The sequence below is a fragment of the Natator depressus genome, chromosome 1 (assembly GCF_965152275.1).
Source record: "Natator depressus isolate rNatDep1 chromosome 1, rNatDep2.hap1, whole genome shotgun sequence".
Lineage (NCBI taxonomy): Eukaryota > Metazoa > Chordata > Testudines > Cheloniidae > Natator > Natator depressus.
In genome coordinates this window covers 343,188,452-343,259,097 of record NC_134234.1, presented here as the reverse complement: position 1 = coordinate 343,259,097, position 70,646 = coordinate 343,188,452, and the positions used below count along the sequence as shown (strand labels likewise).

The 70,646-nt window shown below is 51.0% G+C and overlaps 1 protein-coding gene across 2 annotated transcripts; it reads left to right on the top strand.

Annotated features, from left to right (window-relative positions):
• Positions 1-39,798: 39,798 nt before the first annotated feature.
• TSPAN33 (tetraspanin 33) lies at positions 39,799-70,416 on the top strand. Of its 2 annotated transcripts, none has more exons than XM_074942749.1 (8): positions 39,799-39,827; positions 59,820-59,877; positions 60,264-60,391; positions 61,481-61,555; positions 62,477-62,572; positions 63,611-63,739; positions 66,396-66,557; positions 67,678-67,955. In XM_074942749.1, exons 2-8 carry the CDS (start codon positions 59,820-59,822, stop codon positions 67,777-67,779), a joined length of 750 nt encoding a protein of 249 aa, XP_074798850.1. In that variant the 5' UTR covers positions 39,799-39,827; the 3' UTR covers positions 67,780-67,955. The 2 variants fall into 2 exon arrangements, with proteins under 2 accessions (XP_074798850.1, XP_074798849.1); XM_074942748.1 differs by lacking the exon at positions 39,799-39,827 and adding an exon at positions 39,848-39,966 and having other exon boundaries at positions 67,678-70,416.
• The last annotated feature ends 230 nt before the right edge of the window (positions 70,417-70,646 follow it).

The window sequence follows — 70,646 nt, the reverse complement described above, 5'->3', positions numbered from 1 at the left end:
TGTGCAGGTGAACGAGCCTCTGATAGTGTGGCTGATGTTATTAGGCCCTGTGATGGTGTCCCCTGAATAGATATGTGGACACAGTTGGCATCGGGCTTTGTTGCAAGGATAGGTTCCTGGGTTAGTGGTTCTGTTGTGTGGTGTGTGGTTGCTGCAGAGTATTTGCTTCAGGTTGGGAGGCTGTCTGTGAGCGAGGACTACCGCAGCCGGGAGTCCCAGGCCCTTTAAATCGCCGCCAGAGTCCCGGGGCTGCCAGCTGCTGCTACCCCAGGGCTCTGGCAGCGGGGCTCTGGCCACTGCTGGGAGCCCAGGGCCCTTTTAAATTGTCAGCCTGGGGAAGCTGCCCCCTGCTGGTACGGTTGGCTGTGTACCGGCTGGCTTTTTGCTGGTACGCCGTACCGTACCACCGGCGGGAGGCAACGGGACACTACCCTGCTAAAAATAGCAGTGTAGCTGTGGAAGCCATTGCTTGGGCATGTAGCCCTGAAGGGTATATAATCTGGGGGTGCAGTCTTGTAGGGCACTTTATTTGCCTAAACCAGGGGTGGCCAACCTGAGCCTGAAAAGGAGCCAGAATTTACCAATGTGCATTGCCAAAGAGCCACAGTAATACGTCAGCAGCCCCCCATCAGCTGCCCCCACCCCACCGCTCCCAGTGCCTCCCACCCACCGGCAGCCCCGCCAATCAGCTCCTCCCCCTCCCTCCCCGCACTTCCCGATCAGCTGTTTCCTGGCGTGCAGGAGGCTGGGGGCGGAGGGGAAGGAGCCAGGGCACGGCAGGCTCCAGGGAGGGGGCGGGAAGGGGTGAAGTGGGGGCAGGGCCTGTGGCAGAGCCGGGGTTGAGCTGTGAGCACCCCCTGGCACATTGGAAAGTTGGCACCTGTAGCTCCAGCCCCGGAGTCGGGGCCTAGACAAGGAGCCGCATGTTAACTTCTGAAGAGCCACATGGGACTCCGGAGCCACAGGTTGGCCACCCCGGCCTAAACTGTGCCTCTCTGTGCACTGCTATTGACACCTGTGGGGCCGGTGTCAGTACTCTGCATGCCATCCCCTGAGGAAAAAATCGTGCCAAATTAATCCCAAACTTAAGAAGAAAAGAAAATCTGCAAATATTGTCAGTCCGCAATGAGCACAGGTTTGCAAAACTCCTAAAAGGCAGAGATTGATTATGATTGCAGAGCTGTTTATGTCGCAGAGGACTGGCCCGCTCTTTAATTGCACCTAGCATAAAGAATTTTGTGTTAATCTGGAAGAAACGTCCAAGAGATTATAGGTCTTGCCTTGAGTTTTACGTTCTACAGTTCGTAGACGCTTTAGACAAAGCCGCATGTCGCTGCTTTTCTCTGACGTCCTCTTCTGCTTCCCTACGTTCCGTACCCCAGCATATAGCAACAAGTGTGCAATGGGACATCTTGTTAACGGCATGATCTTCCTTTATGGACACATTAGCAAAATTTCTGCTGGCTCATCTGGAGGGAGGAACAAGAGCTGTGCACCTATCATTTTGTGTCTTGTTTCCCTCCCTCTAGCTGTCTTGGGTTAACTTGGGATAAAATAGACATGTATTTCTCTGCGCTTGCTTACTAAAGTCTGCAGGCAGATCTACCTGATGCAGAGCTCCCCTGTTTTATGTAGTTCAACTGACATTTCATGCTCTCTTGAGGGAGTGAAATGTGTATTAGGAAAAAAATTATACTTAAGGCTGAAGCGTCCCTCACCTCTTGTGGTGTTTTGGTCCCTTCCTCTCATCTCCTCTGCAGCAGTCTCTCTGGACCACCTAACTTAACAAGTCCCTCCCAACCCCTCATGTACACTGAAGCCAGTTAACACACTTGTCAGCTTTTTGAAAAGAAAGTGAGGGTGGTATTGGAATGTTTCACCGTATTTTACTAGATAACAAATTGCATCAGAAAGTGGGTCATAGTGTATTCTAAACATAACTTGTTCGATGCTAAGGCAGTGGTTTTCAAATCTTTGAACTGAACTCTCCCCCCCCCTTTGTGTTACAATTTTTGGTTGCACCTCTCCCCCCCCGCCCCGACAAAAATAGACACATGCAAAAGTATGCTTGATAGCCTACTCATAAACCTAATGGAGACCTTATCACAACTTTAAGGAAATTACCTACTCCTGTAAGTTTCACTTGCCAGCTAATGTGAAGGGGGTGCCTATTTCTCCATGGGCAGCTTATCTATTTGTGGGGAGATTTTTGAAACCAACACTCTGAGGTTGTCCTCCACTTCCAGTCTCGAACGGTACTTTGTCTTTGGCACAGCCAGTGTGGAGAATCCGATCTCTCACAAATAAGATGAACCAAACGATAAAAGAGCTGTGATCGCACACTTTGACAAAGCTGGATATTCTGAGACACCTTTCAATCAGAAATCCCCCAAAGACTGTTTTTTAAATTGAATGCCCAGTGTCCTATCACTCTGACATTCAAACAACTTCTCCCAAATCTCATTTGAGAGACAAGGACAGGGTCACTGCCTCAGCTACAAAAGGTTGGATAATCCAGTCATTCAGGGGTGCATTCGGCCATTCAGGGTCCTGGAACCCACAAGAGGAAAGGCAATTCGTGATTTAGTCCTAAGTGAAGCACAGGATCTGTTCCAAGAGGTGAATATAGCTGGACTATTTGGTACTAGTGACCATAATATAAATAAATTTAACATCCCTGTGGCAGGGATAACACCAAAGCAGCTCAACATTGGAGCATTTACTTTCAGAAAGGGGGACTACACAAAAATGAGGAGATTAGTTAAACAGAAATTAAAAGGTCCAGTGCCGAAAGTGAAATCCCTGCAAGCTGCATGGAAACTTTTTAAAGACACCATAATAGAGGCTCAACTTAAATGTATACCCAAACTGAAAAAACATAATAAGAGAACCAAAAAAGTCCCACCGTGGCTAAACAATAAAGTAAAAGAAGCAGTGAGAGGCAAAAAAGCACCCTTTAAAAAGTGGAAGTTAAATCCTAGGGAGGAAAATAGAAAGGAGCATAAACTCTGGCAAATGACATGTAAAAATATAATTAGGAAGGCCAAAAAAGAATTTGAAGAACTGCTAGGAAAAGACTCAAAAAGTAATAGGAAAATTTTTTTTAAGTACATCAGAAGCAGGAAGCCTGCTAACCAACCAGTGGGGCCACTGGACAATCGGGGTGCTAAAGGAGCACTCAAAGATGATAAGGCCATTGCGGAGAAACTAAATGAATTCTTTGCATCGGTCTTCACAGCTGAGGATGTGAGGGAGATTCCCAAACCTGAGCCATTCTTTTTAGGTGACAAATCTGAGGACACATTGAGGTGTCATTAGAGGAGGTTTTGGAACATATTGCTAAATTAAACAGTACTAACTCACCAGGACCAGGTGGCATCACCCAAGAGTTCTGAAGGAACTCAGATATGACATTGCAGAACTACTAACTGTCGCCTGTAACCGATCATTTAAATTGGCTTCTGCACCAGATGACTGGAGGATAGCTAATGTAACACCAACTTTTAAAAAGGGCTCCAGAGGTGATCCAGCAATTACAGGCCGGTGAGCCTGACTTCAGTACCGGGCAAACGGTTTGAAACTCTAGTAAAGAACAAAATTATCAGACACATGAATGAACATAATTCACTGGGGAAGAGTCAACATGGTTTCTGTAAAGGGAAATCATGCCTCACCAATCTACTAGAATTCTTTGAGGGGGTCAACAAGCATGTGGACAAGGGTGACCCAGTCAATGTAGTGTACTTAATTTTGCAGAAAGCCTTTGACAAGGTCCCTCGCCAAAGGCTCTTAAGCAAAGTAAGCTGTCATGGGATCAGGGGGAAGGTCCTCTCATGGATAGGTAACTGGTTAAAAGATAGGAAACAAAGGGTAGGTATAAATGGTCAGTTTTCAGAAAGGAGAGAGGTAAATAATGGTGTCCCCAGGGGTCTGTTCTGTACCTGAGCAGCGGTACCCAGGAGTGGTGGGAGCAGACACAGCTCGGTGGCTCCTGGCAGCAGTCCCGGGGCGGCCAAAGCAGCGGCTGTCCCCCCGGGGCTTCCCCACAGGTGGAGGCCGGAGCAGCAGTGGGGCCCCGCAGGGCTTCCCCCGACCAGACAGTGGCTGGAGTGGCAATGGGGCCCCCAGGGCTTCCCATCCAGGCAGTGGCTGGAGTGGCAGCGGGGCCCCTGGGGCTTTCCCCCCCCTCCAGCAGCTGGTGCTGCGGGCCCCCCAGACTCCCCCCCACAGCTGGTGCCATGGTCCCCCCCCGCAGGCTTCCCCCCACCCCCAAGATTCAGTCAGGGGTATTAATGGTATAAGTCATGGACACAGCCATGATTTTTTGTTTCTTGCCCGTGTCCTGTCCATGACTTATACCATAAATTCCCCTGATTAAATCGTAGCCTGAACCATGGCTAAACAACAGAGTGAAAGAGGTGGTTTGAGGCAAAAAGGCATCCTTTAAAAATGGGAAGTCAAATCCTTGTGAGAAGGGAGTATAAACTCTGGCAAGGCAGTGTGAAAGTGTAATAAGACAGGCCAAGAGAGAATTTGAAAAACAACAAGCTAAGGACACAAAACTAGCAGGAGTTTAAAAATATGTATCAGGAGCAGGGAGCCAAACAGTCAGAGGGGCCAGTGGACAGCTGAGGTGGCAAAGGAGTGCTCCAGGGAGACAAGGCTGTTGCAGAGGGAAAAACTGACTTTTAAAATCAGTCTGCACTGCAGAGGATGTGGGGGAGAGCCCCACACTCAAGTCATTCTTTGTAGGCAACACATCTGAGGAACTGTCCCAGACTGAGGAGCCAATAGAGACGGTTTTGGAGCAAATTGATAAATTAAACAGTATTAAGTCACCAGGCCCAAATGCTGAAGAATTCAAATACAAAATGGCAGGACTACTAACCGCGGACTGTACCCTGTTGCTTAAATCAGCTGCTGTACCACTGTAGGGTAGCTACTGTAAAGCCTATTTTTAAAAAGGGCTCCAGAGGCGATCCTGGCAATTACAGGCCGGTGAGCCTGACCTCAGTACCAAGCAAACTGGTTGACACTCTAGTAAAGAACAGAATGATCAGACACATAGCTAAAAACAATACGTTGTGTTTGTAAAGGGAAATCATGCCTCACCAATCTATTATAATTCTCTGAGGGGGTCAACAAGCATGTGGCAAGGGTTCATCCAGTGGATATAGTGTATGTGGACTTTAAGAAAGCCTTTAATAAAGTCTCTCACCAAAGGTTCTTAAGCAAACCTAGCGGCCCTGGGATAAAAGGGAAGGTCCTTTCATGGGTTAATAACTGGTTAAAAGAAAGCCTTTCCTCTGCTCCTACACTAGCTTCCCAGAGACTTTACAGTCAAGTTCAAAGTCTCAGTCCTTATCTTCAAAGCACTCCCCGGCCTGGGCCCAGGGTGTGACTTTGTATGGAATATGTGGAACATTTTGTGATATTATTGATATCAATATTATAAAATTGCAAGGTATCTGACCAGATATGCAGTGTGAGGTATCTGCGAAAATGTTATAATTTGCCAAGTACGATGATCTTGTTTATGTGTTTGTATCACCTTTATATTATGAGTTACAGATATGTATGGTATTTCTGTATTTCCAAATTTGTGCTGTGTTTCTGGGTGACACACCCCCAGACAGATTTTCTTTAATATAATATAATATAGTTTTTGACACTAAAGGATTGGCTGGCAGCGTGGTATTTTGGGTAAGATCCAAACTAATACTGACCTTGTAACGTGGCTGACCCTTTGGGGTCAGAAGAACATTTTGTATAGTGAGCAGAGTTTTTAAATAACTTCTCACTGTACTGGACCTAGGTGCTGACTGGGAGACAGAGAACTGGAATGCAATGGGGGCGGGGGGGGCTGTGTGGTTTCTTTTTCAGCTTCTTGATAATGAGTGTGGGGGATCAGAAGCACAGTTTGTGGCTGGTTGGTGAGTTTAACTTCAGTGTTAACCACCAGTTTTGGGAGTATCTGCTCGCCCTTTTGTAGCCTGCCCTGAAGTTGGCATTTTCAGTGAGGGCTATCCGTGGCACAACGCATCACACAGGGTATCCAAAAGACTGTTTAAAGCTCTGGGACGAAGACCCTCATTGAAAGCGTCACTCTTCCGGCCCAGTGGAACTCTCAACAATAGGAGCGACACCGATCTGTGCAGGTGGAAGAGAGAAGTGAGGCAAACAGGGACAGGCAGAGTTGTGATGGGTAACAAGTAGCTTGAACTTGATGCAGTAGAAATGAGGGCATCAGTGGAGAGATTAAAAGGGGTGTTACAAGCGCTCTTTCCTGCTAGATCCCTGTTCATGAAATACATCGCTGGCAATGCATTTTTGTCTTCATGCTTCCCTCCTTGTTACAGGACAGACTGCCTGCTCAGATGTCTGCGAGAGGAGTGAGGGATTTCCAGCGACAGCAAAGAGAAACCGGAGTTCCCTAAAGAGCACCTGGATATAAGGACAGCCTTCTAAAGGGGAGAGTTTGACAAGCCAGTTGGCATTGGCAGCTAGACCAAGGAATCTGCAATTAAAAGGGAATACAGGTACCACATATGTGCAGTTCATTGACAAAGAGGATTTAACAAACAAATGCCCCAGCTCTTTTAAGGCCAGTAAAAATACTTTTGCCAGACAACGCATGAATTTTAAAGGTCAGAAGAGTGACTGCTAAAAATAGCCTCTGCTTACGGAGCAGATCTGTTCCCTGCGTCTATCACTGGTCAGACCAACTGATTGTGTTGATGTGATGGAATACACCCCCATGTTCACACCCTCCACACTAGTGTAATAATCTTTGTACAAGGCATGCCTTGGGAGGTATCATTTGAAAACTCATAACTTACTGGTCAGTGATATTATAGTAACATGCATCTATCAACATTATATGTAAAGTTATGAACATAAGCTGAAATCATGGTGACGTATGTTCCCCAGATAACTCTGCGGAGTGGTTAAACCAGTTCCTCAAAGACAAAGGGCCAAGCTGACATCCCAGCCAGGTGTCAGCAAAACTAATGGGCCATCACCTACCTCGTGGTCAAACTTTGGCAAGAAAGGGGAGCAGAGGAAAGAGATCTGAATCTTAGCCATGAAATAGCATGGAGTCTCCTTCCTGCAGCAGACGGCCTCTCTCCTGGCTTTTCAAAGAGGGACTAAAAAAACAATAAAAAGGAGGGGCAAATGCCCCCAGACACCCCTCTCTCTCCCTGTCTGTCTCTGGAGTGCACCTAAGGAGACAAAGAAAAACAGCCATTGGACTGCTGGAGGCATGTGGTGAGAAACTTGGCTTGAATCTAATATAGTTTGTTAAGTTAAACACTAAAAAGCATTTTATCTTTATTTTTCTTGTAACTATTTCTGACTCTTATGCCTCATAACTTATGCTCTTTTAAAACGCTCTTTGTAGTTAAAAAACTTGTTTTGTCTAATCCAGTGTGTACGTTGAAATGTCTGGGTAACTTCATTTAAGGTGGTGAGCTGTTGTTATTCCCTGAAAGGAACAGCAGATTTAATATATTTGGACTGTTCAGGAGAGGGCTGGGCAGTACAAAACATACATTTCTGGGGGATAATCCAGGACTGGGAGTGAGTTGGGGTCACCCTACAGTATAGCCAAAGGCTGGTGAGATCCAGGGTGTTACTGCCAGGCTGCATGCTGGAGGCTGTCTGTGAGGAGTCCCAGTTGGAGGCAACAGAAGCAAAGCATTGCAAGGCACCCAGGTTGCAGGGCAGGGGTGACCCAGCCCCCCACTGGTCTGGATTGCACCCCGATATGTCACAGTTGACTAAAGTTTTTATTCCTGCTAGCCCTGTAGAGATAACCCAGCCATGGAGTGGGAACTGGATTCTCTTCTGGCTTGTGCATCATTACAGAACTGTTGGCCACATTGGCTGCTGAATATTTATTACACGTAATGATGCACAAGAGAGAACCCAGCTTGATTTTCAGATCCCAAGGTGAGCATAAAGGGCTGGCAAATACCTGTGCGAAAGGGATGGAATAAGAGACCAGCAAAAGATGTTGTTGATTTCAAATGCTAGAACCCCAAGTTTCCGAAGCTGAAGGACCAGGGAAGGACTAGGGAGCGATTTTAAAAGGCCTTGGTGTTTCCCCTTGTCCTGGTTCCGTTTGTGTTACGTAGTAGCTCTGCTTGTCGGCATCACACTGACTTCATGTGCTATGGATATTGAGCAAGCGATGCAATACTTTAGTTTGCTGGACTCTCCAAATCTCACCTAGCTGGACTTTTACTTCTGTAGGACAAGGACACAAACAAGAAGCACCCAGCAGTTCATAGACTCCAAGTCCGAGGCCAGAAGGGAGCATTGTGATCACCTAGTCCAACCTCCTGTAGGACACAGGCCAGAGAGCTTCCCCACAATAATTCCTAGAGCAGAGCTGATCATAAAAAGCAGGTAAACAGCACTGTTCTCTACAAACGATTCCTGGGCACCCGCATTCCATCAGCACCCCCGGAAACTCAGCTTCATTCTCACTCCTGTGAAGGTGTCAGATGCTGACCAGGAACCCCAGGAGCCATTCTGGCAGCCCGCAGGAGCAGTTCCAGCCATGTCCACTTTCTTCCAGGAATGAGCCCAGCGCTAGGAAACGGCCCTACATCCCGGAAGTCCCTTGACCCAGCAGGAATTATCAGGTACCCAGCTAAACGAGCTCTCTGGCTGCTTTTCAGCCAGAGCAGGAGTCTGAATATGGCCCATCACTTGGCAGCTGCTGACATCTGAAATCAAACAGGCTCCATAATTTTCTTAAATAATCAAGGAAATTATCTCAGCACGTGCCCCAAGAAAGCAATGCATATAGCCGACTCAGTTACTATAGGGAAACTCCTGTCTTCCAGGTAAGTTCTTGTGCATAGGCCCCTTGATTTCAGTTTCTCCGAGACAAAGAGAGAAATCTTGCCTGTAAGCAGCCAGCCCTCTGAAGCCAGGATCCTCTTTTATTGCCGGTTTCCCCTCCTTCCTTCCAAATGGGGCAGGTATCACAGAGAGGCCCAGACTGCAGCCCTAGTTCCAGTCTTGGGCTGCCACCAAGCTAAAATCCTGCATTGTGGCAGGGCGTTAAACCAGATGACTCTTGCGGTCCCTTCTAACACTATGGTTCTATGCTTCTAAACTCAACACAGCCCCAAAAGTGGAGTGGGCAAATGTGGTTTTACATTATCTTTGTTGTCCCCCCCAACTGATTTGGGGGCAGCTGATTGGTTTGCCCCAGGGGCTGCTCTAATTTTCCCTCTTGGTGCAGCAACCCAGGAAAGCTGGAGGGCAAGATGCTCTGGCCACACCTCTTCCATCCTCAGTATACACCCCTCCTTTGCCCCATATACCACACACATGAACCTGGGCTGGGCCTGCTAGCTCTTGGGTGGCTGACATGTCCACAGCGCCACCACTGGTGAAGCAGAGAAGAGCCTCTGGGCCCTACGGGTTCAAGCATGCTGGATGTCTCACCCACAGAGGTCCTGAGAAAAGAAGACTGACAGGGCACCTGAGAATGGTCTTCCAATATGTTAAGGGTTGTTATAGAGGACAGGGATCAATAATTCTTTGTGTCCTACCATCAGTGCCCATGGGATAATTGGTTTATTCGGCAGCAAGGGTGATTTGGATTAGATATTAGGAAAAACTTTATAAGGACAAGCATGGGCGACATATCGGGGGGGGCATGTGGGTTAAAGTGTCCCCCCAGATTTCTGCTTGGCCTGCCGGGGCAAGAGGGAGAGGGGCTCTGTCCTTCTCCCACTACATCTCCCCCGCAAGCACACTTGGCCCCTGCACCATATCTAACCAACGCCATTGCAAGGATAGATCAGTTTTGCATATTACGCAAAAAAACACACCGTGAAGGTCAGAGTTATAAGGCATTGCAAATGCAATTCCTGGTCATTTTCATAAGGGATGCTTCTGCCAGATATGACCAAGCAAGCATTTCAGTTCCAATCCATATTAAATGCAGTTTCACCGTGAACAATATTTTGTTCTACTTGCTTTATGCCACACCAATTTTTTTATTTTTTTTTAATTGCAGATAGGCGCATTCTGCTGCCAGAGGAACTAGAATGTTTCATTTACACGTCTCGATCTTGATATTAAAATAGAAACTGTTGAAAAGCAGATCTCTCCCCTGGGGCATGGGAGGGGGTGAGGGCTCTGGGCAGCACTTACCTTGGGGGGGCTCCCCGGAAGCGGCCGGCATGTCTGGCTCCTAGGCATATGCGTGGCCAGGTGGCTCCGTGTACTGTCTCTCCCCGCTGGTGCCACCCCCTCAGCTCCCATTGGCCATGATTCCCAGCCAATGGGAGCTGCGGAGCAAGCGCTCGGGGTCAGCACACAGACCCCCCCTGGCCAGGCCTCCACCTAGGGGCTGCAGCGATATGCCAGTTGCTTCTGGGAGCTGTGCAGAGCCGGGAAGGGAGCCTGTCAGCACCGCCAGCACACGCCTCCCCCCATCTCAGAGGGGGTCCCGGGCCACGCGTCACCCCCCCCCCCAGCACCAATGGGGTCCCAGGCCGCCCCCCCCAGAACACCCACAGCACCCCCGGGCCGCCCCTCCCTCCAAAGCACCCAAGTTTTAGTCAGGGGTATATAGTAAAAGTCATGGATAGGTCACGGGCCATGAATTTTTGTTTACTGCCTGCAACCTGTCCAGACTTTTACTAAAAATACCCGTGAAGTTCTCCAGGGCTAGGGAGAGTATTCTGTCCTGCCAGGCAACTGCAAGCTCTATCGTATGCAGAGCAACGGGTTGCTTAGGGAGGCAGCAAAGAGAAACTAACCAGAGCTCGGGAATGATAAAAGTCTTATGTTTAGGGGCCTAGGGTCTGGGGAACACAACGGTTAGAAGACAGAACACACAGCAACAAAAGAATGGAGGAGGCGAGCATATTCTGGTGACGATGTGTCTGTTTTTTGGAAGTTACTGTATGTTATCTAGACAGTCATCTCAGAGCAGACAAAACAGTTCCACCTTCTCATTTCCTACTGTACGCATCTCCTGCCCCTCTTCCCCCCTCAATGTCATTTCTGGGTTTGGGTTTCAGGTTTTTGCAGCTATTTTCAATTGTTTGCCATGCCCTCCATTTCCACTAGGTGGCCAGACATACAAAATAATGCAAAGTTTGATCTTCTCCCCCTGAGCTGTTCCTCTCCGCCACGCAGCCTCATCCCCTGAATTCTTCTGTCTCGGGGGAATTGCTCTCTCTGTTTAACAATCAAGAACAATAACAATAACGATCAAGAGACTGCACCGGGCAGGTGTCAAGATTCACTTCTTCCTTCAGCTTGTTGACATCAGGCCTAATTTTGTTGGGGACAGGAGGAGAAATGTGCAGGATCTCAGCATCTTTCAAGAGGGTTTCAAGCAGTTTGCAATGAGTGACCCATGGGCGTGGCTGCTCTTGGCTTGGAGGAGAGCTCAAGGACTGGTTACACTTTCCGATGAGACATGGCGTGGTTGCCATTTTCTCTCTACCTTCTGGGGACTGGGCTGTGTAGAGGTAAGAACAGAAGGCTAAGGGGTGACTTTATCACGGTCTATAAGTATCTACATGGGGAACAAATATTTAATAACCAGTTCTTCAGCCTAGCAGAGAAAGATCTAACATGATCCAAGGGCTGGAAGGTGCAGCTAGACAAATTCAGACTGGAAATAAGGTGTCAATTTTGAACCGTGAGAATAATTATCCAATGGAACAATGTACCAGGAGTCATGCTGGATTCTCCATCACTGGCAATTTTTAAATCAAGATTGGATTTTTTTTTTAAACCATCTGCTCTAGGAATTATTGTGGGGCAGTTCCCTGGTTCAGGTTGTATGAGAGGTTGGACTAGATGATCACAGTGGCCCCTCCTGGCCGAGGAATCTCTGAATCTTAGTGCTCTCTATTCCAGCGCAGTATATCGGCAAGTGTAGTCTTACCCTAGGACAAGTTTTTGCATTTTCTTGCGAGCCTGTGGTAGTTTGTTGGTCTTGTGCGTGGGCTGAAGCTGAAATGAAGCTGCAAATCAACTGTAAGCAACGTATCTTTGTGCAGAATTTCAGTCTCTTATTGCAGACAGCTCTCTCTCTCTCTGAGTTGGAAAATCTGTCCTGTGTATGTACAATTTGATGTCGCCCCATGTTCTAAGTACCATAATATAAGCAGAAACAATCTTCAAATAGAGGTGCATATTATAGCAAATGACAAGGTGTGAATACAACATTGCAAATGTTTTACCTTTTTCAGGTTAATTGTAACATACAATTTATAGTACTGGTTTCAGAGTAGCAGCCGTGTTAGTCTGTATTCGCAAAAAGAAAAGGAGGACTTGGGGCACCTTAGAGACTAACAAATTTATTTGAGCATAAGCTCAAGTTTATAAGTTTATAGTACAGGCATTCACTTTTCCGATGATGAGCACGGTATATATACACCTCGGTTCCAAGCCTACACAGACTTTCCTATGGGCTTGACTTTAGAATTCAGTCCATTAGATTACTCACAGTGCATAAAGGCAAGCACGTGCTTAAGTCTTTGCAGGAGCAGGGCCCTAGTTAGTTGTTTGCATAGTCGTTCTCTGAAAGGTGTGCCTGTGTGTTACTGTTCGCATGGAGTGGACAATCTATGAGAGGCTGAGAAGAGCTTTCTGTTCAAAAAAAAAAGGAGGACTTGTGGCACCTTAGAGACTAACAAATTTATCTGAGCATAAGTTTTCGTGAGCTACAGCTCACTTCATCGGATGCATTCAGAAACCTACCTAGTCTGTGTGTCTCTGGATTGCTCTATATTGTATGTACAGTAGTAGATTTTAATTTTAGATTGTCAGCTCCTTGAGGTATGGACCTTGGCTTCTTGCATTTGACGGCAAAGCATCGCGCACATCTTTGGTGCATCAGAAATAAAAATATTGCGTGGTGTCTTGTAGATGTATGGGCCAAATTCTGCTCTTATTGAAATCAGCAGGTTGCAGAAGCAGAATGTGGCCTGTGTTTTTATTCTAAGGAGATTTGTGAGAATTATTACGAAGTAACTTGTTAGACAAATGATGGATTTCATTCTGCTTTGGGTATTTATATGGGCCACATTACCCTAATATCTGGGCAGCTCATAGTTAAGGCTAGGATTTAGTCACGGGTATTTTCAGTAAAAGCCATGGACAAGTCATGGGCAGCAAACAAAAATTCACGGCCCGTAACCTGTCCGTGACTTATACTATAAATACCCCTGACTAAATCTTGTGGGGGAGGATGCTGCTGTGTGTGGGGAGGGTACCGGGGGTGCTGCTCAGGGAGCACCCTGGGGGGAGGCACTTCTTGGCGGGGGAGGGCCAGGGCCAGCATCACCAGCTGCTGAGGGCCGCCGAGCAGCAGCTGCTCCAGCCGCCCTGGGACCACTGTTCAGGTGGTGCCCAGGGCCAGCTGCCCAGGGCCGCTCCAGCAGCAGCCGATGTGGCTGTCCCCAGGGACACCTGAGTAGCAGGCCCTGGAGCCAGCTGCTTGGGCAGCCCTGGGGTCAGCTCCACTGGCCACTGCAGAAGCCACGGAGGTCATGGAAAGTCACGGAATCCATGACTTCTGCAGCCTCCGTGACAGACGCGGAGCCCTACTCATAATCTTTAGGGTATTTATCCTCATGACACGCTGGTGAGGCAGGGCTTTTATCCCCATTTTACAGATGGGTAACTGAGGCACAGAGAGACTTGCCCAAAGTCAGACAGGAAGTCTGGGAGGGACAAGGAAATGAACCTGCATCCTAGTCTTTACTGTACAAACACCCTGCTGTTTTGTCTGCCTGCTAGATCATCCTTGGAAAAAAAACCCGTTTAATCTCCACATGTTACTTGTGATTTTTCTTAAAGCAGCACCGCTTTCCCTTGATTTATCTTCTTCTGCAACTTTCACGCTCCAAGTACAAAGTAGCAAAGTAGTTATCAACATAGGCATTCTTTTTATAATGGTCACTTTCTAGAGCCTACAGCTTTCTCCTGTGGAAAAGCACCTTGGGGGATGGAGAGATTCCTAGAGAACCAGCCCAGTGTGTGACGCTGAAAATGTGCCAAGGAGCCATGCTAATATCGGGCAGCTCTGTCAGGGAAGTGACACGGGGTTTAGTAGGCAAGGAAATCTCTGTGACGTTCTGCAGGTGGTTAGGGTCACGTCTACACTGCAACTTGCAGCAATGTTTGCAACTGGATGGCGGGGAGGCAACTGTAGCGTAACCAGATTACCTGACACGGCTGCCTTTGCTGTGTAGACAGAATCTACTGGAGTTACTCCAGACTGAACACTTGCGTTGTGACTGACTCCACGCTCTCCTTTTCCTTAGCTGCGTCCAAACGAGACCTGGTTTTAGATCAGCCTCCAGTTGTCAGAGCCCTCAGAGGGGAGTCTGTGACTCTGGCCTGCTCCTGTGACGTCTGTAACTACCCTGACTTCCACTCCGAATGGCGTTTCACCAGTGGAAACGGGGGCCCAGTCACCATCCTGGCCGTGAAGACGGCCATCAATTCCAAACAGCTGGACCCAGGGCACAAGTTTTCTTTGACGCACCAGAGAAACTCAAGATCTTTGCTGCTCATTAGAAACCTGCAGATAAACGACCAGGGAACCTACATGTGTACAATGATTAAAAACGTGCCACCTCCTACAGTGATCTTGAACGGACCCGGGACTCAGCTTGAAGTCTATGGTAATGATCATTGACACGAAACACAGGTAGCATGGGCCAGAACCTCAGCAGTCATGGAACTAAGCCAATTTACACCAGCTGAGGACCTGGCCTCCTGGACCTAAATCCAGCTTAAATCCTGGCCTCCAGGACCTAAATCCAGTGAAACCTGTCCATTGAGGGGTAGAGTTTGTCTTGCAGCTCAGATGAGGGATGAGAGAGAGCTGGGGTTTGTGTCGCATTCTTTATGGGTGGAATTCACCCCTGCACATTGTACCAGCATAAAGTCACCACTTAAATCCCACTTAAGAGCTCAGAACACCAGTGCCGACTTTCTGCTTTCCCCAGGGGTGCTCCACCCCTGCCCCAAGGCCCCGCCCCCACTCCGCCCCTTCCCCTAAGGCCCCACCCCCACTCTGCCTCTTCCCGCCCCCTCCCCACCCTCTCCCCCAAGGCTCCACCCCCACCCTGCCTCTTTCTGCCCCCGCTCCGTCCTCTCCCCGGAGTGCACCCCGTCCCCGCTCCTCCCCCTTGCCTCCCCAGGTCCTCCCACCCACTGCCAAACAGCTGATCAGCAGTGGGCAGGAGGCACTGGGGGGGAGGGGGAGGAGCTGATCGGCAGGGCCCACCGAGCAGCTGATCGGCGGGTGGCTGGTGAGCGCTGAGCACCCACTAATTTTTCCCTGTGGGTGCTCCAGCACCCACGGAGTTGGCGTCTATGGCTCAGAATAGGGGTCTGCGAATCTCTGACTCTCTAATGTACCTGAACAAACAAATAGCCACACAGATGCCTGTCGTCACAACGGGGACCTCCAGATCTCCATTTCCGCCCCGATCTGTAATCTGATTGACCTGGTTCTCTTCTCCTCTGCAGCTTTGCCCAATGTCTGGCTCTTTTCTTCTCCCTGGGAGGCAGCTCTTCCCATGGCCCAAGTGAGCTGTGCGGTGAGGGACTTTTATCCACAATCTCTGTACGCCACACTGAATGCCACGTGCGGGATAGACGAGGTGCTGGCGGACAATGCTTCAGTTGTAGTGACTGGTGATGGGACCTTCAGCATGACCCTGCAGGCCTGGGTGAATATGACCGACTGCCAGAATGGGACGGAAGTGACCTGTTTGGTTAGACAGCTCACAGCTGAGACACGCAGAGTTCTCTGGATACCCAGGGCAAAAAATAAAGGTAGGAGCCCTGGCTCTTTGAGGGGGTAATGGCCTTATGTAGCAATGCAGAGGCTTTCCGGGTGTAGGAGCGCTGTGGGGGAATGCGTGAAGATGGCTGGGATAGAAGCAGTCATGGCTGGTCGGGTGGAAGGTGCAGGGGGCAACCTGAGAGGAGATAAAAGCATCGAATAGAGGAAAGAGCTGGGTAGCGCAGGACAAGAAGCTTGAACCTGATGCATCGAGGGAGTGGGGAGACAATGGAAGGTGCCAAAGACTTTTATAAAATGGTTTGACCGTGTGCCCAGAGTGCAGGATGACTGCATTCACTAAATCAAAAATAATAATAACCAAACTTGCCCCCATTGCACATGCAAATTATGCACTAGCACCACCCAGGCTTTAATGGGATGATGTGAACTTAAATAGAGGGCTTCAGTCTGGAAACTTCAGACCTGCTTTCGTTGCAAGGCACAGCTGAGAGTCCAGTATCTGGCAGAGGCTAACGGAAACGGATTTCTGACCTTGCATTCAACAGCCCTTTGTGTGTGGCCACTTTCACTGCTTCCTCTGCGGAGTTAATTAGGCTGAGTTTAATTAGTCCATTTCCCTGTCTACAAAAGACTGAAACAGATGTTTAAATCCCATTGAATTCACATGCTTAAAACTAAGCCTGTCCTGAAACACCACGGACTAACGGTGTTTAAGTATGTAGTTAAAGTTAAGCACAGTCTTAAGTGAAGGGATGGATGCTTCAGTGCTTTGCTTAACTGGGGATGTAGGCCCTGATCCTACAAATCTGCACACATAAGTAACTCATTTGCATGGGCATTTGTAGGTTTGACTCTTAGGGTTTGTCTACGCGGGGAGTTATTCCTGATTAATTATTCCTGATTAACTCCATATGTGGATACTCTTATGCCAGAATTAGAGTGTTTTATTCTGAGTCAGCTTAATCTGGTGGATTAAACTAATTTGGAATAAGGCACTGTTATTCTGGAATAAGAGTAACTCCATGAGTGGATAATCAGGAATAATTAATCACCTTTAAATTCACACTTGACTTTATTCTGGATTAATTTTCATGTGTAGACAAACCCTTCGTTTTCTGTGTCATTTTAGCGAGTCTTTCACTCAGCAACAGGGAAGAGAGAAATATATTAATAAGTAGAAAAAATTGACTTTAAAACGACACCTGAAATTGTAATTCCCACCTGACACTGCTCTTTAACTTGCTTTTTCTGAAACGGACTCGGTTTCAAATGAGTTGTGTCCTTGTAAGCAAGTGGTTGTGCAAATGACATCCTGCTATGGCTCCGAACTTGGTCAAAAATGAACAGCCCCCCGCCATAGGAATCATAGGATTCCGGGCCTGCGGTCCCACTGAAGCCCACAAGAGGCTTTCCATTGATTTCAACTGGCTTTGAATAAGGCCTTAAATGATTTTTAAAGCATATTTTGGCAGCTGAGTTTTTTAGTGTTGTGGTTTGTTCACAAAGTTGGCACACTTCAAAACCCCAAGTTTCCATTTTCCTGTCCGTCCGGCAGCTGAACGGCAGCTTCAGTGCGGTCACTATTGTTAATTCTGTTTTACCTGTGGGATGAGCCGCAGCCTGAAGGGTGTGAAATGCACTCGCAGGCTCATCGATTGCCATGTCAGAGCAGACCTCTGTCCAGTTAAATGTCCCGCTGGTCCCATTCATTTTAGACTTCTAGTGAGTGCAGGAGCTGTCTGTACCTAAAGCTATTTTCCAACAGAACCAAATCCATACGTAACTTTACTTGCACATTGAAAAGATGATGTGAAGATTGGCCATCAGAACCAGAGACCACGGCCCAGCATGCTGATTAATACTGGCTCATTTTGCTACCTTGCCTGTCATCTCTTGTCATAGATTGTGAGCTCTTTGAGACTGGGCCATCTTTTTCTGCTGTGTTTTGTACTAACTAATTTATTTGAGCATAACCTTTCGTGAGCTACAGCTCACTTCATCGGATGCATACTAACCAGCAGGAGAGTAGGGTGGGGGGAGGGGAGAGAAAACCTTTTGTAGTGATAAACACCCATTTTTTCATGGTTTGTGTGTATAAAAACATCTTCTGTATTTTCTACAGTATGCATCCGATGAAGTGAGCTGTAGCTCACGAAAGCTTATGCTCAAATAAATTGGTTAGTCTCTAAGGTGCCACAAGTCCTCCTTTTCTTATTAAGAGTATGGCTTCCATAAGTAACTTACACACCTAATGGTTAACTCTTTACCTTCTCCTCCCCTCTCCATCCCACGTCTCTCTTTTATCCTCGTGGTGTTGTCTCGTGGGATGGATACATTGCAAACTCATTGGGGCAGAGGCTCTCTTGAACAGGTGTAAATGCTGCAGGCTAGTGGGCATTCCCACCAGGCAGGGAAAGGAAATCAAGCTCCATGTGTAACCCACACACCTCCTGGGGGTGGTGCTCTGTCGCATCCAGTGGCACCAAGACCACTAAGAGAGAGAGAGAGATTAATGAGTCTGCTCTACAGCCTTAGCTAACAACCAGTGGCTTTTAGCTCATGCGGTGGAGGCTTATGCACTAAGCTCCAGAGGTCCCAGGTTTGATCCCACGCGCTGATGCCCGAGGTCTGCCTGTGTTACACATGCACTCTTCCTTTCCTTGGGGCTTGTTTATTGACCACAATACAGCTACCAGATAAAACACTGGCAGTAATCCCCAGCCGCCCTCTCAGAATTGGGAATTTTATTTCAAAATGTGGCGAGATTTCTCTTTTTAAAGGGTAAAAAACACGTTAAAATTAAATGAAAAAACAAACAAAAATAATCGTTTTGGGTGAAACTAAACATTGTGTTCCACCCGAAACGAAATATTTTCGATGTTTTGTTTCGGCTACTGTACCGAAAAGCCAATTATCGCTCTGCTCTAGCCATAAGTACTCAGCCTGCTGGCTTGCCTTGGGTGCAGTTTGGAGAGGGCCAGTGTGTGTTGCAGTGGGTTGATTTTGCTTCAGACATGCGCAGCCATGCAGTGTACTGGAATTTCTACAGTGCTATGAAAGCACTCCCGGCCCTCCCCTCCCCCCGGCCCATCTTTTTTGTAATTTTCAAGCTAACCTGCTCAAACACTGCAGCAGCTGGGCACTTGCTTCTGGTCTGAGCAATGCCACAGGCCTTATCTTCACATCCACTGAGTGACCGTAGAGCAGAAAAGAGTAAGGAGGAAGCAATTACGGTATGTGGTTAGGGGCCCAGGTTTGCACGAAACTGCTCGTTCTCTGTTCCTCTACAGAAGCAAACACTATTGAGTACTGGGTGGATATTCACCCTGCTCTGAATTTTTCTCTGTACACAAAGGCCAACCCTGTATGTTCACTCTGAATGGCTTCTATTAAGGGAAGCAATCATGCAAGCTAGAAAGTGAAGTCTCTATGAGAGAGGGAGAGCACAGCGTGTGTGTGTTTCTGTACCATGCTGCATGCCATCTGCCTTCCAAAATGGCGGCTGCCTATACAGGCAGGCAGACGCCTTAGTAATTTAAAGGTGCAGTGAAGAGAAAAGAGTCATAACAGTTATATGGCTACATACACCACAAACCCTCTTGACGCATGCAGCATAATTCTCATGGAAGTTAAGATGTCACATATGTACGCCCAGGACTTCTCACTGTGATGCATTAGGGATGAGCATGAGATGAAATTACCCAGTTCTAAAGTACCAGAAATGTGGAAGAACAATGAGGAGTCCGGTGGCACCTTAAAGACTAACGGATTTATTTGGGCCTAAGCTTTCGTGGGTAAAAAACCCCACCCCTCTGATACCAGAAGTGTGGACATATCTGTCTTTTTGCCTAGTGCAGTTTCTAAGGGCTAGTCTACGCTGGCCGTAGCAGTGCTTTAACGTGGCTTGTGTGGCTGTGGCAGAGAGCTCTCCCAGCGCTCTCAAAAACCCCGCCTCCAGGAGGGGCGTAGCTACCAGCGCCGGTGCACCGTCTACACTGGCGCTTTACAGCGCTGAAACTTGCTGCACTCAGGGGGGTGTTTTTTCACCCCCCTGAGCAAGAAAGTTGCAGCGCTGTACATGGTCAGTGTAGACAAGCCCTTAAGTGCTAGTTTCTCTGCTCCGTCCTGAATTGTAGCCCTTCCCCAGGCTTTATAATTTAACCACCCCCCCACCTTCGCTTCTTATCTTGCTTTTTGTATTTTAGCATTGACTTAGGAAATATTTAGTACCAGTCTTTGCACTAGCCAGCGATGACTGACCCCACTCTGATCTTCAAGAGGCCTGATCCTGTATCAGCAGGAATGGCGTATCTCGGCCAATGGTCCGACCCTGCATCTGTACAAGCAAATGTTTTTCCACGGGTGACAAGGTGTACAAACCCCACATGGGAAAGGGAGAGGTTAACGAGCTACTCTGGGCCCAGGCAGCCCCACCCTGCTGTCCCTGGATAGTACCTCTGGGTTGGAGATTAAAGGAAGAGCAAACAGAACAGAGCAGAGGGGACCTGACCTACGCCCTCAGCTCCTCCTGCAAGAGGTTCCGCTGCCTGGGCCACCGGCTTTTGGGGCTCTACTCGACCTGCTGAGAGAAAGGCCACTCCACACGCAGAAGGGCTCTGAGCTCTGATTTATTTTATTTGATGTCTTCAGTTTGCCCTTTTGGAGCAGGGGACAGGCAGGAAGCAACCCAGGGAAGGAGAAGTACAGCACCTTTGGGTGCAAACCTTCACTGCTTACCACAGGGCCCTGGATTGGAACGCAAAGGAGAGGGTGGGCTCGGGTTCCCCTACTAACCCCTAGGGGGTGCCGAGGGTCACAAGCCTACCCTGGTATTAGAGAACCTGGATGGAATCAAAGCCCCAAAACCAAGGGAGTAGAGACCTCAAAACATAGTCTCAGGGGAGGCCTAGAGACCCTCTTGGCTGATCCTAGGATTATCAGCTGCCAGATTCTTTGCATATCCCAAGAGGAATGAGGCCCTAGCTAACTCTGTGGTCAAACCTCAGTAAGTAGCATCCCGTAAGTAGGGACTGAAGCCAGTGGAGGGCAAACAACTAGAGGCAGGCTCGCCACGATGCCATGCCCAGATACAAGACGGCACCCTGGAGATGAACTGCCTACTACACTACACGACAGGTAATTAAGCTGTGGAACTCCTTGCCACAGGATGTTGTCAAGACTGAAAACATAGGAAGGTTCAAAAAGGGATTGGACGTTTGCATGGCTAGCAAGAATGTCTGGAGTTGATACAGTCAATGCTAATGTAAATTTTGGGAGATTAAACCTCATGCTTCAGGGTTTAAGACCAACTCTCCTTAAAGAGATTAGGAGACCTAATATGGCGGGAGGGGGCAGATTACCCCACATCTGCCCAATATGGGGTTCCATGGACCATCCTCTGAAACATCTGGTGCTGGCCTCAGTCAGATTCAGGCTACTGGACGAGTCCCCGTCTGGCTGCTTCTCTGCTTTGCTGTGGTGTTGCACTGTGTCACAGGGTCTATGCCGGCACTCCCACTTTTGAGCCTGCACCCTGTGTTTAGGCTGGTGTAATAAAGAGTCCCACCACCTTCTTCAGTGGTCTCACCTTTGTGTCCTTATTTACAGTGTCCTTATTTACAGTGCAGTCCCACTTCCCCCCAACAACAATCACACCACAAACCCTTCCCAGGGTCTTCTTGCCCTTGAGGTTCCTTCCAGTAGGTAAGGAGACAGAGAAACAGCCCTCCTGTCTCCTCCCAGGCCACCCCTCACAGAGCCGTCCCAGTCTTTAGCCCAGCTCTCCCACTCAGCCCAGCTTGGTGCTCTGAGCTAGCCCTCATTAGGGCTTACACCTGGGCTTCCTGTTGTATACCCATTTCTCTCCACCTGGCCTTTTGACCAGAGAGCTGTCTGCAGCCAGCATTTTGGCAGGGCTTTAAAAGGGGTTTTACCCCTGCCCTGCCACACACTGACATGTGCTGATGTTGGCTCATGGTGAGGTAAGACCGCAATGCCAGCAGGGCCATAAGGGTTTTTTACGCTGTATTTACCGCGTTACTCTTGGGGACACCATTCATTGAGAAGGTCTTTGCTCAGCAATGGGATCCAGATGTTATTGTTTCTTTCCTGCACCTGTTAGGGCTCTGGCATGTTAACTGTTTGCTTCCCATTTGGTATAAAATGCTGATGATGATTACTCAGCAGGGATCAGCAGTGATAAACAAATGCATTTCTCTTCTCTCCCCTGTCTGCAGCTGCGTTGTTACCTGTGCCCATCATCCTCATCAGATTTATTTTGGGAGGAGCTGTGGTTCTTTGCCTTATTTTCCTGCTAGGCTGCTTCATGAAAAGTAAGTATCCAGGAAATGGAGGCATTCGATGCTGATCAATGGAGCGTTCAACAAAGCATCTCAGTCTTGGCAAATGCTCTGACATTTCTCACGGTGGCATCCTGGCTGCCAGAGCCGGGTACAGGCGGACTCCTCAGTGCCGGGATCACTGGGCGAACTGTTCTGTGCGATGCAAAGCAGACTAGGGCCAGCTCAATGCTACGAAGTTTGACTGGCGTAAGTTACGTTGGAGGGCAGCTGATGGTTTCTGTACATTGCTTGGGTGCATGCACGCTTGCAGGCTTGCGTCAGCGCGGTGCTTACTCCCCATGTGTGGCTGCATCGATGGAAAATGCTGTACGTGCAGGGGAGGTGTCCCGGTACACCCCCACACCGCTGTCTGGCGCAATGCCTTGTGGGACATCAGTGCAGCACTTTGTGACCATAATGGTCCTCTCTGTCAGGGAATGGTAAACGTTCCTCCAGCTGGGGGCAGGATTTGTAAAATACCTTATTTAAGCCAGGGGAATCTCAGCGTTTTTCTTTCTGAGTGCCCCCTCCCCCCACCAACATGCTGTAAAAACTCCGTGACCCACCTGGGCCACAACAAACTGGTTTTTCTGCATACAAAAGCCAGGGCCGGAGTGAGGGGGTAGCAAGCCGGGCAGTTGCCCAGGTCCCCACACCGCAGGGGGCCCTGCAAAGCTAAGTTGCTCAGGCTTCGGCTTCAGCCCCGGGTGGCAGGGTTCGGGGCCCCAGGCTTCAGCCCTGTGCAGCAGGGCTTCAGCTTTTTGCCCTGGGCCCCAGTGAGTCTAATGCCAGCTCTGCTTGGTGGACCCCCTGCAACCTGCTTGTGGCCCCCCAGAGCGCCCCGGACTCCTGCTTGAGAACTGCTGATTTAAGCTAACCTCAGCCATACCTGGAAGAGTGTTAAAGGATTTTATGATGAACACATCTGGAGTATACAAGCAAGCTTGGTAACCAGTACAGATCTGGTATGGAAGTACGAGACATGGTGTCAGGAGTAAACTAAGATCAGAGACAAGAAGGAACAAAGCAACAAAGGTTGCAGTATCTCATCAGCATGCCTCTCTTCAATGCTCCAGAGCACTTCGACTTTGACAAACCTTCAGCATGGACAGACCGGAAGCAGGATTTTGCAAGATTTTGCATTGCTATCAAGCTGCACGAAGAAACTGGAGATATCTAGGTATTGTCTTTAAGTTATGCTATGGGAAAGCAAGTAGAGCATATATTTAAATCTTTTGACTTTACTGAAGACAGTTACAAAGATGGCTATGAAAGGGTTCTGGCTATTTTGCTGCATACTTTACACCTCAGAGAAATGTGGTGTATGAAAGAGCATATTTTCTCCAGAGAATTCAAGAACTGGTGTGTGTGGGGGGGGTAATGTTGAATGTTTTATAAGAGTTCTGCATGCATTGTCTGAAAACTATGATTTTGGGGAATGCAAAACATGAAAATATCAGAGACAGGCTGGTTATTGGGTTAACAGATAAAACCCTTTCACAGCAGCTACAACTGTAGAGAGATTTAACTCTAGCCTCGCCTATACAGAGAGCAGAGTAGTCTGAGATGATGAGACTGCAAAACCTAGAGCAAACTTGACAAACATTGAAAAACCTGAAACTAGTTTAGAAACTGTAAACAGCCACTTGAGTGTTAAAAGTAATTATTATGAACCCCCGAGGCAAGGAGGGAGCACTCCCAGGCTAAGAGGGACCAATTCCAGCTTGTGTGCACAAGGTGTGGAAAAAGTCATATCCCAAGAGATGATGCATGTCCAGCCAGAGACGCAAGGCATAATACATGCATGAAATATGGATATTTTGCAGCTATTCGCGGCACCAAAGCAGTCAGTGAGTTGACTCGTATTACAGACAACTAAGGGCCATTGTTTCTGGGATCTATCATGTGTGATGACATAGAGCCTGCCTGGAGAGTGAAACTGAATATTCCTGGCAAAACTATTGACCTTAAAATTGACTCAAGGGTGGATGTGACAGTCATCTCAGAAGGGACTTACAGTCACCTTCAACCCCTCTTCGAGCTGAAGTCACCTGACACAGCTCTGACCAGCCCTGGAGGTATATTGAACTGCCTGGGTCAGTGCATCACAGAAATAACTTAGAAAGACAAAAGCTATGCATTGTATGTGGGGTTGTTGTAGCCATGTCAGTCCCAGGATATTAGAGAGACAAGGTGGGTGGGGTAATAGCGTTTATCAGACCAACTTTTGTTGGTGAGTGAGACAAGCTTTCGAGCTTACACAGAGCTCCTCTTCAGGCCTGGGGAACATACTCAGAGCATCTCAGCTAAATCCAAGGTGGAACAGATTGTTTAGCATAAGTAGTTAACATATTTCAAGGGACCAGACAAGGTGAGGTGGCCTGTTAACACCCCTCCAGTCATGGAGGAAAGGAAGGGAGGGGGGGAAGGTAGCTGCAGGGGGTTGTTAGTGGGTTACAAATTGTTGTAATGAGCCATAAATCCAGTGTCTCTATTCAGTCCATTATTTTTAGTGTCTGGCAAAGTTATGAATTTAAGCTCCCAGGCTCATCTTTTGAAAGTGTTGTGCAGGTTTCCTTTAAGGATGAGGACTGAGAGGTCAGATATAGAGTGATCACTTATAGGGTGATCAGATATAGGGTGGTTTTGACTTTTATCATTTTCCTGTGTGAGTTCATGCGAGAGTGTAGTGATTGTCTGGCTTCACCCACATAGTTGTCTTCGTAGCAGGCCTGCCCGGACCAGCTGTGGCACTGAATTCCTTGTACACCGCTGTACGGCCCGTCGATCCCCAGGCTGGAGGAGGCGGGCAGATATCACAGAACTGGAGTAGGCAGCTGCACAGCTGAGCAGGAGCTCACGAAGCGGTTCTCTGAACTGGTGCAGCACAGCCGCCACTCAACTACCACCGCGACTAATTGGACCTCTGAGATGGGTTGTGCTGGGACTATGAGATCTGAGCCTCAAGAAGCCTGGCCAGTTATTACTTGGAACTAAGGGGTTGAGGACAGGCCAGATTTTAAAGGTATTTAGGCACCTGACTCCCATTGAAATCAAATTCCTAATGCAGTGATCTGGCTCACTCAATTTCTTGTATGTAAAATATTTATCTGTAGGGTTTTCATGTTTCTTTTGACTTCCCTTTTCGCTAAAGCAAAAGATCCATCCAGTTCCATATTCCCAAGGCCCCTGAGTGCTGACGAGTGGAGAAGACCCACCTGCAACGTTGCTCTGCCAGGGTTTATTTTAATTTCCCAGAGCCAGAAATAGGAGCCCAGCATGAGCTGTCATTCGGTGTATTTTAGAGAAGGGCCCTCGGACAGGCTGAACCCAGCCCTTGTTGTGGCCCTTGGTACCTGGCAGGTAGGTTGCACATAGGTTGGTTCTCCCGTCAGATGTTAACGGCAAAGCATTTCGTGCCGTTGTCCCTGTGCTTTGGTGGGTAGCTGGGAAAGCTGCCTGATGGGGATTTCCCATCTTATTTCTGAGATGCAAAGTGTGCCATACTAAAGGCCAAATGCAGGTTGGGGGTGAGAGGCCCAGGCAGCTCCCATGGGATTGCACCTATTGCTCCCTGAATGTGGGCCTGCAAGCTTGGTTATTTAATTAGCTTTTGCATTTGGCTGTATTTGGAGCTGGTAAATGTCTGCTTCTGTTGGCAGCATTTGTTTTAAGTTAATAATCCTTTGCCGGCTCTTCCTTCCGAGGATCTCAAAGTACTTTACAAACACAAATTTGATTTCCCTACGTGATGGTGAGCTACAGATGGGGAAACTGAGGCAGTGCTGTTCAGTGTTGGCTGGTTTGTAGGACACCTGAACTCGATGAGCAGCAAGGGACGTTGTCACGAACACAAAGGACCATTGCCATCTTCCGGCAGGAGGTAGCCCAGCCAAGCACAAGCCAGTATGTGGCAGTGCGAGTGTCTGAGTGTGATGCTAAAATGGGGGAGCTGCCATATTTCTAACTAGACTCAAAGAGCTGCAGTGAACCAGAGGGCTGCTAATGCAGTCATCCAGTGAGATAGAGAGTGAGCAGAAAATGCTCCCTCTGAACTCAGACGCGCAAGGCCTACGTGACAACTGGAACATCCGGGAGAATCCAGCCTGGTTCCTGGTTATACCAAAAGATGAGACCTTGAGGGAGTCGGGGTCACCAGGCCTATTGAAGGAGGATTGAACCAAGACAAGCGAAAAGAGCATGCGGGAACTGAGCCCCCAGGTGGCCTGCCATTAACTTCTCAAGGCCACCATGAGAGCAAATCTTAGGACTAACTAAGTCATTGCACCGTAATGGTGCAGAGATCTAACCAGCACAGCTGGGAATGGGCACCAGAGAGCTGGTTCCAGATTCCTGACGCTAGGGCCCAATCTGTGCAGGCCCTGGCCTGTGTTAGAGCTGCCTAGGGGTTGCTCAGACTTCTGAAGTCACAGGAGACGTGCTGATTTACACCGAGCTGAAAATCTGGCCTCGTGTTGTCCTTCCACTGAAATGGGGCTGAATTTATCCGGTGGTTGAAATGGCTGTTCTGCCACTTGCCAGACACACTCCATGATCTGTAAGCACCCACCCCATGCTAATTAAGGATCATGTTTCGAACGAGCTCAGATTTGCTCAGTCAGCTCTTGTGCACTAAAAACTAGTGCGTTTCTAAGGCCATGGCTACACTACAAGGCTTTTAGCGACCCGGTGCTGCAACGGTAACACTTCCACTAGGCCACGGATGTGATGGAGGGAACATCGAGCCCCCGGAGGTGATAGTTCTTCCTCTTCCGGCGATAGCCACAGTCCTGGGCAATCTTGTCACTGAATAACACGGAGAACAGCCATTTGTGGCTGCGGCATTAAATATCGCTTGGCAATTTGGCTAAAATACGGTATCACCATGATACATACACAGACACGCCTCCAAATCATCCACAGGTAGCCAAATGTAGTAGATGCTTGCCCACACCAGCCTGTCTATTACATTGTGCACTTCATACTATTCCAGAGTCAGTAATTGCCAGCATGAAAATTCAACATATTAACCTTCAGTGCAGTACAACGTTTGCACTATGACAAGCCTGCAGAAATCAGTTGTAAATTGGAACCCACAGTACAGGATGCAGTTAATCCAGTAAAAGGTATGACCTCATATTACCATGTGATTAGGGGAAAACAGAATTATACCTTGGATTAGTCCAACCAGCCAGCAGGTTTTCTTTTGTGATGATGACAAATCTGGACCGGGGATGGGAGATCAATTTTCACTGGAGATCGTATTGTGTGATTGGATCAAGGCAACCTGAGAGACTGGAATGTATGGTCCAAGTCAATTACACCGGACCAAGAATGGACAAAGCAGAGCAGAAACCAGAGATGGATGGCAAGAACCACGAAGAATGAAACCCTGAGGAACATGAGCCAAAGTGCTGGGCGGAAACCGATGCCAGGCTCATAACAGGAGCGGGGAAGATGACTCCCTGTCGCTATGGAGTCATCACAGACGAATTACCTCATCCAGTGGCTACTGCTTGTGTGAAATCCATCACATGCTACTCTGAGTTATTTATAGATGGGGTTGGATTGGGGGGTTTTTCCCTTCCCCCCTACACTGATTTTAAAGGAGACAATGATTAAATGAGAACTGAGGTCGGGTCTGCACTACAGACTTACCTCAGTATAACTGAGTCACTCGGGGGTGTGAAAGATCCACCCCCCCCCCGAGCGACACAGTAATAGCAACCGAACCCGTGGAGTGGACAGCACTAAGTCAGTGGGAGAGCTTCTCTCCTCGACACAGCTACTGCCTCTCGGGGAGGTGGATTAATGACGCCGATGGGACAGCCCTCTCCATTCGGCACAGGAGCATCTTCAGTACAGCGATCTGGCAGCACAGCTCCATCGGTGCAGAGCATTTTTAGTGTAGACCTGCCCTGCGCAGAATTCCTGTTATGTTCCAAGCATCACCTGCTGGTCAAGAAATAGAACTGGAAATATTCCCACTAATCTAACCCCAAAGGAAGTATTTCTTCACACAACGCACAGTCAACCTGTGGAACTCCTTGCCAGAGGATGTTGTGAAGGCCAAGGCTATAACAGGGTTCAAAAAAGAACTAGATATTTTCATGGAGGAAAGGTCCATTAATGGCTATTAGCCAGGATGGGCAGGGATGGTGTCCCTAGCCTCTGTTTGCCAGAAGCTGGGAATGGGCAACAGGTGATGGATCACTTGGTGATTACCTGTTCTGTTCATTCCCTCTGGGGCACCTGGCATTGGCCACTGTCAGAAGACAGAATACTGGGCTAGATGGACCTTTGGTTTGACCTAGTATGGCCGTTCTTATGTTCCTATGTAATCTGCATATTCCCCAATAAAGGCATGATGAGAAGAAATAGCTAACAGTTATTGCTCTGTTTGTTTTAATTTGTTTCCTGTTACAGTCCTGGTATAACTATGGTTTTATGTTGGAACTTCATATTTTGGTTGAAAAGATAAGCTTTAAAACGAGTAACCATAACATGCAAAGAAGTCAGGGAAAGAGATACAGATTTAAAAGGCCAACCCAAAGAGTCAAGGTAAACTTCGCCTTGGGATGGATGCTGCTGTTGATTTGATGTCTGCCTTGTATGAGACAAGTTGGAAAGGGGGTGCATGTTGAGATCTGTTGATTCTAGCCACACAGGGTATGGGAGTTTTCAGTGAAAATCTCGGCGAAAGCACGTTCTGCCTGAAATGACTTGTTTGGAATCCAAGACAAAGGCTCCCTCCTAGTTCTGTTTTGTCCCCAAAATGCTGCTCATTCCAGTCTGAAGCTTCCTGTTATCATGAGTTCATGGACCACTCATTCTGGCTAGTGATCCCCCAGAGTCCTGAATCCATGTACGTATTCTGATTGCACTCTGGTCTTGCTGGCTGCCTAGGTGTTCCCATGTCTTTTGCTGAGGTCCTCTGGAATCTGCACTGGAAGGTAACACCTGTGCATTGACTGAGTATTAATAAGTTGGTCAAATACCAGAGAAAATATTTGTTGCATAAGTTATTGTGTAAATATGGGTCCCAATCCTGCAAAGACCATTTGAGCAGAATCAGTGAAGCTCCTTGCAGGGTCTACCTGTGTGATGCTCATTGCAGGATCGGGGCCGTGTTCGAGCAGCTCCAGAGTTGGATGAATACCAGAAAAATTGAATTCTTAAATAAATTCAACCCCCAAACTGGCAAAAATTTGTCAGTTCATGGACTGGACAATGACTCTTCAGCCAGGTCTAGTGAAAAGGTCTGTGGCCTAGTGGAAAGAGCACTGGACTGGGACTCAGGAGAACTGGAGTCTATTCCTGGCTCAGCTTCCTGAGTGAGCATGGGCAAGTCACATCACTTCATCTCCCCATGCCTCAGTTTCCCCATGTATAAGAAAGGTATAATGATATTGGGCTCCTTGGCAAAGCGCTTTGCGATCGACTGATGAAAAGCTCTACCTAAGCGCCAGGTGTTGTCTATATAGGATATAACACACTCCTCTTGTGATGGGGTGTTCAAACCCCACACTGGGCCACAAGGTGTTAAGGAACTACTCTGGGCCCCACCCCGCCACACTTGGAGCAAATCCTCCATCTGGAGGAGGAGTTAAAAGGCAGGGGAACAGCTCATTTGGGAGCAGACCAGGGAAGAGAACAGACCTGCAGCTCCAGCAGAGGAGAACGAAGGGAAGGCAAATCTCTCCCTAAGACACCTGCCCGGAGGTCCCTCCAAGGAAAGACCTGCCTGTGAGACAGCCAGAGAGGGAAGCACGCCACTCTCCTGCTCAAAGGAACTCTGGACTTTGGGAATTCCCTTTATTTGTTGTTTGGACTACCCCAGCAGGGAAAGCCCTGGGCCTGAGCTGGCCCAGGAGATGGGGGGGGGTCATACCCTGGAAAGAGAAAAAGAGCTACCAGTGCATGACAGCACCAGAAAGTGCCTTGTGGTCAGCAGATGCCCTGCACACTGCCTTAACCCAGACAGTGACTTTGGGACAATAGGCAGGGGCGGAGACAGGAAGTGAGCTGGCCGGGGGGGGGCACACTTGAGCAGCCTCAGCCATCAGACCATAGATAGTCCTCAAAGGGCCTTGGGTGGGAGCCCGATGGGGTGGGAGGTAGCAGCCTTAGTCTGACCACTAGGTGCCACTACCCGACCAACCAACCCCCGAGTGAGGACCGTCAGACCCCTACATATACACCTATTGCCATGACGCTGGGACTGAACAGGCCAGTTGTTAAACTCTAATACAATTAAAACACCAGGACAGGTGCACAAAATGTTACAAACCGCCACAGGGGCTGAAGGGCCGGCTGCAGTCAAGACTCAATACCGCTGATGCTGTGAGTGGGTCACTTTGCCAAAGTTCGTTTTGCTCCCTGTAAGGGTGCTTTTGCCACCAGAGTGGCACAGAACAGCTGTACCAGGGCTGAGAAAGTGGCCCATCGTCTCTGCCATTCGCACTGTAAGGGGATTTTGCACGTGTCCAGCTTCTGTTGGTGGTCGCTCACCATTTCAGCCGCCAGTAGCAGCCATCCTGCTGAACAACACGGCAACTCCTTTAGGGCCTGATCCGAGCCCAGTGAAGTCAATAGGAGTCTTTCCATTTATGGAAAGCCAGAAAGCCAAATGGCATTGGCTGGCCCCATGGGGATCAGTTCCTGGTCCTACGTTATTTAACATCTTTATCAGTGAAAACATCAAATCATCCCTGAGATCGGTCCAATAAAAGACATGACCTCACCCACCTTGTCTCCCTCAGATCCTGGGACCGACCCAGCGACAACTACGCTGCATACGTTTGGCAGATGCCACAGACATGGGGGGCATGGTAAATAATGAAGAGGACAGGTCACTGACACAGAGCGATGTGGATTGCTAGGTAAACTGGGCCCAAGCAAACAGTATGCGTTTTAATACAGCTAAATGTAAATGTCTGCATTTAGGAACAAAGAACTTCGGCCGGACGTACCGGATGGGGACTCTGTCCGGGAAGCAGTGACTCCGAAAAGGCTTTGGAGGTTACTGTAGATAATCAGCTGAATGTGAGCTCCCAATGTGGCACTGTGGTGGAAATAGCAAATGGGATCCTGGGACGCCATAAACAAGGGAATCTGGAGTAGGAGCAGAGAGGTGATTTTACCCCTGTACTTGGCACTGGTGCGACCACCACTGGGATCCTGTGTCCAGTTCTGGTGTCCACACTTCAAGAAGGATGTTGTTAAGCTGGAGAGAGTTCAAAGAAGAGCCATAAGAACAATTAAAGGATTAAAAAACCTGCCGTACAGTGATAGATTCAAGGAGCTTAATCTATTTCGCTTAACAAAGAGAAGGTTAAGCTGTAATCAAGGGGTGACTTGATCACAGTCTATAAGTACCTACCTGAGGGACAGATATTTAATAATGGGCTGTTCAGTCTAGCAGAGAAAGGTCTAATGTGAACCAATGGCAGGAAGTTGAAGCTGGACACTCCAACAGGAAATAAGGTGTAAATTTTTAATAGTGAGAGTGATGAACCACTGGAACAATTTACCAAGGGTTGTGATGGATTCCATCACTGACAATCTTAAAATCCCGACTGGATATTTCTCTAGAAGATCTGCTCTAGGAATTATTTTGGGGAAGTTCTATGGCCTGTATCCTGCAGGAGGTCAGACTAGAGGATCACAATTCTCTCTTCTGCCTGAGAATTGATAAATCTCTGAAACCCGACAGACATAGGCTGTGATCCTGGCACTGGCTCTATACAGGTTCGGGACGGTAGTCTGGAAATCTCAGCCCAAATAAGGAAAGTTATGTTTTAAATGTGGCATAGAAAGAACTTTCTCCCAGCAGGCAGCTGACCCACCAGGAAATGTCTGTACCTGCTGCGGGCGGATCTGGGGCTCCAGATGGGTCATCTCAGGACCCATATGTAAATCCGTGGTAGAGATCATCCTTGAATCAAGGGATTGCTGAGGATGATGAGGATGACTATGATTTTTCTAACTAAGGAACAGTCAGTAAATGTCCTTATGGTTGGTGCCTCATCCTCTGTAATACGGTTTCTATGATACAGTTACTATCGAGTTAGTAGAAAGCAACCTTGGGAGTGTAACTATGTAACTGCTCCTTTAAATTGCAAATAGTCTGCTGGGGGCATCTGCCATTTTGTGTTCCTTTCCCATGCTGCCTGTTGGCCAGAGGATAATAAACACACTGTGGTCTCTCTCACAGAAGCTGTGCATTTGGTCTTTCTTCTTGTGTTGTTTTTCCCTTTAATCTAAAGTAAATCATGTTCTCCCATTTCCAGCCTGGATTTTCCACTTCCTTACACTTTGTGTTGTCAACCCCCCCGCATTGTAAACTATGGGCCCAGTGAGTATAAAGTGCTATAAAATCCACACTCTCCATTCGTGCACAGGTATAAATGACAACACAAGACGCAGGACAATGAAGACTCAGGCCCCCTAGTGCTAAGTGGCTGACCTGGCCTAAGACACGAGTCCGATGGTGTGTGTTTCCCTGGAAATAATTGTTGCTATCACTAAAACTTAAAGCAATGTAAGGCATTTCACTCTGGTCCTGCTCTACATGTCAGTTGTGATGTCATTAGTGAATGTACGGGAAACCCAGAACCCTGAAATCGGGCGTTGGTTAGCAGGAAGCTTTCAGTTCTTATAGCCCTTTGATCTTTTGGGGAGTAATTCTGGGGTAGGCAATCTAGCCTGATGGAGACGGGCTGTTTCCTTCCCACTGGACTCTGTAATGAATGCTGGGTTAACAGTGCCACGTGACAGTGGACGAGAGGCTGAAATATGGATGATCTGCAGCCTTTAGTCACGGATTTATGGGCCAAAATATGACACAAAAGATCAAACCAGGAGTTATCGTTTTGCACCAGAGCAGAGCCATAAACCATCCTCAGGGACTTTCTTTTGCTGACTCAGGTTTGTTCAACTTCATGCCTCATCCTTCCCTCCCCAAGAAGCTGTCGAATCAGCTGCACCCGGATTCACTTGGCCCTGTGTGAAAATGCACCAGCCTGGTGAGCTGACAGCAATGGAGAAATTCTCAGCTCTAAGCACTTAGAAAGGTAATTAAAGAAAACCATTAATGCAGCTCTGTGCAAGGTTTAATTTTACTCCAGGTAAGGGAATGACTCAGCCATGTAGAGCCTGGCACAGCGTTTTCAGGTGGTGAGGTAACCAATCCGGGTCAGCAGGAGAAATTGGAGTGAGAGCCCGTTTAATGCTCATTGAGACACTTTTGGTATGATATAAATAATGAGCCAGAGTTCCTAGATTTAATCCCCAACTGACCTCACCCCAACCCTCCATCTATCTTTTTAAAGTGATCCTCACAAGGTAAAAATTATAGCCTAAAACCTCCAAATTCCTTGTCTGTTACTAATAACACCCCAGATTGTTCAAACTGAGTGGTTTAAAACCTCATTTACTTTGCTGCATGCCTCTGCAGTATTGCTAACTCCAAATCACGAGTCAGACCCTGGACATCTTCAGATGGGCTCAAAAATGCTGAAATTTCAAAAAATCATAAATGTGGGGTTCTTTTTATTTGTCTTCTGATGTTGGAGACTTTAGGGTTCACACCCCCTGGGGTTTTTCTCTGCAGCCAGGAGGGCTGGAAATTTACTTTTTTTGTTTAATGAAAGCTGAGATTTTCAGATAGCCACATGATTCCAGCAATCAAGGGCTTTAAGAACCCTCCCGCCCAGCCCCGACCCCAATTGCAAGACTCTTGAGACCATTGCAAGAGTGGGCAATGCTGCATCTGCAGTTTCGTTAACTCTTTTGCATTTTCTCAGCTGGGATACTGAGTCCAGAATGGTAAATTTCATCTTCTTTCTCAGACCAGTTTCACATCCTGATTCTCAGGCACTGGCATAATGCTGATCCATTTCAGCGCCCATCCTCTCTGGGGGCTGTTGACATATCAATGTATTTTACATTAAAAGGAATATAAAAACATTTCTCTTCACAATGTGCTTTGTGCCAGTTGGACAGCATCAATATTTAGGCCACTTCTCCTTTATTAAAGAAAAGGCTATACAAAATTTCAAATGACAACAAAGCAGAAGTCATCCCAGCCAAACACAGCCCTGATACATCAAAAATCCCTTTCATAAAAATGCCTCCCAAAAGACTCTGCAGCAAGGACTTTTAGTAAAAAAATTCCCACTGGCGATAACTCATTGGGAATATTTTGCTAAAATTCCCAAGGCCTACGTGACATGGCTGTACGGTGTCTCCAAAAGGAGACTCTCCTTTAGCTCAGGTCAAGGGCACCAGAACAGAGGGACCAGGGGGCCATGCTAGCCATAAGTGTGAGTGATGGGGGTGAGGGGGCAGAGAGGAGCAAATGGGGGTGGGGCTTCAGGGAATGGGGCCACGGTTCGGGTGCCTGTAGCCCCCCCCATACCTGTAGGGTGCTTCTGCCACTCCTGGCTCAGGTGTCAGGGCCCTGAGATTTTGGAGCAGGACAATCTGTGGCCAGCATCGTGGCATCCGTGGAGCCCCAGACAGCAATGGAGGTGTCTGATTCCAACTATATTCATAATAAAGAATGAGGGAAGAGAAATACAGAGAGTATGGAATTACATTTATTTTAAAAGTTTCCTAACACTTTAAAATCTCCTTGGCTGCTTTGTCTTAGGATCTCCTTGGCTCGAGCCCCAGAATTGCTGAAGTCACCAGCCTCATGGCCCTGTCGTGATTCTCTCATTAACACAGTTCAATTACAAAATAAAGTTCTGCGTCTCAGATCGCTTTCCAGGCCCTGTGTGAAGCGATGGCCTTTGCAGTGAAATGAAGATCTCAAACTTATTTGTACCCATTTTGTATGAAATATCCTTCTGCTACCTCCTAAATGCGGCTGTGCCCTAGACGCGGGAATATACACATCACAACCTGCAGCACGTTGCAACAGGTTTGCTTAAAAATCTGTTGTTGGTTCCTTAATGATTTTCTAACCCATTTCAAGGTGCGGCGTCCGGAGTCTGTCTTTATCCTGCTGCAGAAACTCGTTCCTTGATTTTGGAGTTCAGAGGTAGAGTTTGCCAAGGAAAGCTCAAGCGTCCCACTCCCTGACCCCAGGTTTACACCCGTGTCCCCCATTGACTTCACTGGAGTTCCTCTGCTTTAGACTGGTGTATACTGAGAGGAGAATCAGGCTCTGCTTGTGGGTTTCCTTCATGGCTGAATGCAGAAGTGACTGGCAGGGACGTGTGGGTTAGAGGAGTTGTAATAATCTGCGGCCATAACAGACCTCCTGGCTGTCAGGCGCTGTGCACACCACCACCATATGGACTTTGCAGTTGTCGGCAGGCATGAAACTCAGGTTATTCTGCTCCATTAACAAGGGAGGCTAATCGTTAGCAGCAATATGCACAGCAAACGTGCCTAAATTGGAGCAGAACCATCATCTGCGATATAGCAGATGGCAGAGACAGCAGGGCTAGAACACCAGACTGGGACCTGTATTCTTTGCACACTGTTACTCCACATTTAAGATGATGGTAGCTTTGATCCCCATTGTAGAACTTCCATGAGAGGAATTTGGCTCACAGGTCTCCCACTGGCCAATCTCTTGTGTAGAAGAGCGCTCTAAATAGCAAATTATCCTGGGGGCAGCCGGTGGCTCTCTGACAGCTTAAATGAATGGAGAATCTGTGGAAGCATGTGAGGATCAAGAGAGGGTGATCCCTTACTCCGGGCATCCCAGGGCATTGCCGGTCGTTGCCATTTATTGCCAGGTGATGTTTGATGTTCTTAAAGCCCTAGCCCCTAGGGGCCTGTGATGATGTGAGAATCTCATTTGTTTTTCTTCTTTCTTTTAAGTACATTTCTCACCTTGGTCATGGTTGGAGAGAAAAACTTACAGACATGACCCCTGGAAGCTCAGAAATCAGAAGGAAAATAAAAAGACCCAAAACTGTATTATTTTTAATGATTTTTAAGCCAATCTCTTTTGGAGTCTGAGGTGTGATTTTTTTTGAACACTTAGGATTGGGATAACAAGTCAATTCCATAGCCCTCTCACTCTACCGAGTGACCACTGTTTCTGTTAAACTGTAAGTGTCGCAGTGCAGGGATAGTCTCTGCCTGTGTCTTGTACAGCAATGGTTCTCAACCAGGGGTACGCATAGTGACTGGCAGGGACATGTAAGGCAGAAGAGCAGAAGCAGAAAGAGGGAAGAAGGAGGGGGAGAAAGACGAAGCGGAGAGGGGGGCAGACGAAGGCGGAGAGATCTTCCAGTGGGTACATCAGCTCATCCAGATATTTGCCTAGTTTTACAACAGGCTACATAAAATGCACTAGCGAAGTCAGTACAAACTAAAATTTCATACAGTCAGTGGCTTGTTTATATTGCTCTATCTACGATACACTGAAATGTAAGTACAATATTTATATTCAAATCCATTTATTTTACAACAGGGTGGATTTGATTTAAATCAAATTGATTTAAATCATGATTTAAATCACTAGTCAGGAAGACTCGATTTAATCATGGTTTTCTATACAGAAGTGCATTCTTGTTGGTTGTTATAACCTTAATACATATTCTTCACAACTCAGAGATAGATGTAGGTTTCATTTTTAGAAGGTACACGCTATACATTTTTAAACAGTGATTTATTTTGAAAACTTTTCAGATTAGTTTTACAGCTATATCATAAAATGAATGATTGGTTATTTCATTTATCAAAGGTCATTGAAGCAGGTATTTATGAAGTCATTGGGAGGTGCACTATCTCCAATTCAACAAGTTAATCATTAATATTTGGAGGATTTTCTTGCCATGCTGTATTAGGAGGAGAACATCACCAGACAGACATTTAAATTGTTTTATTTAACTAAAACAACAACATTAAGTATTCTGGATTATTTTCAACAGCAAACATAATATTTTAACAAAACAAGCATATGTCCCTCGCTTCTCACATTTATCTCCAGACTTCTTCTCCTTGTCCAGATCTATTCTGCCCCCAACAATCTTCTATTCATTGAACTTTTTGAAACTTTGCACTTTTAGAGAGAGGTAAGGGTTTGACTCTGTGTACACAAATTTTCAGAGGGACAATAAGGTTGCGGTCTAGTATTTCTCACCTCTCTATATTTATTTATTTTAGAACAGTTTTGCGGTTAACAAGCATGTTATCTCTGGAGACACAAATCCAGAGTTTGAGAACTGCAAAACTAAGCATCTCTGAGGGTAAATTCTAGACTGAGCACTGAGTCCCATTGGGTAGATAGAAAGATTAACCTAAATAATCTATACAGAAGCTGCTGGAACCCCATAAAATTGGGTCCCTAACCCATGAAGTATTTGTAAGCGGGGCAATAGTCCCACTATTGTGGGGAACTTTCCTGGCTTCTGCACTACCCTGGGGAAGGGGGCTAGCGAAAGGATCTGAGTCCTCGCTCCCACTTCCTTTACCCAGTGGCCTCCCTGCCCTTGAGGACTCCCCTTCCACTCTCCTGTCTGGCAGAGTCCTCGTAACCCCAACAAGGCTGGGCCCAGGATTCCTGGGGGGCTCGACCCCCAACCCTGCTGTGGTCACCTAGGACAGGGGCTAGGGTGTCCCCACTCTGGGGTACTCTCTCTGCACTGGGCACTTCTCTGACCCACTGATCATTACATACAAGTTAAAGCAAATGCAAGTTATTTAATCAACAATTAATTGTAAAAAGAATAAGGAAAAATGGGAATGGTTAAAGGAAACACATCACCCCGCTCTGTGGCAGGGAACATCACAAACAGTGTCTCTGGAATGTCAGGGCAGTTCACAGTCTGTTCCTTGTAAGTCCCAGGCCTTCTTCTCAGGCCCTGGCTGTGCTGCAGGGATGCTGTGGGTTGGACACTCGCTCTGGTGGTGGCCACACGCTCTCAGGCTCTAAGTGGCAGGACCCTTCTTCCCAGTGTCAACCCCGCCTTGTCGGAGTTACGATCCAAGCCTGGCCTTCAGAGCCTCTTGGCTGAGATGTCTCCCTGTGCTGGACCCGCTGCCCAGGGTCCCCCTCGCTCTCTCCAGCTGCTCACGACACCCGGCTCCGGACTGCTCCAGCCCCAGCTGCACCACTCGGTCTCTGCCGGGCTGCTGCTCTGCCTCCAGCTCCCTGGGCTGCTGCTCTGGTCCCTCTGGCTCTGGTTGCTGCAGCTCTGCTCCCAGGACAGGTCTGCTCTGCAGGCTGCTTCTGTGACTCTGCGCCCAGCACTGACCTGCTTCCTGGGCTGCTTCTCTAGCCCCTCTGGCTCTGGTTGCTGCAGCTCTGCTCCCAGGGCCAGTCTGCTCTCTCTGGGCTGTGCCTCTGGCTTTGGGGCTGCAGCTCTGCTCCCAGGACAGGGTCTGCTCTCTCTGGGCTGCTTTTCTGGTCCTTCAGGATCTGGCACAGCTCTGCTCCCCAGCTCAGCTTGGGCCCCTGCTTCTCCTTAGCTCGGCCCCACTCTGTCTGACCCAGGCAAATCCAGCTCACACGGAGGACGAGGACGGGACCTCCCTGGCCTCCTGACTCTCTGATTAGCCTGTCATTCAGGCTGACCAGGAGCATTGGCCTCTCCCCATTGTTCCTGGGGACTATGAGTCTCAGGGTCCTGGTTTCCCATAGACCCTTCCCCTTTTAGTACTGGGAGCTAGCCAACCAAAACACCCCCACTGAATGTTAGTAAGGGGGCAACAGTCCCCTTACATATTGGAACTCATTTACAAAACTTTTCGTAAACATTACATGAATATATTGTCTCATACAGTAGAATCAGAATTTATAATCCCTATTCTATGATAAGATATCTTTGAGCTATAATGTATCTTAATTAAAACTATCTTGAGACAGGTTTTTTTCCTCAAAAAGCATTTTATCAAAAAAATCCAATTTTTTTAATATTTTTTTTAAAAAATCATTGATTTTTATCCACCCTGTTTTACCAGTATATGGTAAAAATGAGAACATCAGCATGTTTTCAGCAAGGGTGTGCTGTGACACCTTTGTATTTTATGTCTGATTTTTGTAAGCAAGTCGTTTCTAAGTGAGCTGAAACTTGGGGTACGCAATCAGACTCCTGAAAGGGGGACAGGAGCCTGGAAAGGTTGAGAACCACTGCTGGCTGTCCCTGGCAGCGAACGCGAGCACGCTCCTGTGCGGGTACTGCAGCCGCATCTTGCACAGTGGCAGCTGCCCCGAGATCCCCGTGCAGCTAGGCCGACAGCCTTCTGGGCAAAGGGCATTCATGGACTCCAGTGGTGTTCCCCTTTTCCAGCTGAGCTGGTCTGGCACGGGCACCCCTTCCCCTTCTCCTGGACCTGCAGAAGGCACGTTGCTTCTTTAAGAACTTTTCCCCTCCCCCACCCTTCTGAGTCTCTGCCCTTCCCCTGCCCTCCCCGCCCCTGGGAAGCAGGCGCTGCCCCTTTAAGACCTGCCTCGCCTCGCAGGTGTTGCCAGACGGGATGGATACAGAGCGTTCTGAGCAGGGCGGGGCCGCGGCGGGCGTGGAGTGACGGGGGGGAGAGCGACCAATAGGGAGGCAGGCGGCGGGGTCAGCCGGGCCAATGGGCGGGCAAGGTGGGCGGGGCAAGGCTGGGGTCTGCCAGCTGGGGAGCTGGCGCTGGCGTTCGGGGTCGAGCGGTGGCTGCGGGAGGCCAGGGCGGCCCCGGCTCCCATGGGCCGGCAGTGAGTGAGTGAGCGGGCGGGGCGGGCCCGGGGCCATGCCCAGGCGGCTGGCGGGGCCCCCCGCGGGCCCCCACGGGGAGGATTTCTCCTTCGTGAGCCCGTTGGTGAAGTACCTGCTCTTCTTCTTCAACCTGCTCTTCTGGGTGCGTGGGGGCGAGACCCGGGGCGGGGGGCACAGGGGCAGCCAGCCCCGTCCCTTGGCAGAGTGTGGGGGGCATGGCGGAGGTTGAGGGGGTGATTCCCCTGCCTGGAGCGTGGGGGGCCAGCAGGGCATGGGGGGCCCGAGGGTATTGCCATGCCTGGGATGAGCCCTCAGGGCAGAGGTGTGGGGGGATCTGGAGGGGAGAGCGGTGAGACGGTCCTTGGGTGGAGGAAAATGACCCCCATAAAATCCAACCCAGCTAATGTTCCTTTCATCCCAGTTCCAAACAGGGCTCACAGCTCTTTAAGGAGCACGGTCAGTTTCTTTTTATCCATGTAATAGAGGAAAAGACACTTTCCTTCTTCTTCCCCCTCTCTCTGCTTGTTCATTAATTTTGGCTGGGGTGGGGGGGGGGGTTGATATTTTTATTCTGAACAAACCTAGTCGCCAGGATGCTGTCCTGACAAAAATTGTACATGTAAAAAACCCTTCCCTGGGCTTCTGAAAGGAAAACCGAAAGAAGGAGGTAAATTCTCATTTACTTCACCTGCACCTGAAAGAGGACTGGCTTCACTTTAGCCAGTGCCCTCCATGGCTGGCCTCTTGCACCCTAGCATGAAGCTGTTGTGGCCGGTTTCCCAGCAGGGAATCTTAAAATCCAGGAAACCAGAAACAAAATGCATTTCTGTTCTCGGTAGGTTTCGTAAAACTGTCAGTCTCCCCCACTCCCTCCAACACAGGTGCACGCATGGTAAAGATTGTCTCTAACCTACGTTGTGAGATGTATCCCTTTAAGAAGGGAGTGGAGCTTAGAATAATATCTGAAAGGTCCCTGAATAGTGATCGCATCAGTTCGTTCAGCCTGGATACTGTTCTAAAGACAGCAACTCTAACCTAGTGTGAACTTGGCTGAGAACTGGGGAACAGCAAATAACACTACACTTAAAGGGGCCTATTTATACGTTTGGTGGTTGTTTAGACTTAGACTTTGATTATTGTGTGAAATCGGTCAAAAGCGGGGGGGAAGGGGGGGAACATGCAAAGCAAATGTCTCGCATGCTGTGTGAGTAGTTGGACAGAACTCTTTCTCATGGACCTTCAGCCATTATCAGCAGTGGCGTCATGTCAGGGTATGCTGGCCCTTTGGATAACCAGCTGAATGTAAATTGGACACCTTTAGTCTCTGTTGATGTTCGTTGCTCTGTGCATTTCTATTACACAGGCACCTACGTGGTGCTGCATTGATTGAGGCTGTGGAATGGGGGGGCCAGTCAGCTATCGGGTGACTTGTTCCCATATCTCGTATACTTGTCTGGTTTCGTTTCGTTTCTTTTCTTCCCCCCCCCCCCCTTCAAAAAAGGCCTTTTAATTAAGGGAGGTAAGGAGAAAAAAAATGTATCCATGGCTCTCCTTGCCCTTCAAAGTCTGTAGAATTTACAGGGACGTTGACTTTAAAAATCACACATCCCTTGGTGGTTTTTTAAACCCACTGCGGAGCTTTGTTCCTGTCTTATACGTCAGTTTCCACTTCTACTTTGTGGGGGTTTTCTTGAGAACGACAGGCTAGAGACCGAGAGATTCTTTATTTTTAAAGGAAAATGTGATTGCTACACTGCAACGCTGGGGACGCTACTTAGAATATTTTTAAATCGACTGTATTTCTAGCTGACATGGCCTGTTTAATATCAATGGTGACTTCACTTTACTAACTGGAGTAATGTCTTGGGGTAAGAAGAAGGTGCTTTTAGAGCTTAGAATGACTACAAATTCGGACTGTATGCCCAACCCTACCCTGTAGGCACCGTCAGGTTGGCTGGTTGTTTCCAGTGCTGTTGCGTGAAGCTGGTGCCATGTAGAATATCCTTTGCGGTTCAGCTGTTTTGCTCTCTTTCTTCCCAGGTTGGTATAGTTCAGCCAAGTGTTCAGCGCTCAATGGAGTTGCCATAGTCAGAATACCTTTGCTAGGTGACCACAGTGTCTGAGAAGGGATAGACACAGGCCAGAGGACAAATCGGAGCAGATCTTTCTACCTGGTCAGCCTTGTAAACAGCTCCTTGGTCAGATGTGCCTTTCCCAATGAACTTATGAACCTTACAGCTGTGCCCAGCAAATTCCTGTAAACTGGCGGGGCTTCAGAGGAGCTCCTTTGAGCCGCATGCCAGCGGGGGTCTTGTGTTAGCAATGCACGCGCGTTCGCGTACTGTGGTGCCTAGCTGCCGAACAGGGACCGCGTGGACAATGGCAGCCTTCCCACAGCCTCCTGTCCATGTTCTCTAACCGTGTCCAGGGCCACCTTGGAGTAAGAGCAGCTCAGTCTCCGTGGCACGTTCGTTCCTTGTCGCCTCTGCTGAGAGGGTTGGTTAGGAAGGTGACTTTTTGTGGGGTGGACGCCTGCCCCCTGGAAACGGGGCTGAGGTCCCATCTCCTTTCCCAATGGCCTCCCACGTCCATTGGTGGTTAGTTTTCTCTGGCTGGCCTCCTTTTGCATTGACCCCTGCAGTCCTAGTGCAGTGCCTGTCCCCTCTGAACACTATGGTGTTAACCATCTCCCTGTAAAATGCCAAGAAGAGGAGGAAGCATCGAATATGGTAGTTACACTAGTTGATCTCATGCGTCTGAATGGACTTGGACCAGCTCATATCTCCCCCAATGCACTTCGAACCCTTCCTTGGCCAATGATATTTTCTTTAATAGCTGAGATCCTTAGAGCGGCCCTCTAACTGGGAAGCAAGACCTCACAGGGTTGTCACTTGTAGCTTGCCAGGAACTGCCCCAAAAGCCCCCTGTAATTGCAGTCTAGCAGAACCCTCTGCTTCTAGCTTTCTTGCCTTGATCTGTTTGTAGGGGGCCCCTCTTCAGTGAGTATCTACATCGCTGTCTAGTGGTCAGAGCTGGTGGACCTGTGAGTCGGGTTATATTCCTGGCTATGCTATTGGACTCCCAGTCCTTGCCTACACAAGAAGGTATACCAGCAAAAGGACTTACACCCCACCATATAACTGCATCTACACTGGGGTTTTGCCAGCATGACTGTATTATTCAGAGGTGTATTTATTCTTTTGTTCACACTCCTAACCAACATAGCTATTCCAGCAAAACTTTTAAGTGTAGCTCTAAATACACCTGCCCGCAGGCCACAGTAGGTCACTTTCCCTGCCAGGAAAACAGGGATTTGACTCAGAGGAGTTGAGGATTAACTGGTTGTCCCTTGCAAAGAACACAGAGTTCTTCTGCCAGGAGGTGCAACGAGGTCAGATGAGGGTTGCTCTGATAAAGGCTCCATACCCAGCCGAATTGGCCTCCTAGTAAGGGGGACTTCTGTCACAAACCTCAGCCTTGTGGGTGCAGCTTTGGCATGATCTGGGCCAAAGGGAATCTGCAGCCCGAGAGAAGAGTGCATGGAGGAAGACAAGCTCTTGGCAGTTTCTTGCCTTCTCTTCTCATAAGGCACATCCCTGTGCTGTGCTTATTTCTTTGTCCTTAGTTTGGTCTGATGGGCTTTCACTCCAGACGCTTCTCTCCGGCCTGATCGCGCTGTGATCTAGAGATCGGGACAGTGGTGGCAAAATGTCCAGGCTCAGTATGGTAGTAGTTGCACTTCCCCTTTGCAAAGAGGAACCGGTGTCCCTCAGAAGGTCCTTGGGCTGAGGGGGGCTCCTTTCAGAGCCCACCAGCCCTGCCCCTTGGTTAGCTGACACTGCTGCTGTAGATGGGCACAGCAATTCCTGGTCAAAGGTGCAAATGAATTCCATGTGCGTGTGCAGGAGTCCCCGTTCTCCCCCCCCCCCCCCCGTCTGCCCCCTTGTAATGCTGCAGAAATGCTGGGGGCTGGAGCAGGCCAGGATGAGCATTGCAGACCTCACCACCGGCCTTCTGAATTCATACATCCCTGTGGAGCCTGTCCTCGCTGCGTGTCCCAAGAGAATGATGGGAATTTGGGGGCCGTTGGCTGGTGGGGATGGAAAACGTGATTGGGGGGGAGTGAAGGAGTGGCCCCCTGCTTCAAAACCCCCACCCCAAAAGAAATGCTGTTTGCATGTGTCTAAGCAGAGAGCTGCCAGGCTGAGCCAGCTGTGCCAGGGCTTCCTGTGCGGCTTGCAAGCACCATAATTACTGCTGCGTGCGTTATCCAATTACCTGCCTGGCACTTTCCTTCACAGCTCATCTAATCCAGTCAATTGTCAGCGTGATTGTTTTTATGTGGCTTGCCTGGGGAGGAGGTTTTGACAGGTCACAGAGCTGACACACCCCTCCATCCCCCCACACTCATGGCAAATAGCACGGGTAGGAAGTAAAGAGTTAAATCAGGCTGGTTAGGTTTAGAGGTTACGCCAAGTGGCACCCACGGCAGGGGGATACATTCATGGGGGAAGCCCTCCCATATGGGCTGAACTAACCCATGGAGCAGGGCTCTGGTGTGTAACGACGATTCGGTTCTCAGCAGGGGCGGGCAGAGTCCTGTCCTTAAGTGGAAACCCTGGCTTGTGTTCCCTGCCGGGCCGCTAATTGAATTATATTCTGTCTGGCTGCCCAACGGAGAGGGCGCGCCCCAGCCTCGGGATGCAGATTACAGCACCTTATATAGCTAATGAGCAATTCTGGCAGCTGAACAGAGGAGTGTAATGGGCTTGGGGCAGAGGCGGGGCCCCTGGAGGAAAGTGGCAGGGATCGGCTGAGTCCCACGGGCATGACTCGCTTTCCGCTGGCTTTGTAATGAGATGCACTGAATGGGTGGCTTTGATTATTTTAACTTCCACGGGAGAGAGCTTTGCTTGCAGTGAAGTGAATATTAATACAGCTGGGAATATTAATACAGCCCCCCTCCCGCCCAATTCCTGCCCAATCCTGGGCCCTCCATACCCCGTGCAGTCCCATCAAGGCACTCTTGGCAGTTTGAGGAAGAGGGACCTGCTTTCCTGTTCCCCGGCCCCTTTGGGGAAGTGCGGCCACCTGAATGCAGTTAAAGAAATGCAGAAGCCGGAGAGGGAAGCATCTGTATAGAATTCCCCTTGCAGAATCGAGCTGTAGAATCTTCTCTATAGTGGGGGGAGGTGCGGGGACTTGGATGCAGTTTGTAAAACTTAAGGGCCTGTAATAGGGAAAATTCTCAGTTTCTTTCACCCCAATCCTCTACACACAGGGCTTGGTGTGATGTGGTTCTGCTCTCAGCAGGGCGAGCTAATCAGAGTCGCCATCAGCCTTGCAGATTTAGGTGCTTGGAAGAGCAAACCCGGACGAGAGAATTGCATGCGGAGGATTGACCCCAGCTTAGCGCCGAGTTACAGCAGCAAGGGGAAAGTTAGGGACTGTTTCCCAGATAGGCTGGTGCCCCCAGCCCCTATGGACTTCAGTGGGAACTGTGGTCCTCCGCGGTGTCGAGAATCAACCCATTATCTCTGCCCTGCAGACCTGCCTTTGGTCATTGCTTTCTGAGCAGGTCACGATGGGTCTGTCTACGCTGCCATAAAAGATCAGCAGAAGCGAATCTCAGAGCCAGGTCACCTGTGGGGGGAGGGATAGTTCAGTGGTTTGAGCATTGGCCTGCTAAACCCAGGGGTGTGAGTTCAATCCTTGAGGGGGCCATTTAGGGTTCTGGGGCAGAAATTGGGGATTGGTCCTGCTTTGAGCAGGGGATTGTACTAGATGATCTCCTGAGGTCCCTTCCAACCCTGATATTCTGTGATTCTATGACTTGGCCTCACAGGACTCAGGCTGCAGGGCGAAAAAAGCAATGTAGAAGTTGGGGCTTGTGCTGAACCCCGGGCTGAGAAACCTTGCGAGGGTGGAGGGTCTCAGATCCCGGGCTCCAGCCTGAGCCCAAATCTCTACTCTGCTTTTTTAGCCCTGCAAACCTGAGTCAGATGATCCAGGGGCTGAGTCGCTGTGTGGGTTTTTCTTTGCACTGTAGACATACACTGGGTTCCATGCATCCCCGTGGTGGGGGGGGCAGTGGAGACTGAGAAGTGTGTGAAATTATCTCCTCCAGCGGCTAGGGCTTCATGTAAAAGAACAAACCCACCCAGACTCTGCAGAGCGGCTGTATTTTGTATATTGCCGCTAACAAAAGCTTTCTCCCCAGACGCTCTGAATGTTAAATTGTCTATTGTTTCCCGCCATCCTAGACGGCCGCCTTGGGATTGTATTTTCCCAGTGTGTTAGCACGTCCGAGTCCGAGGGGCTGTACAGACACCGAGGAAGACACCGTGCCTGCCCCATGAGCTTACAAGCTTAACTAGACAAAACAGACTTGCAGAAATAGGCAGGCACCAGACATGCACGATGTCTGAGGGGGCGTTAAGGTCTGTCTAGCCCAGAGGTGGGCAAACTACGGCCCGTGGGCCACATCCGGCCCACGGGACCATCCTGCCTGGCCCCTGAGCTCCCAGCCGGGGAGGCAAGCCCCCGGCCCCTTCCCTGCTGTCCCCCCTCCCCTGCAGCCTCAGCACACCACCAGCGCTCTGGCCTGCCGCTCTTGCCGTGCAGCGTGGCTGGCTTCGGCATGGTAAGGGGGCAGGGAGCGGGGGAGTCCCAGGGGAGCGGTCGGGGGTGTGGATAGGGGTTGGGGCAGTCAGGGGACAGGGAGAAGTGGGGGCTGGATAGGGGGTGGGGCCCTGGGGGGTGGTTAGGGGCAGGGGCTCCCAGGAGGGGGCGGTCAGGGGACATGGAGCGAGGGGGTTGGATGGGTCGGGGGTTCTGAGGGGGGCAGTCAGGGGGCGGGGAGTGGGAAGGGGCAGATGGGGGCGGGGGCCAGGCTGTTTTGGGGAGGCACAGCCTTCCCTACCCGGCCATCCATATAGTTTTGCAACCCTGATGTGGCCCTCGGGCCAAAAAGTTTACCCACCCCTGGTCTAGCCTATGGGGTTTGGTTTTTTTGTGTGTCCCTTCCCTGCTCCCTTTACCAGCTATTAACATCCATAGATTTGGGGGGGGCGCGGCGGGAGTGGGGCAGAGAGGAGGAGCAAAATCATACAAGTCACTTTTGAAAACGTTTGCCTGGATGTCCTTGATGTCCGTTGGCACGTCCAACTCCTGACTCCCTAGAGGGGCTGAAGGGATGTTTACGCGGCAGCTGGCAGCGAGCTGCCCGGCCCAGCTGCGCAGACTCACATTTCTGGGGTTTGAAATAGCCGTGTGGATGTTGCTGCGCCAGCCGAGATGCCCGAGTTCAAGCCCACCCAGCCTCTTAGGCTTAGCTCGGTGGCTAGCCTTCCTCTCCGCTGGACCTGCAACGTGCGTGCTAACACAAGTGTGGCTGCGGTTTCCCCCCGGCTGCAATACAGACGTGTCCTCGGGTGTCTTAAACTTCCCACTCTTCCAAAATCACTAGCTCGCTTGAAAATCTTGGCCACTGACTTATTTTTGTTTAGATAAACTTCTCCATGACATGCTGTCAGAAGGTGGCTTGTTAGACTTTTAAACCCCAGGTCAGCTGATTCAGGGCGGGGGCGCATGCCTGTCCCCTAAAAATAATTAAAAATAGAGCCATGTTGGTGAAGAGCCCACATTCAGCGCTGGCTTTACGGAAGCTCCCAGATGGTAACAGGTCCCCTGCTCTTTTGGGATGACTTTAAGCACTGGCAAGAGGCTGCGTGTGTAACTTGCGTAACTGCCTCCATGGAAGATGTCTTTGTAACCCCTGTAACGTCAGTCTGTTCAAAATATTTGAAAAGAAAATGAATCCGCGAAGGCAGCGGTTCTCAAACTTTAGCAACCCGAGGACCCCCATTTTGATTTAAAATTTTTCGGGGACTCCCCAGCCTGACTTCTAATTTTCCCCGGGAGTGCTCAACCCCTGCTCAGCTCCAGACCCTGTCCCCCCTCCACCTCTTCCTGTGCCCACTCCACCCCTGCTCCCCCTCTTCCCCGCCTCTTTCTACCCCATCCCCCAAGCATGCCCCATCCCTGCTCCTCCCCCACCCTCCCAGCCCCTCCTGCACACTGCTGAACAGCTGTTCTGCGGCATGCAGGAGGCACTGCGGGGGAGGAGGAGGAGTTGATCAGTGGGGCCAGCAGCCTTGGACATGATTCACGGCCCCTTGGAGCCACACATGACTCCCAAACCTCCTGGAGTACCCTCATGGACCCCCAGGGGCCCGTAGACCCCAGTTTGAGAACCACTGTGCTAAGGAGATGCTTTAGAAAATAGAACGGTGGTTTTTGGGGGAGATGGTGAAGGGGGCTGTCAGTTGCGTAATGCCCAGCACATTAAAATCTTGTAAAGGACTTTACCAAAAAATGCTGTGTGAATTTCACTCCCTGCGGAAGACCAGCATATGGTGTCTGTGTATCACTTAAGCCCCTTATTGTTTGCAGTGTTCCCTAGGCACAAAAGCTTGTCTGTTTCACTGACAAAAGTTGGTCCAGTAAAAGATGTTTACCTCATCCGCCTTCTCTCTCTCTCCAGCATAGAGGAGGTAAAGTGACGCACAGGAGGCCGTGCGTTAGGTATCCATGGGGATGGATTTGATTCACTGCGGGTATAAAAGCTCTCATGAAATTATGAGGAAAAGCATCAGAGAGGTAAAGGCGTACGCCTGCCCAGGAGCGGGGAACTAGTAGTGAGTGCCGCCTATGGAAGGAAACTGACTAGTTTGGTCAAGTTTAATGCCAAGTATGGCATGAAATGCCCCTAGTAAAGTAAATCGGGCTTTGCTAAAATGTTGTTGTTTTAATGATGTAACCAAGGGAAGGGCACATTGTGAAATGACTCCTATTTAGGCTGCGTCCCTTTAAAATCGAAAGCGGGGACTGCCCCAAGCGCTCACGCCGCACTGTTCTCTTTCTCCTGCTGTGCGAAGGCTGCTGTTGGATTTCTCTCCCCCAGCACAGATTTGTTTCCTCTCCCGAGAGCCATTATGCTGGCTGACTCGCTCCTGCGCCGCCGTTTGAAAAGCCCTGGCATGCTTGTTTGCCTGCTCCTCCCCCTCCACCACCTCCAGACTAGTTACTTCTGTTTTCGTCGTCTCTCTGGCCTATACATGCCCGCCGTATCAGGGGCCGCCTGATATTCCCCGGCAGTTGCACCTGGGTTCTGGAGCTGGGCTGTGGTGGTCTTGGGTGCAGTGGGAGAGGAAGGGGTACTCCACAGAGGTGCCAGGCAGCCAGCTGGGCCCTCAGGCAGTGCCAGGGCTCCTTCGATCCGAGAGAATTGCATCCTGGATGTGCTCTGAGTGTGAGGCGGACGTGCAGCGTGCCAGGACGAGTGAGCCAGGGAGCGCATAGTGCAAAACTCACCAGCCTGGGGGGGATAAAATTGGTCTGAATGGGACGAAGAAAGATGGCCAGCAGAAAAAGAAAATCTTGGTCCATACAGGATGAAATGAAACTGCAGCTGGAATTCCTGCGGCAGGGCTGGCCTGGCCTGTCCCTTGCTGGTCTCCTGGCCCTTCCAAGCTCCTTGCTAGGGCTGGAGATGCTCATAGCTCCATCTCATAGGGAAAGGGTCAAGTCCCTTTTGGGTATAGGGCCTGCCTGGCCCCCCCCCCCCACACACACACACACTCTCTCTCAGCAGGTATGGGCTCCTTTCAGCCCCTCGAGCAGGGATACCTCTAAACTCAAACTGTGTGGGCCTGTTTCCTTTTCAGCTCTTGCGTTTCTCTCCTGCCCACTCTTCTCTGGCCGAGAGACTCCAGCCTGAGGCTGCTGTGCCCCTTTGGAGGTCTCCCAGTTGCTGCTTGCTTGGTGCGCGTGATCCATCACTCAGCCATGTCTGTATTAGAGCAGTAAAGCAGGCCCCGTGTGCAGTCATCCAGAACTCAGTGTGTGTGGGGGGTGGGGGGAAACTGAGTCATTTACATGCGTTTAAATGTTGTCACTTGTCCAGGGCAGTGTCTCGGGGCACTCTCAGCATCTGTGAGTCTGTGTAAAGGGCTGTAATGATCAAGAAAATATGGCACCGTGGGGCTCTGCATTTTTTTTTCTTTTCTCTCTCAGGAAACTGCTTCCGCTTGGAAGTCTCAAACTGATTCTTTCTTCTCCGTTGCCTCCCCTGTCGTGTGTGAAAACCCAGCTGTTCTCTTTGCCTCGCCCGTGATCCCAAGTAACCCCGCCATCGGAACATAGCTAACGCTTCAGTTGATTTGATTATTCACTTCGATTTAACAACCCAACGTCCTGCATTACATCCTAGTGCTATACAAACGTGCTGTACGAAGCCAGCCCTGGCTGCGGTCCTGGCAGCCCAGCTGTGCTGCAGTTGGGGAGGTCTTTGGCAGCAGAGATCAAACCTAAGACCTCTGGATCTAAAAGCATGGGCCTTATCTAAGGACCCCAGGTCTGTAAGCTAAAGCTGTAACAAGCTTGTCAATGTCTATATATGGCCCAGCCACCAACAGAGAGGAGCAGACCACCCCACAGAGTAGGTGTGGATAACGCTAACCCTAATCCAGGTGGAGCTGAAGCAGTGTGAACAATGCTGAGAAAGTTGTGCAAAAATCTCTCTAGTGTAGCACAGACTCTGGGGTGCAGCCATCCTGAGCAGGTGGAGTTTGTGTGGCAATTTCATAGAATCATAGAATATTAGGGTTGGAAGAGACCTCAGGAGGTCATCTCGTCCAACCCCCTGCTCAAAGCGGGACCAATCCCCAACTAAATCATCCCAGCCAGGGCTTTCTCAAGCCTCAAAGGATGAAGATTCCACCACCTCCGTAGGAAACCCATTCCAGTGCTTCACCACCCTCCTAGTGAAATAGCGTTTCCTAATGTCTAACCTAGACCTCCCCCACTGCAACTTGAGACCATTGCTCCTCGTTCTGTCATCTGCCACCACTGAGACCAGCCAGGCTCCATCCTCTTTGGAACCCCCCTTCAGGTAGTTGAAGGCTGCTATCAAATCCCCCCTCGCTCTTCTCTTCTCTTTTTTTCTGCAGACTAAATAAGCCCAATTCCCTCAGCCTCTCCTTGTAAGTCATGTGCCCAGGCCCCCTAATCATTTTCGTTGCCCTCCGCCACACTCTCTCCAATTTGTCCACATCCCTTCTGTAGTGAGGGGCCCAAAACTGGACGCAGTACTCCAGATGTAGCCTCACCAGTGCCAAATAGAGGGGAATAATCCCTTCCCTTGATCTGCTGGCAACGCTCCTACAAATGCAGCCCAATGTGTCGTTGGCTGTCTTGGCAACAAGAGCACACTGCTGACTCATATCCAGCTTCTCATCCACTGTAACCCCTAGGTCCTTTTCTGCAGAACTGCTGCCGAGCCATTCGGTCCCTAGTCTGTAGCAGTGCACGGGATTCTTCCGTCCTAAGTGCAGGACTCTGCACTTGTCCTTGCTGAACCTCACCAGATTTCTTTTGGCCCAATCCTCTAATTTGTCTGGGTCACTCTGGACAATATCCCTACCCTCTAGCGTATCTACCACTCCCCATATCTTAGTGTCATCTGCGAACTTGCTGAGGGTGCAATCCCTCCCATCATCCAGATCATTAATAAAGATGTTGAACAAAACAAGCCCCAGGACCGACCTCTGGAGCACTCCGCTTGATACCGGCTGCCAACTAGACATCGAGCCGTTGTTCGCTACCCGTTGAGCCTGACAATCTAGGCAGCTTTCTATCCACCTTATAGTCCATTCATCCAATCCATACTACTTTAACTCACTGGCAAGAATACTGTAGGAGACCGTATCAAAAGCTTTGCTAAAGTCAAGATATCCCATATCCACAGAGCCAGTTATCTCATCATAGAAGGCAATCAGGTTGGTCAGGCATGACTTGCCCTTGGTGAATCCATGTTGAGTGTTCCTGATCACGTTCCTCTCCTCCAAATGCTTCAAAATGGATTCCTTGAGTACCTCCTCCATGATTTTGTCAGGGACTGATGTGAGGCTGACCAGTCTGTAGTTCCCTGGGTTCTTTTTCTTCCCTTTTTAAAATATGGGCACAAAATTTGCCTTTTTCCAATTGTCCGGAACCTCCCCCAATCACCACTAATTTTCAAAGATAATGGCCAATGGCTCTGCAATCACATCAGCCAACTTCCTCGGACCCATGGACTTGTGCACTTCCAGCTTTTCTAAATGGTCCTTAACCTGTTTTTTTTCACCATTTGAGGGCTGCTCACCTCCTCCCCATACTGCATTGCCCGGTGCAGCAGTCTGGGAGCTGACCTTGTCTGTGAAGACCGAGGCAAAAAAAGCATTGAGTACTTCAGCTTTTTCCACATCATCTGTCACTGCGTGGCGTCCCCCATTCGGTAAGAGTCCCACACTTTCCTTGACCACCACTTTGTTGCTAACATATTTGTAGAAACCCTTCTTGTTACCCTTCACATCCCTTGCTAGCTGCAACTCCAATTGTGCCTTGGCGTTCCTGATTACACCGTTGCATGCTCGAGCAATATTTTTATCCTCCTCCCTAGTCATCTGTCCAAGTTTCCACTTCTTGTAAGCTTCCTTTTTGAGTTTAAGCTCACTGAAGAATTTCACTGTTAAGCCAAGCTGGTCACCTGCCATATTTGCTATTCTTTCTGCACATCGGGATGGTCTGTTCCTGCACCCTCAATAAGGCTTCTTTAAAATACAGCCAGCTCTCCTGGACTCCTTTCCCCCTCATTTTAGCCTCCCAGGGGATCCTGCCCATCAGACTCCCTTAGGGAACTAACTCGCTTTTCTGAAGTCCAGGGTCCGTATTCTACTGCTCTCCTTTGTTCCTTTTGTCAGGATCCTGAACTCAACCCATGGTCACTGCTGCCTAGGTTGCCACCCACTTGTACTTCCCCTACCAATTCTTCCCTGTTTGTGAGCAGCAGGTCAAGAGGAGCAGGGCCCCTAGTTGGTTCCTCCAGCACTTGCACCAGGAAGTTGTCCCCAACGCTCTCCAAAAACTTCCTGGATTGTCTGCAGTTTAAAGGAGCAGAGAGCTTGATATAAACTGTGCGTGTTCCAGGCGTACAGGCCACAGAGGTGCAAGTGGGGAAAACCAGCTGGGGTAGGAGGCAGAACAGATTTCCTCCTCTAGCTGTGTGGGTTCTGCAGGGCTGACAGGGGTAAATGCATGTATGAGAACCAATACAGCTGAGATGGGGAACTGCATAGAGCAGATGGGCTGTGTGGAAAAGGTCCCTTTTCTCTCCTGCCTGTAGCTGCACTTCAGATCAGACTTAAGCAAAATGTAGATTCTGTAAAAGTGTGTGTGTGTGTTTAATTGCCTAGTGGCCCCAACCAAGAGCAGCAAGGCTGCATTACGGTAGGTGACAGCCTTCGTGCTGAAGAGCTTGCAGGCTAAACGGATGTGAAGGGTGGGAGGGGTTGTGTTACACCCGTGGTTGCACAGAGACTCTGTGGCAGAGCTGGGTGGTGGTAGGATTTTTTTTTATTTTTAAGAGTCTGCGCTCCTCTGGGCAGCGACCTTGTCCGTCGTCTGTGCTTGATACGGGGCTGAGCACTTGGCTGGTGCTCAGATAATAAAGGGTGTTTAAAACGCCTGGATTATTGTTTAACATGGGGCTGTCCTGTTTGAAATGTAAATGCTCAAGGCTGTTTTTTTACTTCCCTGTTGGTCTCAGAAGAAGCAGTGAAGCAAAGCCCCCGGGGTGAGGTAGCTGTTCCTGCTAGGGTGCCCTAAACCCCCAGAACCTGTTAGCCTCCTAACACCACCTTAGGCTTCCCAGGAAAGCGCTCCGGCTCGCGTGCAACGGCCCAAGGGCCTCTGTGCTTGGCTCCTGCCCGCTCAGCTGGGCCGCCTGGCGTTAGTACTGGAAATAGAGACGTTGGTTCCAGCACAAGGCTGGTCAGTGAGCTCTCAGGCCTGGCCTAGCCTCCTCTTCCATGTGCCCAAGGGCAGGGTCGGCTATTTCTCGGGGCTCAGGCGGCCGGGGTGGGGGGGTGAGTGACGCAGAGAGCAGCTCCGGCCTTGGGCCCAGCCCGTCCTCTGGTGAAATGCTAACAGCAGAGTATAAACCAGAGCGTGAACTCCCCCCTGTGTGCCTGGGGCTGGCCCTGGTGTGGACCAGCTGGACGAGGAGCCAGGGATGCCTGCTCGGAGACGGCTGCTCCCCATCCCAGGTACGAGGCAATGGGAGCCGTCGCTGTGCAGTGACAGCGGACTGGCTCTGCGCCCTGCCGGGGCTGGGTGGGATTGTTATGGCCACCAGGAGATCTCTGCTAGGGACTCAGGCTGGTTTGGTGACCTGCCGAGCGCCCCCTGCAGGAAAGAAGGGGCTGCTGCCCCTCCAGCCGTGTGGGTGAAGTGAGCCCAGGTAAGCAGAGGATGGGGAGAGGTCACAGCTGGGGGTAGATGGGGCAGAGATGCGACCAGCCCCAGAGGGATGGATGGTCACTGCTTGAGCGGGTGGGGCAGAGGATAACCTCTTGGCTTCAGGAGAGAGGGAGCAATTTGCCATTGACTGGTTTGCTCTACCCACTAAAATGGCCCCAGCGAAGGGGTGCAGGTGGCTGGGGGGGGACACAGTGGGGCCACAGGCAGCCCCCGTAGCTGCTGTTACAATGTAGGTCTCCCCTCCCCTCTGCCCTGAGGGCTCAGCTCCTGCCTGGGCTAGCAGGAGCCTCCCGCGTCCAGGCTGGTGAGGCAGAGGAGACATGATGTGTCCTGTGTCTGGCTCTGGTGCTTTACGTTCGCTCCAAACCCCCACAGAGTCTTTTGGGGGGGTGGGAGGTGCTGGAAGGGGGCGGACTGACTCCCTGTCTCTGCAGGGCAGCAAACACCCCCCCCGGTGCTGAGCAGTTCCCCAGCAGAAGGAGAAGCCAAGGAAGCTGCTATTTCCCCCTGCCCCTCCAGGTACAGGCTAAGGTGGCATTTTGTGCAAGGCCCAGTGGGCACACAGAACGTGGACTCGGGCGTCGTGGGGTCAGGGAGAACGTCCCCTCCACGCCGTCTGGGCGTGCTGTGCCAGTGCGGGCATCGGCCTGTCACAGTAAGTGGCTGGTCCCTGCCAGGCTGGTGGGTGTGTGGCACTCCCATCCCTGGATGGCCTGGGGAATAGGCCACGAGCGCCAGGAATTGCACCCCAGGCATCCTGCCTGGTTGCTTAGGGCACTGCCTGGCCCTACGCTATTTGGGAGACCTGCTTCAGGTTGGGGGCTGACTGGACAGCTTGGGAGATTTCTCCCCTCTTCCCACTCCTCGGTGCTTTAGCAGTGGGTGAGGGAAGCAGGGAGTTGGCGCCCCCCTTGTCAGCCATCTTGTGGCAGTCTCTGTTTCCGAGGCTGGCGCCCAGGGCTCCTTCAGGCTGAGCAGCCATCACGTCACCTCCCACCCCTGCTCGCAACCTCCCTTCCGTCGGGAGAGGTCACCGGTGCCAAGGCCCTCATGGGAAGCCCGAGCCGTGCAGCGGGTGTCCGGGCCTCCATCTTCCCCTCTCCCCGTGGCGGCTGGGGCGGGGCAACGCGCGTCTCCCGTCCCTTGCTTTGCGGTGCATGAAGGACAAGTGCCTCCGTGTCCAAGCATCGGCTCCGTGCGCCTGGCATCCGTCAGGCTTGGACGTGTCTCGGCTCGGTGAGCCTGGCTAGCGCGCTCCATCTGTGGGGGTTAGGACGGGCGGTTAGATGCGGGGGGGGCTTTCCTCGCACGAAGGACAAGGGCGGGGTGCTGCGGCCGAGCCCTGCTTACCCAAGACAGGGCACAGAGGGGGCAGCTGCGCTCTGCTTTCAGCCAGTAGGGGGCAGTGGACACTGAACTGCAGCTGGCCCCTCCGAGTTAGAATGAGACCCATTAGCCAGGCAAGGGATGTGCCGCTTACCCTGCGCCCGCTCTGCGCGACAAGAGGCCTCCCTGCCTGCGTAGGGGTGGCCCTGTGCTCCGGGGATACCAAGCTGCTTCCCGCCTGGGAGAACGGGTGGGAAGGAACAGGCGTAAGCTGCTGTGCGAAGGGGAACGGCTGGAAGCCAAAGTGGGGAGAGCCTCTGGCTTGACTGTCCTTCCCCAGCCGGGGCCGTCTTTGTGACCCTGATAGACTTGCCTGTAAGCCTCCATCCCGCTCCCCGTCCCTTGGTTCAGAGCTGCCGGGGAGCAGCGAGCGGCCTGTCTTATCGGGGCAGCGATGCAGGGGTCACAAACACGAGAGAGTTGTCTTGAAACTGCCTGAATTCACCAGCCTCCGTCGGCCTTCACCCTGCGGGCTCCGGGAAAGGACAGCCGCAGCCTGCGCGGGCCCTGCAGCAACGAATGGCTCTTGGGAGCAGTGCAAAAGGCCCTTGAGGGATGTTGTTGTATTAATTTAGATGGAATAAATGGGTCAAAGGGGTTATCCTAACCCAGTCGCTGTCCTTCACTGAACAGTGTTAAACCAGGCTGGCTGTGCAGAGCCCTCAGCCGGCTTAGCACCATGGCAAACGCACCCGGTAAAAACCATTGTATTTAGTAAAGTTAAAGAAAAGAAGGAAAAGCAGCTAAAGCATTTGAAATGTGAAGTATTGAGTCAGGCTTCGTTTTAACAGCCTCCCTTGTTCCCTTACCCTTGAGCTGAAGAGAGTTTTAGATGGAAACCCCCCTTGTTAGACCGTTTCTTTGATGCTGTCACACATGGTGATTACCGTCCTTTTGGAGAACAGAGAAGAAGTCAGTCGCGATGCTGCTGTTAAAGTCCGATCCTGTTTCATCCCAGCGGGTGTTTGGGATTCCGCTGTAGCCAGCAGAGGTGGCGATGCCCTCTGGGTCCATCTCCCTGGCCTGGTCTGGTCAGGATGTCCCTGAGGTTTAGGAAAGAAGTTCCAGGGTCCCAGGGGGTGGTGGGGGTGGCAGCCATGGTGTCAAGTTCACTCCACTCCCTCCTTCTCTTCTTCCATTTGTCCTTTAAGGACCCAAAAAAGGGTTGCATTCAAAGTGCAGAACAATGAGAATGCAACTTCCTTCTGCTGTGGGGTGGGGTGGGGAGGGTGCAGGGTTAGCAGGCCTGATTCCTGGCAGTGGGGCGTGGGGAGCAATCTGCTTCCCCTGTAATGGGAGCACCTGGGAATTGGAGCACATGGCTGACACTTAGGGTGACCAGATGTCCCGATTTTTATAGGGACAGTCCCGATAATCAGGGCTTTGTCTAATATAGGCGTATGTTACCCCCCACTCCCTGTCCTGATTTTTCACACTTGCTATGTACTGGTACTTTCACACCCCACTGACACTGGAACTCAGCCTTGTCATGGGTGCCTCCTGTAATGAGATCAATACAGAGAATCCAGCCCGAGGGGAAGCCTGGAGGGAATCTGTTACCTTCCGGCCTGCAGGGGCAGGTCTACACTGCAATTAGACGCCCGCGGCTGGCCCGTGCCAGCTGATTCAGGCTAAGGGGCAGTTGAGTTGCTGTGTGGAGGCTCAACCCTTCCACCTTGCAGGGTCCTAGAGCCCAAACTCCAGACCCAGCCCAAATGGCTAAGCAGCCCCTTGGCCCAAGCCAGCTGGCCAGGGGTCTTTAACGGCAGTGTGGACGTACCATGCGAGGCCCAAGTGAAGGAAGTGGCTAGCAGAGGCTGCGCAGTCTGGTGGGCTGAGCACTGGGTAGGGACGCCTGGGCTCTATTCGCAGCTCTGCCCCAGGCACCGGCCATGGGCCAGCGGCTTCGCTTCTGAGCCTCAGTTTCCTCCAGCTACAAAAAGCAGGCTAGTGGTTGGGCAGCACTGGATAAATGATGGCCTCTTGGTAAAGCCTGTTACCACGGCTTCTCCCTCAGGGGCCGGAGGGGGCCAGCCTTGGTTCTAAGCCTCCTTTTGCAGTAGCATTTAGTGAGGGGGCTCTGAGGCAAACCACCTGCCTGCTGCCAGCTTCCCCTTTACCTCCCGGGGCTGGCGCCAGCTTCCCCACTGGGTTTGCTCCTGCCTCGCTGGGAATCTGGTTAGACGCAGGAATCAGACAGCCTCTTCCCCTGGGCATTGATACTCGTCTGCCAGCACAAAGCACCAGGCAGCCTTGTACGGAGCAGTAGGCAAGGGGGCTGTAGGGTCTGCGGCTCGCAACTGCCGCCTGCCTGTGGAACAGAGAGAATCCACCTCCACTCCTCCCGGCTAGCTCCTGGCTATGGCAGTTGGCTGTTCCAGGGTGAACAGAGCGGTGGGAGAACAGGATTGCTTGAAATGCTGCGGCTTTTTTCAGCCAGCCGGGCGTGGGAGGGGGAAGGTGTGTGTGTGAACCTGGAGAGAGTATGGCACGCACACCCCCTACACGGATTGGCTGCAGAGCATCACTCCAGGTGTTGATTCTGTGTGTGGATGTGAATCCAGAGTTGGTGAAAGGAGCTGGCTGACAGCCCTGCAGAGCGAAGTCCCTGCCCGCAGAGAAGGGGATGGCGCTTCCCCGGTGTACTGCCCCCATCCCTGCTTGGATCCCCCGCCAGGGTGAGAGGGGAGTGCATTCTGTAGGGCCCATCCCGTCCTTGCCGTCCACCTGCCATGGCGGCATGTTCTGTGGACACTGGGCACCGTGACACTCGGCGTTCTGAGCCCTGGGGCTGATGGGTGCTTTACGAAGCTCGGCCAGTACCTGCTGACAAAGGGAAACTGAGGCACAAAGTGACTCATTCAAGGACACCCAGCAGAGGAATAGCAGCTGTGGGTACAGAGCCCACAGGCCCTATCCACACTACTTAGTGTTAGAGGGCTTTCCCTTCACCCTCTCCCCTGGTCCTTGTCATGCAGACAGCAAGCATGATTCCAATTTCCCTTCCGTTTCCTGTTTGACCCCAGTTTGTATAGTAATATTCTCCATGATACTTTAACCCATCGTTTTACTGAAATTTAATTAACCAATCCTAACCTAGTTACATCATTCTCCAACCAATTATATCCCACTATCCTAATTAACGTACACCTAGCAAAATGAATTATATAGCAGACAGAAACAATTAGAGAACCAGACAGATGAACAATAGAAAAGTGGGGGTCATAAAGATAAACATACAGAAATGAGGGTTTCACAACCACTGAGAAGTGATTTCTTGCCAGACAGGTGCTAGCAAACTAAGTTTTTTCTTTAACCATCTTTATCTGGCGGTGATGGGCACTATCAGGACAGGATTGTCTTCCTAACAGCCCAACACCACCTTATTTCAACGCGACTGGTTTGGGATGGGAGGACGTGACTGTCCACTTCCCAGCTTATGGCTGCCCCTGCTGCGTAGCCGAAGGCCTTAGCCCAGCGGTGGCCAGCCTGGGCCTGAGAAGGAGCCAGAATTTACCAATGTATATTGCCAAAGAGCCACAGTAATATGTCAGCAGCCCCCTGTCAGCTCCCCCCAGCACCTCCCTCCCACCGGCAGCCCCACCAATCAGCGCCTCCCCCTCCCTCCCTGCACCTCCCGATCAGCTGTTTCGTGGCGTGCAGGAGGCTCTGGGTGGGAGGAGTGAGGGCACGGCAGGCTCGGTGGAGTGGGGTCAGGACCTGGGGCAGAGCCAGGGGTTGAGCAGTGAGCACCCCCTGGCACATGGGAAAGTTGGCACCTGTAGCTCCAGCCCCGGAGTCGGGGCCTAGACAGGGGGCCGCATATTAACTCCGGAGCCACAGGTTGGCCGCCGCTGCCTAAGAACCAGGCCTCCGACTCTCCTAGGGAGAGAAGGCCCCTACACAGGCGGACTGTGATTTTGATTCTCTGATTTTATACCCTGTAACTAGCTAAGTGATAAAAATACACTTAAGAACTTAACGCTTTACGGGCAGGCCTGAATATCCATATTCTAACACTTAGCAAGGCCCGAAGCACCCCTCAGATGGTGGTAACTTTCAGCCTTGGCTGGGCTGACCGGGATTTGATATTGTGCCTGTGGGGGGGCGGGGCTCCTTATCCTATTGCCAATCCCCTGAGCCCTCTGGAGACCCCCAGTGCCCTCCCCTCATTTAGGGACACGGCATGTGTGGGTTGAAGTGCCGAGCAAGTGGCTGGCTCTGAATCTCCACGTCCTGTCTCCACAGATGATCTCGATGGTGATGGTGGCCGTGGGCATCTACGCCAGGCTGATGAAGCACGCAGGTGAGCGACTGCTGCCTTCCTCTTGTCGGGGCTCTGGGATCGTTCCTTCTGGTGGGACCCTGGAGACTGGCTGCCCTGGAAGCAGACGGGTTTGGGGAGGAGAGCAGAGCCTTTCCCTGGGTCTGAGGCTGGAACGCAGCTAAGGGGGTGTGAGGTCTCTGTGGGGGGAGCATGGCCTGCTATGTGCGGCTGGCATTTAACCCAAGCAACCAACCCCATCTGGGGGGAGAGGGGAGAAGCTGCCGCTCTTGTCCAGTAAAACGGGGCTTGGACGCATCCCCACTCCCGTTTGTCACGGGCCTGCTGTCAGGGTGGTGCAGCTGGTCTAACGGCTCTGTGCTCTCGCATCCTCTCTCTCCCCCACCCCCTCTGCTCCCACCTGGCAGAGGCGGCCATGGCCTGCCTCGCGGTGGATCCCGCCATCCTGCTCATCGTGGTCGGCATCCTGATGTTCCTGATCACCTTCTGCGGCTGCATCGGCTCCCTGCGTGAGAACATCTGCCTGCTGCAGACGGTGAGGGGACGGGAGGCCGCAGGATCCCAGCCTGGGCTGGCGGGGGAGCAGGGAACAGTCGTATGGGGGTTATAGCCAGGACAGGGGATGGGAAGCCTCATGGGGACCCCGCTGTCTACCTGGGCAGCCTGCAGAAACCACCAGGAGTGGGCTTGGGGGTCCCCCCTCAATGACTGGCACCTCGGGCAGCCGTCAGGACTGATGGGACCCAGGGTGTCTCTGCTCTGTCTCCGATTTCCTTCGCCACCCATTGGCGTGAAATCTCGGCTGGTGCCCAGCCATGCTGATTACAGGAAAGCTTGTGGCTCCCTCTAGCGGCCAGAGCTGGGGAACTCTGGTGCCCCAGCAGATACTTAACCATGCGCCTCCCAGGGAAACTGACCCTTTCCACTCAAAGTGCCTTTAATGGCATTGAGCCGGGCATCTCTGCTGAAGAGACGGAGGGTTTCTCATTCCTTCCAACTGATTGGATGTGTGTTGGTAAGAGCTGTTTGCATAGCCAGGGGAGAACAGACGCTGGAGTCTGTACCGCTCTCCTGCGGTTGCACCGAGCTCTCCGTGGTGGATCGGTTTGCTAGCACCGACATGGACAACGCTTTAGAGGTGGGTTGTGTCTGCTTCAGCCCTGAACCGGTGACCCGGCAAGGTGCCACAGGAGCGCTGTGCTCCAGGAGGTGCCGTCTTTCAGAAGAGATGTAAAAACGAGGCTCTGAGCACTTTGGGATGGTAAAGATCCCACAGCATATTCTGCAAGCACGGGGCATTAACTCCACCCTGCCTCTCTGACATCCCCTGCAGTTTCAAAAGGTGACGTTTTCTCTCTTCCTGTCCCAGTCCTCTGTGCATGGCTATGCAGCTGCTCTGTTCCACCCCAGAGGTGGCTGCGTTTCAGTGCTGGGTGAAGTGGTCAGTAGATAGGAATCTGTGAAAAGGCACTACGGGAATGTAATGTGACAGGCCTGGAATCCTGCTGCCCTGTGACCTTGCAGCTGCTTGGGTCACGGTGGTGCAACTCTGGCTCCGTAAGAGATGGTGCATTGTTGTCTCTTCCATGGCAATTTGCTGACAGCTGTTTTCTCTCTCCTGCAGTTCTCAATCTGCCTGACCTTAGTCTTCCTGCTGCAGCTGGCAGCTGGAGTGCTGGGCTTTGTCTTCTCTGATAAGGTAAATACACCAGAGAGCTGGGTGAGCATTGTTCTTTTGAGGTGGTGGTGGGGGGGAGTAGGATCCACCAACATAACTGCAGGACCAGACCTGGATTGGCAGGAAGCTGCATGGGAAGAGAGAATAGATTTCTTCCCTCACTAAGCTGCAATCCTCTGGAGAAAGGATGTTCTGCATGGGGACGGAGGGCCAGAGAGGCCGAACCGCAAACAGGAGGCAAGGTGTCTGGGCATGAACAGAGACTGTCCTCTTTTTAAAATCTTATTTAAATGAAAAGGTAAATGAAAAGCCTTGTTTTGATCCAAGGCTTCCCCGGCAGACTTGGAGACCCAAACACATCAGCCTTCTGCTGGGGCATGGGCACCAGAGTGCAGCTTGCTGGCTGGGTTCGCTGTCACTGCAGGAGGCGTGTCTGCCCCAGGGTTTGGTCCCTGACCTCATTGTCTTTGTCGGTGGCCAGCATTTTGGTTTCCAGTATATTTCCCACCCCCCACCCCAAACAAGTGGAGGGGGCAGGGCAGGATGGGCTGGGGTGAGGCCACTGGCCTGCGATTCAGACAACATGGGTTCAGGTCCCTGGCTCCACATGTGATCTACAAACGGGGGGTGACGCCCGTCCGGCGTAGCTGTGAGCTTAAATCGTAGGGGAGGAGGTGCTCGGACGCCGCAGTGGCGAGGGGTGTGCAAGCACGTTGGTAGGAGGGAAATTTCCCTGGCGACCTCTCGGTATTCCTCACCCAGGCACGCGGGAAGGTGAAGGCTCCACATGTGATCTACAAACGGGGGGTGACGCCCGTCCGGCGTAGCTGTGAGCTTAAATCGTAGGGGAGGAGGTGCTCGGACGCCGCAGTGGCGAGGGGTGTGCAAGCACGTTGGTAGGAGGGAAATTTCCCTGGCGACCTCTCGGTATTCCTCACCCAGGCACGCGGGAAGGTGAGCGAGATCATCAACAACGCCGTCGTGCATTACCGCGACGACCTGGACCTCCAGAACCTCATCGACTATGGGCAGAAGGAGGTGGGTCCAGTTAAAGAGCCAGTACGCATGGCCATCCAACAGGTCTCCTGCCTCCTATGGGGTGACTGGCCCTGGGTGAGCTCTCTGGCCTCCTCTGTGATGGGGATGGCTGGGTCTCTCCACCCTGTAGTGGGGATGGCTGAGTCTCTCTTTAAAACATCCCTGAAATCATCTCTCCTGCCTTGACCCAAGTTCCCTTTCAAAGCACATATCACGGCCTCTCTCCTCGCCGAGGCTGCAGGGCCAGGATCTGTTCCCCTTCGTCCCTTCTTGGAGCTGTGGGTGTCCACGGTTCTCTGGTTCCCTTTCGTTGTCTATCAGACCCCATTCCACTAGTCCCACGTCCTTCTGCTTCTTTGTGGACCCCCATTTTCCATCGGGAGGGCGGTGCCATCGGACACCACACTCCGCCCAGTTTGAGTCCAATCGTGCTCGTCACAAGTACCCGCCGAACTCTCTCGCACGTACGCACAAATGATTCTTTGTTCTCCTGCCATGGGCTTGGTCCCAGGACTGTCGTGCAGCTGGCGTTGCACAGCTGGAGTCTAAATATACTCCCACCCCTCTACTCAGACCCTTATTAAGCCTTTGTCTCCCAGAGCCCTGTCCTCCCAGTTCCAGTGCTGTCTGTAGGCCATGAGAAATGTTGGATTGGGGATAGAGGCTGGAGGGAATGGGGCTAGTGCTAAAGAAATACAATCATGGTTCCTTTGAGTTCCCTCTGTCTGTCTTCCCACACACACACACAGGGTCTCACCCTGGAAAAGTATGAAGCCACGTTACAAACACTTTTAGATTGGACCCGAACTGACAGTCTCCCTGGTTCTTAACGTTTCTTCTCCTCCATGGGGAGTAATGTATTTATTGAAGTCTTTCATTCCCCTGCTACCTCTGTTTTTAAGCTGTTGTTTATGTAGGACCTACTAAAAATTAAAAGCCCATTCAAATTGACCTGGCCTCTTTTTAAAGACCTGCCCTTTGGCGTAGGCCCAATTTCCCCTTCCCTGGCCCTCTTTGACCTGTGCTGTCTCGTTACAGTTCAGTTGCTGTGGGGGTATCTCCTACAAGGACTGGTCCCAAAACATGTATTTCAACTGCACGGCCGATAACCCCAGCAGGGAGCGCTGTTCTGTGCCTTACTCTTGCTGCCTGCATGCAGCTGACCAGGTAAGAGCAGCCCCGCTGTTCTGCTGAGAACAGGACCTCTCCTTGCCACCCTCAAATTCTGGTGGCTGCCTTGCACCCAGGGCCAAGGAAGTCTCTCTAAGTCGGGTAGCTGGGTAGCATTGCACTCCTCCACCATGTGCCCTCTGCCATTCGCAAAAAGGGGAATAAGGACAAATTGCGGAATTACAGACCAATCAGCTTAACTCAAGTACCCGGAAAGATAACGGAGAAGATATTAAGCAACCAATTTGCAAACACCCCTAGAAGGTGTTACAAGGTGATAAGTAACAGTCAGCACGGATTTATCAAGAACAAATCGTGTCAAACCAACCTAATAGCTTTCTTTGACAGGGTAACAAGCCTTGTGGATGTGGGGAAGTGGTAGATGTGAGATATCTTGACTCTAGAAAGGCTTTTGATACTGTCTCTGACTTTCTCATTAACAAACTACGGAAATACAACCTCAATGGAGCTACTATAAAGTGGGTGCAGAACTGGTTAGAAAACCATTCCCAAAGAGCAGCTATCAGTCATGCTGAAAGTGCATAACGAGTGGGGTCCCGCAGGGATGAGTTCTGGTCAATATCTTTATCAATGATTTAGATAATGGCATACAGAGTACGCTTATAATGTCTGTGGACGACACCAAGCTGGGAGGGGTTGCAAGTGCTTTGGAGGATCGGATTAAAATTCAACATGATCTGGACAAACTGGAGAAATGGTCTGAAGTAAATAGGATGAAATTCAATAAGGGCAAATCCAAAGTACTTCACTTAGGAAGGAACAGTCAGTTGTACACGTACAAAATGGGAAATGACGCCCTAGGAAGGAGGACTGCGGAAAGGGATCTGGGGGTCCTAGTGGACCACAAGCTAAATATGAGTCAAGAGTGTAACACTGTTGCAAACAAAGCAAACATCATTCTGGGCTGTATTAACAGGGGTGTTGTAAGCAAGACACGAGAAGTAATTCTTCCGCTCCACTCCACGCTGATTAGGCCTCAACTGGAGTATTGTGTCCAGCTCTGGGCACCACATTTGGGGAAAGATGTGGACAAATTGGAGAAAGTCCAGAGAAGAGGCAGAAAAATGATTAAAAGGCTAGAAAACATGACCTATGAGGGAAGATTTGAAAAAATTAGGTTTGTTTAAACTGGAGAAGAGAAGATTGAGAAACTGACATAAGTTTTCAAGTATGCAAAACATTGTTACAGGGAGAAAGAAAAATGGTTCTCCTTAACCTCTGAGGACAGGACAAGAAGCAATGGGCTTAAATTGCAGCAAGGATGGTTTAGGAAAAACTTCCTAACTGTCAGGGTGGTTAAGCACTGGGATAAATTGCCCAGGAAGGTTGTGGAACCTCTGTCATTGGAGATTTTTAAGAGCAGGTTAGACAAACACCTGTCAGGGATGGTCTAGTCATTACATAGTCCTGCCCTGAGTGCAGGGGGCTGGACTAGCTGACCTCTCGAGGTCCCTTCCAGTCCTACACTTCTGTGATTCATGTCCCCCATGTGATCCCTTTGCCCCTGGACAAACCCTCATGCCACTAGGGGGTGCTCATAGCCCAGTGGCTCCTAGAGCTCCAGCTGACCAGGCTGTAGCCATGGCTGGCTGTAGACCCCTCTCCATGCCATCTTCTGGCTGGCTTTGGAAGAAGCTCCATCAGCTGGGTGACAAGGCCGTGATAGGAGGAGAGGGCTGGGGGTATTGTATAGGAATCGATGTAGGCCCTGCTAATTCTTCTCCCTCTGGAGGCAGGGTGTCTGGGGGAGCCAATTCAGGTGGCCGGTGCTGCCCTGGCCCAGTCACAGCTAGAAACGGCTATTGTTTGTTTCTGAGCCTGAGGAAAAAGGAGGATCCGATCACTGATCCTGGGTGACAAACGAGGGGCCTGATTCTGGGGTTTCCCAGGCTCTCACCAATCACATGCAGGCTGGGACCTGCAAGGTACTGGCCCTGTGGTCTCCGAGTGGGTCTAGGAGAATGAGGCTGCGCTAGGGATGCATTCGTTCCCCCACCCCCACCCCCCACCGGCAGCTCCTGTGAGGGAGATACCCTCGCTGTAGACACTGGGTGGAAAAGGAGTCCCATGAAACTTGCATGGCTTGTGTGGGTAAATGCCCGGCGGACATGCCGTGGGATGGGAAAGCAGCTCACGTGGGGTCCTTTACGTCATGGCTTCTCCTGGCTGCCTCGTCCGGAAGGGATGGGATCCCCTCTAGTCCGCCTGTCCCACACCAGACGAGGTGGTGCCCTGCAGCCTGATCCCCCGAAAAGTCACGAGCACTGGAGCTTCTGCCCGTTCCCTAGGAGGTCGCCCGCCCAGTTCGGACCATGCTGCAGAGCCCAGACACCCCAGTGATGGGGGAACTAGGAAGGGCTAGGGCTTGGGGTTGGGCTTGCGGGAGAGAGAGCATACAGGGAAACCTGACGTTAACAAGGACATGTTGGCTAAGGAAGCCGGGACCTGTCCCTGGGTCTGTCCCACGTGCCATTAGGCAGCAGCTCGGGAAAGCCCGACCCCCATCCCGCAGGTGTGCGAGGGAAGCGGAGCGACTTGTGCGGCCCGTGGTGGTGTGCGAGGCGTGGCCGCACGAGGCTATCCATCCCCAGGGCCCCGGCTCGCTGTCACCTGCCCTGGTGCTTCCCCGCAGGCCGTCATCAACACCATGTGTGGCCAGGGGATGCAAGCCATGAACTACCTGGAGGCCAGCGAGTTCATCTACACCAACGGCTGCATCGACAAGCTGGTGAACTGGATCCACAGCAACCTCTTCCTGCTGGGGGGCGTCGCGCTCGGCTTGGCCATTCCACAGGTAGTCCCCCCCCAACCCGGGATGTGCTCTGCTGGGGCCAGAGGGTCTGGTGTTTGCACTCAAACTGCAGGGGGGGAGAGGTTTCTGCACCACCACCCCCCATTAGCTCTGGCGGAAGGGAGCAGGGGACAGGCCCAGCCTACTTGGTATAGCCCCCACACCCCCACAGGATAATGAGAGCCAGGTTATCTGGAGCAGGGATTAAAAGGGAATGGCCCCTTAAATTTGGAGCCGGGGGATTGGGCACTCCTAGATCTGAGGGGTGTATTCACGCCCCCCACGTCAGTGGTGGGTCTGGGATGCTAGAAGCACTCCGACTGGGAAGGGCTGTTTCCCCCTCCCCCACCCGTGACGTGGCAGGGGCTGCAGTGCAGAATGGACCCATCTAACCCTAGCGAAGAATCCCTGCTGGGTGTTTCAGAGAGAGCAGGGAAAAAAACCCTCACCGTGGTCCGTGCTAACATGCCCTGGGACGGGAGTGGGGAAGAATTGCTTCCCGTGCTCCAATTCAGGGCGTGTTTTGACTTTGGGCGTGTAACTCGGGGGGAATCCTAAGGAAGCCTCGGCTTGCACTGGCGCCCTGGCTGCGGAGCTTGGCAGAGCTGTGGGGGGAGCCCGGGGCTGGAGCAGGCTGTGGGTCGGGCTCGGCAGAGTTACTGGGTGTGGAAGGAGCCCTTGCCTGGCCTGCTCGCCCCTTTCCCAGCTCCAGCCTGGGCTGCGAGTCTCTCTCGAGAGGAGGGAGGGATGGCTCAGTGGTTTGAGCATTGGCGTGCTAAACCCAGGGGTGTGAGTTCAATCCTTGAGGGGGCCATTTAGGGATCAGGGGCAAAAATTGGGGATTGGTCCTGCTTTGAGCAGGGGGTTGGACTAGATGACCTCCTGAGGTCCCTTCCAACCCTGATATTCTAGGATTCTAACACCAAACGTAAACGACGGATATTCTCGTCAATAGCCGTGCGCTTGTCGCTGGGCGAGAGCTTTCCGATTGGCTTCGCCTCAGGAGGGGAGCGCACCGATTGGCCGGCGGGGATGCCGGCCATTCCCAGTTGGAGCCGCGAGCTCACCTGTTCCTGAGCCCTCCCGGGTGGGTTCAGCTTGTGGCACTTTCCTCTCCTTGCAGCTGGTGGGAATCCTGCTCTCCCAGATCCTCAGCAACCAGATCAAAGACCAGATCAAGCTGCAGCTCTACAATCAGCAGCACCGAGCAGATCCGTGGAACTGAAACCCAGCCGAGAAGAGCGAGGGCTTCCTTGCTGCGGAGGTGCTTCTCGCCCCCCGGCAGGGAACGGAGTGGGGAGGAAGAAGAGACCTGCATTTTTCCCCTGTGATTGCTCACCCTGCCCTGCACAGAACAGGACATGGGGGTAGCCCCCAGGAGAGCAGAAGACCCCCCCCCCCAGCCCCCAAGGCCGGCAGCGAGAAGCTGCTGCATCTCAGGCATCATCTGTAGCGTCCCCGCCCAAGTAACTGACATCGTGGTCCCTTTTTTGGGTTTTTGTTTTTTTTTAAGAGGGAAAAGAGCAAAATATTTCCCAGCTGCCCTCTCTGGGAATTGCCTTGAGAGCTGCCTTGGCCGTGTCTTCCCCTAGAAGGCTGACGCATTGGTGCTACTGGGGCACAGCTGGGCTGGCTGGTATGGAAGGGAGGTAAGTGGGGGCGGGGGGGGTATAATGCAGGTACAAGCGTCTTTCCTCTTGTGTGGTCTTGGAGCACGGGGAGGGGGGCCTTGCCAGCTTCCCAGCCCTGGACCAGCTGCCTGTATCCAGATGGGAGTGACACCAGACAGGAGAATGATCAGCCCCCGACCCTGCACTGATCTTTACTGATGCTCCTCTGGCTTAAATATATCAAGAGGGGGCTGCTAAGGGAGGAAGGGCTAGAGGATGTAACTAGTTGCCAAAAACCAGACTCTGGGGGGGAGGGGCAGGAATGGGATCTGGAGCCCAGCCCTCCAGGGTGCTGACTCCAGTCTGGGGGCACCGTCTGAGTCTGAAGTGGGTCTTGGGCACGGGATATGGAGCCTTTCACCGCTAGGGCTTCCAGTCCCTGCCCAGGCAGCGCTGACTGTTGTTACTCTCTGCCGGGGAAGACTCAACGCGGTCCCTGGCAGGGCTGGTATCCCCGTGGCACACAGCTGGGTTGCCTTGGAGGTGACTGTTTGGGCTCTTGGAAACCTCCCGAGAGGCTGAGTTTCTCAAAGCTGATCCCTGTGGCAGGCAGCAGCTGTCAGCGGCTCTGGGAAGCCCTCGGTCTGTGGGTTTGTAGTCTAGCCGGAGGCCCTCGTGGGTCTTGGCTCTGGACTCTCGAGTTCAGTGGACACAGCCAAAGATCAGAGGGTGCGTTGGCTACTCCAGGTCCGTCCGATGTGGCCCGCAGCCCCGGGTGCTTGGCTATGGGAAGGGACTGAAGCGGCAGACCCTCAAGTATAGAGCAGAGACCGCAGTGGAGTGGCCAGTTCTGGGCACAGAAGAGTCCAGTTGGCAGGGCCATCAATGGTGGTCGCTTCTACCAGTCTGACTACACAGAATTCAGCTCCCCCAAGCCTCGAATTTTGGGATGTTTAAACCCTCAGAGCAGCTGCTCTCTTGCTGAGCTCTCTCTGCTGTATGTACGATGATGCTCCTGATTGGATCCATCCGCAGGGATTGAACCTGCGATCTCTGGCTCTAGAAACATAAGCTGCTACTGTTTGAGCTAAAGGACCGAGTCTGTTAGCTCAGACAGGAACAGGCTCATAAACCTGTGTCCATGGTGTCACCGCTAAGGGGGACGAAGTCTCACTGTCAGCACAGAGGCCGGAGGAGGTAAGCAGGTTTGTATCCAAACGCTCCAATGTTGCTGGCGAGAGATGCCCACCCTACCCCATTGCGTAAGGCAGCGATGAGGGGCGGCGTGGCAGGAAGCGATCGGGGTAACAGGCGTTTGCAGTCGTCAGCCTGGCGTGGGTGACCCAGGCAGGGTGGGACTGAGAGAACACACAGGAAAAGCAGTACAGCATAGCTCTTCCCATAGGGTTTGCTGCGTCCGAACCAGTGGCTGATCCATCTAGTGAAGACATTTGATGCTGGGGGGCTCCTTAGCCTAGCAGGCAAAGGTGGAACATGATCCCAGGGCTGGGAGTTGGCAGAGTTAAAACTGGAAATGTGGTGCAAATTGTTCCCAGTAATGGACCATTAGAACAGCTTCCCCAGGGATGGGGCGGCTTCCCCATCAGGTGGGCCCTTTGCATCGAGGCTGGGTGACTTTCGAAAAGTTGCCCCAATTCAACCACACATTATGGGCCTGATCCAGGCGTCACTTGGCAGAATTCTCCAGCCTGTGCGCTGCAGGAAGTCAGACGAGATGTTCGGCCCTAATGCCTGTGGGCAGCTTATCTTGGACAGGGGCTGGTGCCAGGTGGTCAGAGGAAGGTACAACCATCCTTCCCCTCCGCCAGTAACGCTCAGTTAGGGTGCGCCCTGCAAACACCACTAGCTGCCCCACGGTGGAGGGCGAGACCCCATGATCTGTGTGTATGTTACCTCTGTGGATGGACATCTGCCCGTGTTCTCTCCTGCCCCCAAGAGGCAGCATCTCCTCCTGGCATGGAGAGGCTGTAACGGGCCTCTGGGAACATGCACAGATAGATATTTTGAACACTGTACAAAGGGAGGGAACGGCACAGACTTCTCTCTTTTTGGAGGTTTGTAAGTAACACGTGGGTTCGATATTTGTCTGTGAAATTAACTCCTCTGTGATGTTTCCCTTTCCTTCTGCGGAGAATGAAAGCAAGTCAGGTTCTGGCTGAAGTTATAGTTTGGTTTTCTCTGTACTGCACCTGCCCAGAAATAAAACGCGCGTTTGTGCGTGCGCACACTCCTGCCCTCTGCTGGATGGAATCAGAACAGCTCAACTGGGTCATAAGCACTGTATTGCTCGTGCAGATTCTCCTTCCGTTCAAGGAGCAGAGTGCTCTGTGCTTTTTGGAGCAGGAGCGTCTGAGGTTTCGTAGTCGACAGCAGCCTGCTACGCTACTTGGGTCAGTGCATATATCAGAATCGCTGTCTACCAAGCTCGTGGGGTGGCGCTTGTCTCGAGTGTGTGTTGCCC

What these genes read in the sequence shown, in the direction of transcription:
- TSPAN33 (XM_074942748.1), top strand. Translation starts at nt 39,859, where the DNA reads ATGCCCAGGCGGCTGGCGGGGCCCCCCGCGGGCCCCCACGGGGAGGAT. An exon ending in TCGACTATGGGCAGAAGGAG is followed by an intron (nt 62,573 to 63,610) that starts GTGGGTCCAGTT and finishes GTCTCGTTACAG; the next exon opens with TTCAGTTGCTGTGGGGGTAT. An exon ending in TCGGCTTGGCCATTCCACAG is followed by an intron (nt 66,558 to 67,677) that starts GTAGTCCCCCCC and finishes CTCTCCTTGCAG; the next exon opens with CTGGTGGGAATCCTGCTCTC.